A 71,512-nucleotide genomic window follows, 5' to 3' on the forward strand; every position below is an offset into this window, starting at 1 on the left:
TTTCTTCTTTCTTTCTTCTTTCTTTCCTTCTTTCTTTCTTTCCTTCTTTCTTCCTTCCTTCCTTTCCTTCCTTCCTTCCTTCCTTCCTTCCTTCCTTCATTCATTCATTCCTTTATTTCTTTTGCTTTTTAGGGCTGCACCCATGGCATATGGAAGTTCCCAGGCTAGGGGTCAAATCAGAGCTGTAGCTGCCAGCCTACACCACAACCACAACAATGCAGGATCTGAGCCATGTCTGTGAAATACACCACAGCTCACGGCAATGCTGGATCCTTAACCTACTGAGTGAGGCCAGAGATGGAATCTGAAACCTCATGGTTACTAGTTGAAGACTAATGGAAACTCCTAGAAGCTTTTTCTTCTTGTAGATTCTTTGGAATTTTCTATACAGACAATAACATTGTCTGTGAATAGTGAGTTTTATATCTTCCTTTCTAGTCTGTATACCTTTTATTTCTTTTACCTGCCTTTTTGCAATGGTTGGGACTTAGAGTACAATGTTGAAAGGAGTAGTGAGAATGAATCTTGTTTTGTTCCCAGTCTTAGGGAAAGCATTTAATCTTTCACCATTAAGTATGATGTTAGCTGCAATTTTTTGCAGATGGCCTTCATCAGGTTAAGGAAGCTCCCTTCTAACCTTAGTTTGCTGAAAGCCTTTAAAAAAAAACACAAATGGGGAGTTCCCTGGTGGCCTAGTAGTTAAGGATTGGGCCTTGTCACTGTTGTGGCACAGGTTCTATCCTTGGACGGGATACTTCCACACACCAAGGACATGGCCAAAAAATTCACAAATGGATGTTGGTTTTCTTCTTTACTATGTGAATATGGTGGTTTACATTGATTTTCAAATGTTGAACCAGCATTGCACTCTCAAGATAAACCTCACTTGGTGAAGATCTATATGTGTATATGTGCCTGTGTGGGTGCAAATATATGTTATATATAGATGCATATATGTGAATTGCCAACATTTTCTGAAACCATATGAGCCTAGAGTCACAGTCACAATATTTTTAACAATTATTTGATTTCTTAGATGTAAGAATATTAAGATCATCTGTTTCTTCTTGGGTGAGTTTTGGTAGTTTGTGGCTTTCAAGAAATTGGTCCAGGAGTTCCCATGTGTCTCAGCGGTAATGAACTCGACTAGTATCCATGAGAAGGCAGGCTCGATCCCTGGTCTCACTCAGTGGGTTAAGGATCTGGCGTTGCCATGAGTGGTGGTTTAGGTCCCAGACATGGATCAGATCCTGCCTCACTGTGGCTGTGGTGTAGGCTGGCTTCTACAGCTCCGATTTGATCCCTAGCCTGGGAACTTCTATATGCCATGGGAGTGGCCCTGAAAGAAAGAAAGAAAGAAAGAAAGAAAGAAAGAAAGAAAGAAAGAAAGAAAGAAAGAAAGAAAGAGAAAGAAAGAAAGAAAGAAAAAGAAATTGTTTCATCTCAGCCAAGTTGTTGAATTTAAGTATAAAAATGTGTTCCTAGTATTTTCTTATTATCAGTTTATGCCTGTGGGGTCTGTAGAAATATTCTCTGTTTCACTCTGGATATTGCTAATTTATGTCTCCTCCCTTTTATTCTTTGCATTATGGCTAGAGATTTATCAATTTCTTTCTTTCTTTCTTTTTTTGGCAGCACTTGTGGCATGCAGAAGTTCAGCAGCGACCTTAGCTATAGCAGTGACAATGCAAGATTCTTACTCTGCTGAGCCATCAGAGAACTCTGAAATTTATCAATTTTATTTATATTTTTACAGAAGCAGTTTTTCGTGTGATTGATTTTTCTCTATTATTATTTTCAATTTGATCGATTTCTTTATTTTTATAACATCTTAATTTTTAATTATTATTTATTTTTGTATTTATCTTTATTGTTTTCTGCCTTCTGATTGCTTTGGGTTTATTTTGTTCCTCCCCCAACCTCCATTTATTTTCTCTCTCTCTTTTTTTTTGTCTTTTTAGGGCCACACCTGCAGTATATGGAAGTTTCCACGCTAGGGGTCAAATCAGAGCTATAGCTGCCAACATAGGCCACAGCCATAGCAACTCGCAATCTGAGCCATGTCTACAACCCACAACACAGCTCATGGTCCTTAACCCACTGAGCAAGACCAGGGATCAAACCTGCATCCTTGTGGATACTAGTTGGATTCATTACCACTGAGCCACAACGGGAACTCTCTCCCCCTAGTTTATTAAGGTGGGATCTTGGAGTGTTGGTTTGACACCTTTCTTCTTTTCACATATATTCATTTAATGATATACAGTTTCCCCCTAAACACTGCTTTAGCTATTTCCCACAAATTTTGAAATGTATTTTCGTTTTCCTTCATTTCAAAATTTTCTAATTTTTCTTGAAATGTCCTTCCTCTTTGACCCATGGATTATTTATAATTAAACCTTTTTTTTTTCCTATGTATTAGAGGGGTTTTCCAAATAACTTTTTTTTTCTTTTTTTACGGCTGCACCTGTGGCATATTGATGTTCTCCGGCCAGGGGTCAAATCAGAGCTGCAGCTGAGGCCTATGCCACACCCACAGCAACAGCCAGATCTGAGCCACATCTATGACCTATGCCACAGCTCGCGGCAACGCCGGATCCTTAACCCATTGAGCAAGGCCAGGGATTGAACCTGCTTCCTCACAGGGACAACGTTGGGTCCTTAACCCACTGAGCCACAACGGGAACTCTCAATAACTTGTTGTTATTAATTTCTAATTTAGGTCCATTACACCCAGAGATATGGTTCGGATGATCTCAGTTCTTGAAGTTCGTTAAGGTTTATTTCATGGTGCAGAATATGGTCTATGAGTGGTCCTTGAACATTTGAAAAGAATGTGTACTCTGCTGTCCTTGGGTGTGTTCTGCAAATGTCAGTTCGATCCAGTTCCTCGGCAGTCACTTCTCTGTCCTTGCTGATTCTCTTACTTGTTCTATCAGCTACTGAGAGAGTGGTGTTCACATCTCCAAATGTGATGTGGATTTGTCCATTTCTCCTTCCAGCTCTAGCAGTTTTTAACCTAGGGTATTTTATTTCCATACACATTTAAAATGCTATGTCTTTTTCTGTGAATTGACCCTTTTATCATTACTTAGCTCTGCTTTAGTAATTTTCTTTTCTCTGAGGTGTACTTTGACCAATATTAATAAAGCCACTCCAATTTTCATTTTATTAGTATTTGCACGGTGTGTTATTTTTCATCCTTTTATTTATAACCCACCTGGCATTAATTTAAAATGAGATCCTTGTAGGCAGCTTATAGTTGAGTGTGTTTTTTTTTTTAATCAGATCTGACAACCTTTGTCTTTTAAGTGGTGCTTTTTGACTACTTGACTAATTAATCATTGATAAATTTGAAGTTAGGTCTCCTTTATTTATTTATTTATTTATTTATCTTTTTGCTTTTCTAGGGTCGTACCTACGGCCTATGGAGATTCCCAGGCTAGGGGTCGAATCAGAGTTATAGCTGCCGGCCTACGCCAGAGCCACAGCAACGCCAGATCTGAGCTGCATCTGCGACCTACACCACAGCTCATGGCAATGCTGGATCCTTAACCCACTGAGAGAGGCCAGGAATCGAACCTGCAACCTCATGGTTCCTAGTGGGATTCATTAACCACTGAGCCACGACGGGAATTCCAAGGTCTCCTATTTTTAAAATGTTTTCTTTTCTTTTTTTTTTTTTCATTTTTGTCTGCCTCTTGGCATTTGGAGCTCCTGGGCCAGGGATCAGATGCAAGCTGCAGTCTTGACCTAAGCTGCAGCTGCAGCCACACCAGATCTTTAACCCATTATGCCGGGCTGGGGATTGACTCGAATTCTAGCGCTCCCAAGATGCTGCTAATCCCATTGCACCACAGCGGGAGCTCCTTTAAAAATTTTTTTCCTATTGTTGACTCTGTTTTCCTTTTCCTGACTTTTTTGAATTTTTGAATATTTTTTAGTGTTACATTTCAAATTTTCTATTTTTATTTTACTGTCTTTGTATAGAGATTTTAGTGGTCGTTCTAGGGATTACAATATAAATACCTATTTTACTTTTAACAATTTGCTTGAATCTTGCTTCCCTGAAGGAAGAAACACCTGAAAATACATCACCTAGGGAGGAAGCAGAACAGAGGGATGCTGGGAATGAGTGGGTCCAGGGGAAACGGTTTGAGCCCCTGGTCAATCTGGGCTTGGTCTCTGGACTTTTCAATCATGTGACTCATACTTTCCATATTTTCTGGATTGTGTTTGATCAGGCTTCCTATACTTATTTCAAGTGAGAGTTCTGAGTGATACCTAAGCATCCTAGTGATACATAAGCATCTAGCCTCCATAAGTATGGAGGCTATGGTGGAGATTGAGAGTGTGTCAGGAGAGAGAAGAAAAGAGGGCACCCACTTAAGGGAAAGGAGCCCATGAAGGAGCATGAGAGGGAGGAATACTCAGACAGACAAAGGAGAGTTCTCCGTCTTGGAGACTCCGGAAAGTAAGTGAGTCAAGATAGAGTAATTAACAGTGTAAAATACTTACAAGGGATCAGTCAAGATGAGGACTGAAAAAGGGCCCTTTGGGTCTATCAAGAAGGCTGTTGACAAAACAGTTATAGTTACCAAGCAAGAAGGATCCTCTGAAATCATTACTTTAAACCCTCTTCTGAAGATGAGGACATTGAAGCAATGAGATACTTAGGTTTTCTTTCTTTCTTTTATTATTATTATTTTTTTTCCTGTAGCAGACACAAGATTACAATAAGTAGAGATCAGGGTTTTAAGGGTCCTTAAAGATCACGTGATCCAATTACATCTCCAATACTTAAATCTCTTATACAACATCTCTCTGGAGCCTGTACATAAACACAGCTACTGAGAAAGAACTCCTTACTTCTCAGGTCTAATGAGAGCCCTTGATTGCTGAGTTCTTATATCATGTTCTCTTTATACCACAGAGCAGACACATGAAATTTGCATGCATCCTGAGTTGATCCTTGGAAATGCTGGTTGTGTTGGGGGGACTCGGGAAGAGTAAGCCAGATTTTGAGTTTTTAGGAGGCTTTTGCCTGAGATGGAACCTTTTCCTTGTGATTCCATCCATTCTCTAAATAAAACTGAATGCTTACAGAATTCCAGTCCCAGGATATTCCAAGACCACCGCCATATTTCCAACTCGCATGATCACAGGCATCACAAACTCCATATACCCAAAGTTGAACTCATTACCTTCCCTTACTAACGATTTTTACTCTTGAGATTCTGACTTCCTTATACCCAGGTGCTCAGGACGGAACCCTGGAGGTCTTCACTCCTCTCTCTTCTACTCTCCATTTCTTACGAGTCACCATTATTCCTCTCAGTTATCCCTGGGAATTGTCAACCTCTTTCATTGCCCCATTGCACCCAAGCAGAGGCCACCACTACCTCTTACCTGGACAATGATCAGTGTCTCAACTGATTTCCCTCTCCCAGGGTCTTCCCATATAACCTGCTCTCCACACTGAAGCTTTATCAGGTCCAAACTCAACGCCCTTCAGTGACTTTCCATTGCCCTCTGGACAAAGTTCAGTTCCCCTGCCTTGGCTTAGTTTTGTCCTTAACCCTGGGGCTTCTGCCTGCTCTTTAACCTCATCTTGTGCTTTCCTTAGAGGCACATTCTTTCACCTACTTGGAGAAGCTGTGCTATTTTTCTCCTTCAGTCCTTTTCACTACATGCTATTCCCATTCTTGGAACTGTTTTCCATCACCTCCTTCTTCCTTTCAATAATACTTCTAAATTCTTTGTTTGGATATCATCTCTTCCAGAAAGCCATCCCTAACTATCCCTACCACAGGTAGGAGGGGTGCCATCCCTAGTCTCTCCTAGGACCTTGGGATGCCTCTATAACAGAACTTTTACTCTTCTCTAGTTACGTGTTTTGAAATATTTCTCCCCTGTTCTACTTTAAAATTCATGAGAACAGGGACCATGTCTACCTTCTAATCATTGTGGTCTCATGGCCTGGCGCAGTGTCAAGCACAGTGGCTAGTGTATACAATTCTGTGGTTTAATTATGTGTTTAATGCTTATGGTGGTGTTAGTACCATTTGACTGAGCTCAGATGAGTTAATGCGGAAACATTCTTACTGGATCTTACGGAATCCAGCTGGACAGTCCCTAAATTCTCCTCTGCTGCCTCAGAAGGTGCTGGATGTAACAACTGAGATGGGGACCATGAAGACCTCTTCAAGAGACCAATCCCTAAAAGTCGACCCCAGTAAATAACCCAGTCACTATTCCAGATGAACCCAGCCTTTTCTGAGTCCCCCTCAGCCCAGAACTATGTGTGTGAATAATAACTTCCAGGTGATTCCAGTCTCCAGCCATTTAGGTTTTTCCCATTTGAGGTCCCAGGTTTTAGCAGGAACAACCCATACCTGTTATGTCCTGTCTGAATTCATGACCTAAGAATCTATGAGCATAATAGAATAGTTATTCTGTTATGCCACAAAGTGTTAACATTTTTAAGTGCAAGGATAGCTGGAAGGGTAAGGATTGTTATTATTATACCATTTTACAGATGAGGAAACCGAGTTTGGGGAAGATTAAGCAATTTGATCCAGGTCCCATTGGTAATCAATGGCAGAGCCAATATCTGAACCCAGGCCTGGCTAATTGTATAGCTTGTTCTCTTCTAATTATCCTAGATGTCTCCTACTGAGTTAGACCCCTTGACAAAGCCTCCCAGGTCTCTCATTATTGTTCTTTAATCTGGAGACCCTCCTTGGCCAATCTAGACTTCAATGACCTCGATGTCATTAGAAAAACAGCCTTTATGAACATTTGATCCCCATTCTTTTCAAATAATTCAGACATTCACTCTACAATCAGTTCTTTCTTGATTTTATTTCTCCTCCATACCTCCAGGCAGAAGCCAGATACTTCTGTCAACCCCCCCAGATTTGCCCTTCCTCTTCCCACACTGCCCAGTGCACACATACCCACTGGCCTTCATTAAATCCCAATCAGGCTTGGAGAGAGCTGATTCAGCCCCCTCCCCTGCCTCCCGGGAAGAGTTAGGGATGAGCAAATCACTTATTGGAGTAATTCTGGGAGCTGAGGCAAAGCCGTGGCTGGAAGCCACCCACTAACTAGAAACCTAGGACATCAATCAACCAAACTGATTTTTCCGCTGCCGCAGCCATTTAAACAGTTATCTTTGCTTGGGGCTTTGTCCAAAGTTACTCAGCCAGTGGGTTCCTGGGTGATAAGTCACCGCAGCCTCATTCTGCTGTCTCTGTGTCCTGGGGCTGCCTCTTTACTCACTTCTCAAGAGGGGTTGAAGTTCATTTGTTGCACTCTAAAAAGAATAGAGCCTGGGCTGCTTACGCACGAGTCCTGGTTATAGCAGGAAGATGAAAAAGGAGTCAGAAGTCTGTTGGGATATCAATACCTACCGTACTTCTCACGCGACGACCTGCTGAGGTACTGGGAGGGAGATTCAAATTCATTTCAAAGCACCCCCTGCTGGTATCCTTTCCTAACTGAGGCAGACACCAGATCCAGCTGTGCTGTGGGGGTGGAGTGGGAGGATGGGGGCCTTGGGGGGATGGGGAGTGGGGCGGGAGTCTTAAAAAGCTAGTAACTGGAGAGGGGAGGCCTTAGCCATATCAACCTCCTTTTCTCATTTTATATATGGAGAAATTGAGGCAGAGAGAAGGCATGATTTACTCAAGGCTGTGATTTACTCAGTCTATGTTAGAACTAGTCTCTGTGGCTAGAACATTTTTCTAGGACCTTGGATGCCCAGCACATAGTAAGTGCATCTGACTGGTGGCATAGCATGCCATCTGGAGATCCTGATTTCAAATCCAAGCCCTACCACCTAATAACTATTATGAGAAGGTTGTTCTCTGAGCCTCAAATTTCTCATCTGTAAAATAAAGATAAAAAGACAAGTAAAATAGAGTTTGGTAAGAATTCCTTCACAATCCATTCAAAACTACTGAGTATCTTGCCATGTGCCAGGCCCCGTGCTGGGTGCTTGGAATATAGCAATGCGTAGGACACTGTGATACCTCTTCTCTTTGAGGGTGGTAGCCTAGTGAGAAACGTAGATAACATATGTGAACGCACAGCTGAAATTCAACAATTGTCAGAAAAGAAAACATTTTCCTTTTGATTCTTCCCACTTTTCAAGTATTAGAGGAGGCCTGGGGCCTTGCCCCAGTTGTATCAGTCTAGGAATGTTGATGGCTTGAAGAGATTAAGTTGTTTAAAGGTCACGACCACATAAATTTTGTATTCTTCAGTGTGCCTGGCCTCAGGATGTGCTCAGTAAATATTTGTTTGGTTCCGTGACGCCCCAAGTTTTGGCTCCCACTGCCTTCCCAGCTGCCAGCTGATTGCTGTCCGTGGTGCTGAAAAGCACATTCCTGCTTCTCGACATGAGGCAGCGCAGGTGCTGAGGCAGAAAATGGAGCCCAGGGGAAGTCAGTAGAGAGGGGAAGAATGAGCCAACTTTTCACTGGTTAATAGTGACATCTTCATTTTGCCATATCTCAGAATTCAAAGCTGATGTTTCTTTTCCCAGCTGTCTCCACTTGGCGTTTCTGGCCAGCTAAAAACACTGCAGAGATAGGTGTTCTTAATAACCACGGGGTGATAATCTCTACAGAGGGGAAGGTACTAGGAACTCATCTCCTTAAAACCCTGTCTGAAAGTGCTGTTGAAAATCGATGTGCCCCTTTTCCAGCTACTTCCTGGGCAAGGAAAAAGCCTCAGTCATAGACGCCTCCCCCAGCTGATTTCATCCATGTCTACCACCCAAGAATGTGGGCAGCTCTGAGTCAGAACTGGCTATGGGGAGACCAGAGAGAGGTATGGCCTGAGATGAACAGTCTGGAGTTGGGTGAGTGTTCCAACGGGCTAAGGATTCATTTTGACCAGTAACTTATGTGATAATATGTTCATTCATTCATTCAGTGAATATTTACAGAGCGCCTACCATGGCCTGGCATTGTTATAGGAGCTCCAGATACAATCAAGTACAAGGATGACCAGGTCTCTGGCTTCCTAGAACTTACATTCCAGTGAGGGAGATCTAAAATAAACAAATATACAAATGAATGTGTAGTATAATTCCAGGCAAGAGGATAAGTAATGATAGAGAAAGCTCTTTTAGATCAGATGATCATGGGAGGCCTCTTTGAGGAGTAACATTTGAGCATAGATGTGAACTAACTGAAACAATAAGACATAAATATTGAGCAAGGGCAGTGTTCCAGCAGAGGACATAACAAGACCAAAAAAAAAAAGAGGTGGGAACAAGATGGCATGTCCAGGGAAGCACAAAGAGGCCAGTGCAGATGGAGCAGATTTATCAAAGGGGGCGTTAGAAGAGGTTGGATACATACACAGAGACCAGATATACGTCTTGAGGAAGACAAAGCAAGATGATCATTGTAGAAGAGACACTTATGAAATTATAGTTACTGTTGCACCTGCCATGAATAAACCACAACCCTCTGAATACCACCAGAGCCACAGGGATAATTTAGAGCTCCTATCTTTATAGATCTCACCATGTCTAAATATATAATTGAAGAAGCTAATGGGAATTAGTGATGTGCTATTTATTCAACCAGCATTTTTCTGGGTACCTACTATGTACCCAAAGATCATTGTCTAATACTAGTCTTTGATCTAGGAGCTGGGAGAAGAGAGAATGGGTCACTGGATGGAACTAGCATGTCTAAAGGTAAGTAAGAAGCAGAAGCTCAGGCAAAACCACTTCTCTCTGATTCCTATCTGTTCTCCAGTTGGGCCTCTTGAGAGATGGGAATAACACTGGTCTGGAGTAGGCTACACCTTAGAAACAGGTGCTTTAGAAGCAACCCCCCAACACACACACAACTGAGGCTCCGTAACCAGAGTAAAGCAGTGTCCTCTCCTTCCTGCCTAGGGAAATAAACACACATTCCAAGCATCTTTGCCAAGAATTTCATTTAGTCTTCACATCAGCTCTATGAGGTGGTTGAAGTTTCCTTATCATTCCCATAGGGAGATATCCAAGTCCCCAAACAAAATCCTGCCAAACAAGAAGAGTCATTCCCTCACTGGTCCTAGGTTGCAAGGGAATTTATACACTTGGCCTTGTTGCTGCTGGATCATCAGCATCTTTGAGATTTTGGCAGAATAACGTTTACTCATCTGACAAGTGAGAAACTAAAGCTTGGGAAGTTGAAGCAACTGAACCCAGGGTCACAGAGTGCTTAAGAGATGAATTAGGACTCAGTTCCAAATCTTTCTGACCCCAAAGCCATTTGCAGTACTAATTTTTTTTTAATTGGATCTTAACATGGAGTTCATGTTTGGCTTAAAAAAAAAAATGACCAATCCCCTGCAGAGCTAACTTTGATAATGGTAGTACACGACACATCGGCTTCTTCCATGGCACTGTCTTATTCTTAATCTCTCTTAATCCTCCCAGCAATGTTGGAAGGTAGCAGTGATGAGAGTAAGAGCTAGCACTTACTGAACATTGAGTATGGACTAGACACCGTCCTGAGTGTTTTAGAGATATTAATTTATACATGCAACAATGCTTGAGGTAAGTGGCATTATCATTCCTCTTGCAAAGATAAGAATATTAAAGCCCCAGAGAAATTAAGTAATTTGCCAAAGATCACACAGCTAGTCTGGGGCAGAGCCAAGCCATCCAACTCCGGAGCCCTTGTTCTTGATCACTGCGGGCTGTTGATAAAGCAGCCGTTACTCAGAGAGCTAAGCTAGTTATATATATTCCAGCGATGATGATCAGACTCGAGCCCAGGATCAAACCCCAGGATGTTTCCACTGCTCCACACCGCCTTTCTCAATGGTAAAGCAGAAGAAAGCTGTTCTTAGACACCTCCACAGAGGCAGAGAATGATTTAACGCTGCCAAGGAGCCCCGTGGGGATTTTATTTAAATGACGATATACACTGTGCCATTGTCTGATAGTCCCTCCCACTTACTTTTCTCAAATGTGGAAATCACGTTGCTCCCTGCACCCTCCCTAGCACGTAAATGCTCCCCCAAGGAAGCTGAACTTTTCTGTCCAGATTTGGGGTGTTCAGAAAGCTCCTTCCTTAAATGCCATTATTCCAGGGACTTGTAAGGATGACTCAGAGAGGGAGAAGCTATAATGGAAAATTAATTATTTTCTCTGAGATGGAACCCAGGCTGAAGATGCAGAATTTGACAGATAAAGGCCCTTCAACAAGGGCTATAGGGAGCCTTGGCCAGTTATTCCAAGGGAGGTCAGGAACTGGGCTTCTCAGCTGCCCTTCCTGCAGCCTGGATGTACCATAGAACTGGGGGTGTGAGGTGGGTGTGTCAGAGGGTTTATTTCCATGTGTGCTGCTGTGGTTTCTCTGGGTGTGTGTGTGTGAGAGAGAGAGAGAGAAGGAGACAGAGAGGGAGAGGAAGGAAGGGAAGGAAGAAGAGGGAGAGAGAGAGGGAGAGTCTGGGGCTGCTGGCTGGTAAGGGTCTGTGTCTGTGATTAAGGTAGTTTGTATGTCTGACTGTTCCTACCTCTGTGTGTGTGTGTGTATCAGTGTATGTTTGGTGTGACTCTGGGCCTGGGCCTGAGGGTACCTGTGGGTCTCTGGGTGTATATTTCCGAGGACCTTTATGAGGGGCAGAATCTAGATGTTTAGTTAGAAATTGATAAGTGTAGGTGGGCTAAGATGATGGAAGCCATACAGGGCAGGTCTTTGGGTGCTGCTCTAGGGTAAGGAAAAGAAACCACTATAAAATCTTTCAATGTTTTTATCTTGAACTGGGGAAGATTATCTACTATTAACCATAATAATAGCAGTTTATAAATTAACAGTGATAATAGCAGTTTATAAATGAACAGTGATATTGTAGAACTGGTCACAGTAGCTCCATGGAGCTTCTTCTAGGCCCTTTTGTATATATTGGCTGGGTTCTCATCACGACTCTGTGTTACCATCATGTCCATTTATTTCATCGAGAGGCACCTGGGGCTCAAGAGACTTGCCCAGAGCCACACAGTTTGGAGGAGCATAACCAGGGAGAGAACTCCAGTTTCTCTGATTCCAGAGGCTAAACATTTTCTACCTGCACCACCCACCACCCCAGCCCTGGCCAAGCCCCAGCCCTGCCAGGACGAGCCCCAGAGAGTGAAGTGGGGGTGAGGTGGGGTGGGGTGGGGTTGAGATGGCCGGCAGAGCAGAGTGATACAATGGGCTGGCCCTGCAGTGGTTGTGCAGCCTGAAGACAGCAGCCCCTCCTGTCTGGACCTCAGTTTTCCCATCACTAAAATGACCATTGGGATTCACTGGTCTGGTAGGTTCCTCCTGCTTTGACTGTGTGGACCACAGGGCAGCGGTAGGGGAGGGGTGTCTGTGGGCAGCTGGCTTCCATTCCACCTGGGGAATGTCGACCTGGAGAAAAGCCTTTGGGCAGGGCAGAAGAGGAAACTCAAGATATGTGTCCATCCAGCCTATGCCCCTTTTTTCTTTATTTCCCACATGTGGTGGGTGTGCCTGCTTGGTCCTCAGCTCCCAGTCTCACCCCTTTATCCCATACCACCATCAACTGCTGAGGTGTAAACTCTTTCCTCCAGACTCCCTTGCAGCTAGGATTCTGGGTGCAAATTAAGTTCTGCCAATTAGCTAGACTTGTGGGAGGCTGACATGATGGAATAGAATGGTGGCTGCCTTCCCACTGCTTTGGCCAATTCCTTCAGCAAGAGCCATCATGGGAGTGGGAGAATCCTGCAGCAACAGCATCTCAGAGACCAGCGCCCACTCCCAGGAGTGCTGTGAAGATGTAGAGGTGACTCCTTGGTGCCAGCTTCCAGACCCCTGGATCATGAGGTGGTGGTAAGTTCTTGAACTTACTATGTGCAGGTATGGCATCCTGTTGGAGCTCATGCAGGGCTCTGGGACTCCTTCCCAGAGGCCCAGTCTACCCTTCCAGCACTTTCCCCACCTCCCACCTGCAGCCTTGCCAACACCTTTTAAAGTGTCCCATTTCCCAGTGTTGAATCTCTTTTGTGCTTATAAAAGCCTGGGATGCCTCCTTCTTCAGCACTGAACCTGACCCCACCACCATGGTGCACTCCTACTCAGCCCACAAAACCCAGGTTCCGTCTCCAGCTTCAGGATGCCTTCCTTCATTAGCCGGGCTACTTGGGGACCTCTCCTCTGTGACTTCATAGTCACCCCTATCTCAGGCTGTCCCAGTGGCACTGAGGTTACCTGTTTCCTTTCTGTCATCCCCATCAGACTGTGACCGCCAGAAGACAGGGTTTGAGTCTTCTCAGCCACACTCCTGAGTGTTAAGCAGAGAACTTGGCCTCTGACAGGTCCTCAGGGAGCATTTTACAGAACAAATGCAGAAAAGGTAGCAATGTGTCAGTCCAACAGGATTTAGGAGAACCTGTAAGAATCATAGATTGAGGGGGGAAAAAGCAATTTAATCTTCCCATTTGGCAAAAAGAAACTCAGTTCTTATTAAGAGCTGTTATTAGGAGTGATGTGTCTGGGGGAGACACTTATGCGTGATAAGGGGCAGCTCTCAGATCAAGGGTCTCATTTCACGTCTAATATCTGGGATCCTCTGGTGCGTTTGTCCTCCTGCTGGTGCCCAGGCTGCTCCAGAGGAATTTCAGAACTGGTGGATCTGGGGAGGCAGCCTGAAGTCAGCCTTGGCTTTTGAGGCAGACAGACCCAGGTTTTACTCAGGCTCTACCACTTACTGGCTGTGCAACCTCGGGCAAGTGACTACACTGCTCTGAGCTCCATTGCAAATAGCATTAATGACATCTATAAAACAGGGATGTTAGGACAGGGAAGTGAGGTGGTTCAGGAGAAATACAGAGCACTCAGCAGGCACCTGACACGTGGTGGCTGTGATAAGATTTTAGTGATTTGAGGCTTAGGGGTTTTCCCTTTATCATTTGGGCAAAACCATTTCCCACCACTGACTTGTTCCACTGTGGCTGAGGTCAGGAGGGCTCTGTGTGTGGTCGTGAATGTGAGGCTGAAGTTCAAGATTTAGAACATGGGGATCGGGGGTCCCTTCTCACCAAGTGCTGGCTGGATTTTGGTTCTCAGGAATGACAGAGGAGCATCATAGGAGATGTGACACAGCCCAAAGGGGCTGGATGTTTGGAGGGCGACAGACTTCAATGCAAGTCCTGGCTCCACCCCTTACCCACTGTGCTACTTGGGAAGTCAGTTCACATCACTGGGCCTCAGTTTCTTCATCTGCAAAGTGGAGCTTACAGTGCTTCCCTCACAGGGCTACAGAAGGCTCACTAACATCATATATGCCTGTTCCTGGCATCGTGCCTGGCACAGCAAATAGTGCCATTTACCCGTTTGCTGCCCTTGGGTGTTGACTTGCCCCGGTGAGGTTGGAGGTCACAGCATGGGCTTTGGGGGCAGATGAACTGGAGCTTGGGTTCTTTTCCACTTGAGAGCTGATGTGCCCTTAGCTGAGTCACTGCCTCTCTGAGTTCGGTTTGTTCCTCTGACGCTGGAAGGCAATATCAGCACCCACTTTGGGGGTTTGTTATGAGGATGCCACGAGGTAACACATGGAGCCAACTCAGCAGGGGGAGGGGCATCAAGTAGATGTTTGGCAATGTTCTCCCGAGCCATAAAGCTCCGCTGCCAGCTGAGGCAAAATCGGAGAGAAGGGAAGTTTGGCCCATTGGGAAAGGCATGCTCTCTCCAATTCCAGTTCATCAATGTTGGCATCTGTCTGCACTCTTGGCAGAGAGAGGAAAACACTGCTTTCCCTCTGCCTTCTCATTGCTACTTGAGAGCTTTCTTCCACCAGGAAAGCAGGCACCTTCTTCCCCAGGTCTTCCCTTTCCCCTCCATTTTAACCATTTTTAAGTGTACAGTTTAGTATCATGAAGTACGGTCATAATGTGTAGCCATCATTGCTATCCATTTCCAGAACTTTTTCATCATTCCAAACAAAAACTTGGTAATGTTTAAGCAATAACTCGCTATTTCCACCTTCTCCCAACCCTTAGTCACTATGAACTTGCCTATTCTAAATCCCCCTACATATAGAGGTGGAGTCATACAATATATGTCCTTTTTGTGGCTGGCTTATTATTCTTTCAAGATTCATCCATGTTGTAGCATGTGTCAGAACTTCATTCCTTTTCATGGCTGAGTAATATTCCATGGTATGTTTCGTCCACATTTTGTCTATCCATTTATCTATCGATAGACATGGATTTGTTTAACCTTTTAGCTTTTGTGAATAATGTCTCTATGAAGAGTGGTGTACAAGTATCTGTTTGAGTTCAAGTCTTTGGGTATCTACCTAGGAACGGAATTATTGGGCTATATGGTGATTCTATGGTTAATATTAAAAGAACCACCAACATTTTTCCCACAGCAGCTGTACCATTTAACATTCTCACCATAATGCACAAGGGTTTCTGTTTCTCCATGTCCTTGACATTGGCGCTTTGAAGTACATTAGGAGACCCTTCTTTGTTTGCTTGGCAAACTCCTAATCACCCTTTAAAACCCACCTCAGATGTTACCTATTCAGAGAGCCCTTCCTGAGCATTCTTTGCAGTCTCAAAGAAAGTTAATCACTGCTACTTCTGTGTCTTACCTTGTTTTGCTTTTGCAATGGACTCTATAATTTTTTAATGTCTTCCTATGTCCCCCCACTGGACTGTGAACTTGTTGAGGAATCAAGCTGGATTTGAATCTGAAACAACAGCCTCAAAGCATCAAGAAATGCTTGTGAACAGAATGGAAATGGTGGAGTAACTTGCTTCCCCAAATTGCTGGGCTCTTTATATCTACGGGGAGAGCTAGTTTCAACCCTTCCCAGCCTCCAGATGCTCTTTGAATAAAATGCTGCACTTTACCTGGTATTTGAGTCCAGCGGCCATCCGTCTCTCCTCTCCCTGCTCTTCCCCTTCACTCTATGCTTCAGCTATGAAAGCTGCTTGTAGTTCTTTCAGGCACTAGCTGAACAAATGTTTACTGAGCCCCTACTATGTGCCAGGCACTGTTTTAGGCGTCAGGGACACAGCTGTGAGACTGTGCCTGCTTTCGTAGTTTACACTCCAACAGGGTTACAGGCAATGAACAAACTGATATATCATATCACCCAGGGACAAATGCTGTGAAGATAAATAGAATTGGGCAAGGGATTGGGATGGATGGGGCAGAGGGTGAGCAGGGCGCCTGTCTGGGTAAGTGACATTTAAGCCAAAACCTAAATGAAATGATGGAGCGAACTTGAAGGCAAGGGGTGTTCCAGATGGAAGGCACAGCATGTACAAAATCTGTGAAGCAGGAATACGTTTGGCGTGTTTAGGGAGCCAGGGAGGCTGCAGAGCAGGGAGCGGGCAGGAAGCAGGAAGCAGGAGGTGGGCAGAGAACAGGTCCTGCAGGTCAGGTGTGTGGACCTTATTCCCAGGGGGATGAAAACCTGTCGGGTGTTTCCAACAGGGATGGAGTACAGTCTGGTTGCAGTTTTAAAAGACTCTCTCTGGCTGCTGAGGAGCCAATAGTAGGGAGGGGCTGAAGCTGGAAGCAGGGGGCAGCAGGGCTGGGATCAGTCATCCAGGAGAGAAGTGACAGGGGCCAGCCCAGGGGGACACAGCCACAAACAGGGAAGACATTTGCTGACTTGGATGTAGGGCGAGGGGAACTGAGGAATCCAGGACGACGACTCCTCAACACTCTTTGCTTCTGGGCCTTTGCTTGAGCTGTTCCCTCTGCCCAGGATGCCCTTCCCCACCTTTGTCTGGACAAGGGCTACTCCTGCATCAGCTGCCCTGGCTCCCACTCTCTCCAAGCCCTTCCCTGATTCGCCCCTCCCTCCGCCCCGCACCGGCCTGGGCTGGAAGCCCCTCTTCTATGTCCCTGCACTGTTCGGGGTCTCTTCCTGGCCCTGTGCTCATCCTACCAACTGGAACTGCCAGTTCCTACATCTGCCTTGCCACCTGGGCCCTCAGCACAGAGGGGCAGCATTGCATGTGGCGCATCTCGCTCCTAGGGTCAGACACGTTGTCACGTTTCAATATGAAAGAAAAGGGGGGAGGACTGAGCATTGCTACACCTTATACACGGCTTCAGACTTCCTCTGTCCCCAGGTGCAGCCACACGCAGACAGGGCTCCTGCAACCAGCAGCTGGTGTGGTTTGGAGAGAGCAGTGCACGGCACACTGCAGCATGGAGATGGGAAGCTGAGCAGAGGGTGGGGACAAAATTCCACTGGAATCCTCTCGGGTACCCTGTCAGCGGCTCCTACTTGCCAGCGCAACAGCGGAGCAGAGAAAATACACAGAGCTTTGGGCATGAGGCGGAACTCAGAACCCAGGTGGGGAGGGCTGGGAAGCAATTATAGTTCTGGGATGGAGTGGGTCACTGGCCTGGAGCCTGTGGCCTGGCTTCAGGATGTGCTCTGCTGTTTTCTAGCTTCACGTCTTTGCAGAAGTGACGTACCTTCTTACAGCCTCTGTTTCTTGTCTGTAAAGCGAGATGGGAATTGCATCTGATGGCAGGGCTGTTAGGAAAATCGAGTGTGTGAATGGCTGTGAACAGTTGACCTGGCACGTAGGGCGGCCTCAACAAATGCTGGCTTGGGAGTTTCCTGGTGGTCTGGTGGTGAGGAGTTGGAGCTTCTGCCACTGCAGGCCTGGGTTCAATCCTTGGTCTGAGAACTGGAGGCCAAAAAGAAGGATGGAAGGAAAGAAAGAAAGCAAGCAAGAAAGAAATGCGGGAGTTCCCGTTGTGGCGCAGTGGTTAACGAATCCAACTAGGAACCATGAGGTTGTGGGTTTGATCCCTGGCCTTGCTCAGTGGGTTAAAGATCTGGCATTGCCGTGAGCTGTGGTGTAGGTCGCAGACGCGACTCAGATATGGCATTGCTATGGCTGTGTTGTAGGCTAGCGGTGACAGCTCTGATTCGACCCCTAGCCTGGGAACCTCCATATGTCATGGGAAGCGGCCCTAGAAAAGGAAAAAAGACAAAAAAAAAAAAAAAAAGAAAAGAAAAAAAGGGAAAGAAATGCAGCCTTTATTTTTTCACATTTTTGTCTTCTGCCAAGTTCTTCTTTATTCCTCCCTAGCAGAATGGCTTGAGGACTGTTTGTTTCAAACACCTCCTTCTCCTCAGCCTTTTCTTTTGGTTAACAGCAAGATCTGAATGAGAGGAGTTCCCACTGTGGCACAATGGGATCAGGGGCTTCTCTGGAGCGCTGGGATGCAGGTTTGATCCTGGGCCCGGCTTAACCCCGCACTGCCTCAGCTGCGACCTATGCCACAGCTGCAGCTCAGATCTGATCCCTGGCCTTGGAACTCCATATGGCTTGGGTTGGCCAAAAAAAAGAAGAAAAAAATCTGAATGAGCTCTGCATGCACTGCAGCCATGCAGCGGAGGGAGCCCAACAGAGCTTGAGACAGTCCTGGCCTCTACAAGGCAGGTGCTGTCCCCCATCTCCAGGTGACTCAGGGGCCCTAGGAGGCCAGGTCTCCCCCAGTCCCCACACAGGGTAATAAGGGGGAACATCAGGATTGGAGCCCAGGTGAGCTTGCACCAATTCCATGGGTTTCCCGTCCCATGAGCTGCTGCCCTTGGGGCTGTGACGCGAGCACCAAGGAGCCCGGGAGGGGTGATCTCTTTGACAAGCTCCTCCTGGACTCAGGAAGAAAGCTGTTGCTGGCCCTGTCCTGCGTGTGTGTAACGGATGTTGCAGAAGGAAGGGAAAGGGAAAGGAATGAACCATTTGCTTTTGAGGCTGACAATAGACTCCGGGGGTGAAGGATATGAAACATTAATGGCTTAAAGCAGGATTATCTGCAGCATCTCTACCCTCGCTGTTCTTACTTCTCTTTATGATGAACAATAGTCAAGAGAGGCCCCTACGCCTCTATTCTTCCAGTGCCTGCTGGCTTCCAGGAATGGTACCCCCGCGGCCCATGGGCCTTTGTCTAGTCAAGGTTATTACTGAGAGCTTATAGGGGTAAGAGGTGAGGAGGTGGCGGTGAGCAGGAAGGAAGACAGAGAGCCACTGGGGTGAAGATTTGCCCTGGGGGTAAAAAGCTACTCCTGGGTCCCAGATCCCCAGGTGGCAGGGAACAGTCTCGAGCCAAGCCCTCTGGGTGGCTGGGTGGGGAGCCAACCTGAGGTCCGCCCAAGCACTGGCTGAACCCGGGCTGTGGCCATCAGACCCTGGGGCTGGGGCTCCCTCCCTGGCACCCAGGGGCTTTGCACCTGCCTCCCCGACCCACTGCCTGGGGAAAGGGACCAGGAGGAAAAGGGGGCCAAGGCTCGGATCCTGAAGGGAGGAGGGAGACCTCATCCCAAGGCTGGAGGGGGAGATCCGGGAGCTGAGCTTTGGGGGCCTGAGGGACTCGGTCCTTCTCCCTCCCCCTGTGTCCGGGGCCTCCCTGAGCTTCAGCGGCACTAATGGATCTGAGGATGCCTTGTGGTCTCCGCACCACACATTTGCTTGTGGTGAGGATACAGTGAAACGTGCACAAGCGTCTGATGTCTGAAACATAGTAGGTGCCCAGCGAGCGGCCCCCTTCCATCTTCCAGCTTGTAATGAACCAGCTGCAGAGAGAGGACGATGCCCCTGAGAACCGTGGTGCGTCAGAGCGGAAGGATGTGACGCAGCTCCAGGATGCATGACTATGGAGCACTCGTCAGGTGCTGTGTCTCACATCCTCTGGTCTCAGCCTCACAAGAGCTCGGTGAGCTGGACATCATTTATCATTTATCATTTTACAGATGAGCAAACTGAGGCTGAGGTCAGAAACCCTGTCTCTCCCCTGGTGGAGCCAGAGCTGGGAAGCAAATTCACACCCGAAGTTGTATTCCCCGCAGCCCTTGCTGTACTGTGTAGGTGGAGGCGTGGTCCCAGAGAAAGGCTCTCCTGTCCCCCGCCCCCTGCCTCCCCCCCCCCCCCCCCCCCCCCCGCTTCCCCGCCCCAGGGTCAGCAGAGTCCAGGAGGGGGGAGGGAGTAAGCAGGGTCAGAAAAACCTGGGTTTGGATCCTTGCTTGTGACTTACTGCTGTGTGCCTTTGGGCACGTTTCCCAGCCCTCAAGACACTTTTTCCTCATCTGCAAAATGGGGATAATATTCACTACCTGGCTAGGTTGCGAGGATTAAGCCTGGCAACGCTGGCTAAAGGCCCAGTGCGGCATAGATGCCCAGGAAGTGAGCAGCCCCTGCCTGACGTCTGCAACAGCCTTAACGCCCACCTATATGGGTTGTCTGCTGTTGACGGAGGGGAAAGGCCTGTTCTCTTCCAAACTCAGAGACATCCTCCCTCCCCCACCCCTCTGCCCTGCTACATTCTGGAAGGTATTTGTAGCCACGGAGAGTGCAGCCCTCAAGCTGCTGCTGGCACAGGGCCGAGGGTGCCCGTGAGGACCCCTCCCCCACCCCGTCTGGAGCCCATGCAAAGGTGCATCGCAGCCCAGATTTTGAGGAGGATTTCAGGATACTCATTTTGCGTTGCCGCCAGAGAAAAATCAGCCGCAGCTCCTGGCTGCTGGGAAGGGCTGTGCTTGTGCCAGGGCTGGTTGTGCCTGGCGCCAGCGCAGGCATGTACCCGAGTCGACTGTCGGTTCTAGGCAAATGTACACACAAAACCCTTCCAGGCACACACGCGGAGCTGCCGCAGCACACAACACAGGGCCACACACGCCCCTGCTGGCTTCCTTCGCCTCTTCCCCTTCTGATCACAGGACTCTCGCAGCCTCTGCGTCTGTGGGTCGCATGGCTTCTGTCTTCTGTCCTGGTTTCCTTCACTCCCTGCCCTGACTGTCCCTTTCCGCCAGTCTCTTGAAGGGCTTCCCTCACCTCTGCTACTCTTCGCACTGTCCCCAAGTCTCTGTGTTTCTGTCTCTTTCTCCCCTGCTGTGTCGGCAGCGCTGCCTGTCCTCTGGCACAGTCTCTGGTCTCTCTCTGAATCTTTCCATTTTGCTCTCTGTCTCTCTCCGTCTGTCTCAATATCTGACGCTCTCTGTCTCTTGTCTGTTTGTCTGTCTGACTGTCTCCCTGTGTGTAGATCCATCTGTCTCTCTCTCTCTCTGACTGTCTCTCCCTGCTTCTCTTTCTGTGTCTCCCTTGTCTCTGTCTCCATCTGTCTCTGTGTCTCTTTGTCCATCTCTTCCTCTCTGTTTCTGTTTCCATATCTGTCTGACTGTCTCTCTGTCTCCATCTGTCTCTAATCTCTGTCTGTCTGTCTCTCTGACTCTTTCTGTGTCTCTAACTCTTCCTGGTTCTGTCCTTCCCCACCTCTCTCTCTCTCTTTTTCCATGACACTCTCCTGGAAACGCATCAAAGACTGAAGTGGCCAGATTTCAAGTGACAAACAGCACTACACCCAGAATCCGCCCCCCTCCCAGCGCGGCTGCCTTCCTCCTCCACATCCCCTGTCACAGAGAGAAGCCTATTGTGTCGGGCCCAGGGAGTTCGAGTTGAAGGGCCCCGGGGTCTGCGCCTCTGACTGCTCTGAGCTACTTCCCCATTGGCTCGGTGCAGCCTGTGCTGAGCAAGGGCTGAGCGACAGGGGGAGGCTCTAGTCCATAAAAGGGGGGCCGAGGCACCAGAACTGCCATTCTAAGGGGCTTTGGCTGCGCTCACAGCTGCCTCTTTGGCACCTCCTTCCCAGCTGGAGGCAGGACCGTGCCTTGGTCTTGGACCGGCCACCTGCCACCACCCTCCGACCTGTTTGGCCAGAAGCTGCCCAGGGACAAAGAGGAGCACAGGTAATATCCAGAGAGTGCTGGAATCCTCTCTCTTGGTTTTTATTTATTTTTCCTGATTCTCTGGACCTGGAGAGGGTGGAAGCTTGGGCTGGGGGGTGGCAGGTGTGGGTCCGATTATCTGGCAGAGATAGTAAGAGTTATGAGGCTAGTTTCCAAAGCCAGATCCGTCCGAGACGGACTGCTCCTTGGATTTTCCCTCTCAGTACAGCCCTGGCTGAAACAGGTGGGCTGCTCCCTCCCAAGAGGACCACCGCTTGGTTTTGGCTGCGGGATCTTCTTCCTCTGGCAGGCTGCCTCTCCACGGTGGTGCCCAAGCGAGAATGGGATGCCTTGGGTGGAAGAAGTGAGAGGCTTAGCTAATCAGGGTAATTTTAAAGGTCAGTGATTCTCGTTGGACTTAGAGAACAAGAGCTTGGGGACATTAATGAGATGTCAGGGCTCTGGCATTTACCACGTAAAATGTACATCAATGTATAGCCAAGTTCAGCCTTTTCATTCTTTTTGGATCGTGTTTAATTGCTGGCAGGGTGCGGGCTTGAGTGGCTTCTTTAGACATAATTTCACACAGAAATGAAGTTTGGGGTTGTTTTGTTGGGAGGGGAGGAGGGGAGAGAGTGACAGCATGCCAGGAGACCCAGGCTTAGCAGGATTTTCCTCATCCATTTTACTTTGAGAGGACTTGTTGCTTTCATGTCAATTACAGGCAGAGGAGTCAAGGTTTGGCAGGGAGGAAACTCAGATGGGAAAGAAGATTTGCTCCTCCAGAAAGATATTTGTATTCAAAGAAAATACTATAGAATCTTAAAGTTTGACTCCAGCAAAAAAAATAAAGGCGGGGGGCGGGGAGGGGGCTGGTGAGCTTCAGGAAGAAAAGCTGCTGATGACTCCAAGATTGCACAGGAAATTCTGTAACCTCGTACTTTTTCCTGGGTATTATCTTTTATCTAGAATCTCTCCAAGCTTTACAAACATTCCTTAATTAAGCCTCCGAATTTCCCAAGAGAAACAACTTCTTCAGGTTATTGGATCTGATTTCAGTTCCCCTCCCACAGACCAAAAGTCTTCATTACCATGGTTCTTCCAAGGGTTGGGAAAATATACAAGGCTTGTCTTTCTAATTTGACAGGCTTTCTAGTTAAGATCCATTGCAACACATTTCAGAACGTCAACCCCCTGCTCCCCCTCCCACCGCTGCATCTTCTCCCTCTTTTCCCCTCACCTTCTCTCACCAGTCCCACTCCACCTTGCCTTTTGTTCTATTTTTGCAGGTCATTTATCTCCAGGCTTTGAGATCTGCGTGGGGGAGCTGTTGCAGCAACCCAAGCCAGGCGAGCTGTGCTGCCTGGGTGAGGTTGCTGAAGGGATCTCAAACCCACTGCTTTGCCCCAGATGAGTTAGAGGTGTGATGGGTGGCAGGCGAATCCCCTCTCACTGTTACACCTGGGGGGGGGGGGGAATGTCACAGTGACTTCTGAGGCTGTAGTAGAACCCAGCAGGTTTTAGCAGAACGGGCAAAGGGACCAGCTCTGGGGCTCTTCGAGAAATTTACAATCCCCATTAAAACACACAGAGAGGGATTAGGATCTGGAGGAGCCAGGAATTTTCCATATCACTTCTAAATATGTATCTCACAACCCCCAAGACGGTGCTGGGTTCAAGTCCCAGATCCCACCACTCATTTGCTCTGTGGTTTGGGGACAGTGGCTCTCCCTCTCTGAGCAACAAGGGTGGTCATATTCACCTCCCGAGGTTATCATGAGATGCCATGAGATACAGTAAGATGCTTGGTGTTTAGGAGCTGGTCCCTAAATGCTAGTGTGACTGCGTGAGTTTGCACTGTCCCGGTGGCAGAGCTGCAGCCCTCCCCTTCTCCAACCCATTACAGCAACGTTGATTGTCCCACTCCATCACGCTGGGGGCTAAGTCCAGGAAATATGATCTAGTGTCTAATACTTCTGTTAGTGGGGCTGACACACCTTCCCCGCCCACCCCCTTCTCTCCCTGCCAAGAGGACTTTATGTCTTCAGCTGCTGCCTGGGGATCTTGAAGTCTCTCCTTGATTGATCTTCCCTAACTCCCCCGCCCCCTGCCCACCTCCTTGGGTCATTCTTGCACAATTGCTGTGTTTATTAGATGTCGTCCATCTTTAAGTGGGATCAATAGTTGGTGGTTTGATTCCAGCGGTGCCTGAGAAAGTGCAGTCAGCTAGCTGCTATCTTTTGCCGTTTCTGCTCATCCCAGCTCATAAATGGTGGTTCTTCTCATTGGATCTGACAAAGGGCTAACACGATTTCACTGAGACAGAGCTGGCCCCTGTGGCAGGCAGTAAACATTGCTGGGGACACCCAGGTAAGCCCAGGATCAGGGCCTGGAGAAGGAGTGGGGTCCCTGAGTCCTATGAATTGGACCTCACTAAGCCCCTCCAGCCAGGATCCAGATGGAGGCTCCTGGAGGCTCCAGATGGAGGCTCCTGACGATGGCCCAGGACCATGAGGCACATCTCCTGGCTCAGGAGGCCTCTCCCCGAATCCTTCCAGCCATCCTCCTGGCCAGTGGGATCACTGCAGGACCTAGGCATGCTCAATTTGCCCATCAGCATTTTGCCCCTTAGCTTAATACTGGACAGTCCTTTAACCTCTTTATGGAGCAGTTATTACGTCATTGGGCCTCTGGTCCACTGGCCGCAGGAACAGAGGGCAGATCGGAGGACTGCAGGAGAAGGGAACTGGTGATCGTGGATCCCGTAATAGGGCAACTTCCTGATCAAGAGCTATTTCCATTCTGCCTTCTCTCCATCCCTCCTCTTGCTCCCTCTCTTCCTCGCCTCCCCTTTCTTATCCGTCTCCCTCTCATTCCCACTCATCCTCTCCCATCTCTGCTTCTAACCCTTATTGTCTTTTCCCGTGTGGTCTGTTGGCTCACTCCCCGTGTGTCTAGGCACCTTGATCTCTTTCTCTCCGTGTGCAAGTCTCTGCTGCTCTTCTTGGCTCCCTCCCGCCCCCCCGGCCCACCTCTGGGCTCTGTCTCTTTGCCCCCCCCTCTGTCCACGCTTTTCTCCCCATCTCTTAATTGCACCCAATAACAAAGGATGAGAGTTCCATAGGAACCCTGCTCTCAAAAAACATTCTTTCCAAAATGTACTTAATGATGTGGCTTGCAGGCCGCTCACTCTTTTAACTCTAGTCTCTGGACAAGGAGTGGCTCGTGAGAGGTGGCCAGCCCTCGGTGGGGACCTCATGCTGGGCTCTGTGTTCTGACTTCTTGCTGGACTAAATGGTGCCTTCCTTTTCCATCCAGAAGCCATGCCTGCATCCCCTTAAATTGATACTCCATTCTTTGTTAACGACTCTGAAGGCCTAACAAGAACAATCTTTTCCAGTTGGGGGGCCCCGTGTGGGCCGGCCCACTGGAGACCCACAGAAGCGAACTGTAAGTATTTTCGAGTGGAGTGAAATTCCCGAAACAGTCTCATCTTCAGGAACATGAGCTGGAGCGGAGGTTGGGGGAACGAGTGGACAGTTAACGTGGTGTACAGCTCAGGATGGTTGGTGAAGTGGAGTCCCAGGCTGACCCCAAGCTGCTCCGTGGCGGCCTGGCCAGGTGTTTTGCTTCTCCAGGTCTCTGTTTCCCCGTCAAGTAAATGGGTTCATTGTGCCCTTTAGGGAGGATCCAGTAACTGAGATACAGGTCCACTGCTGTGCCCTCAACAGGGGGTGTGATGGTCCCAGATCCCACTTTGCCCCCTTGGGTGCTCCAGGCCTTGGGGCGCTTTGTCACGTGGTTCTCACTCTTGCTTCCTGGAACCAGAGCCTGCCTGGAATAATAGCACCTGTCCTGGGGGGGGGGTCCATGGGAAGCCGGGGCTGGGCTGGCACAGAGCTCGCTGGAGGGTCACGGAAAGGACGCCACCCCCTCAGCGCGAGTCAAGGCCTGGGTGTGGGAGGCCCCAGTTCTGTCTCCATTTCCCTCCTGACTCACGATGTGACCTTAAACAAGTGACTTCATTTCTACCTTTTCCCATTTCCTCTTCTATCAAATACGGATAATCACATGCGATAAAGTGCTCGGAGAGATAATTGCGATGTTAAATCAAGCCATTATTATTCCATGCTGGCTTTTTAAATAAAAATGCTTGTTGCTCCTCAGAGCTCTCTGATGACAATATTGAAATATCAAGAGGAGATAAGAGGCCAGGCAGCCCCTTCCCCTTCAAGGAGCTCTGGGCCCTTGGTGATGAAAAGATCTTGGGGATCCTGGCCTTTAAATGATGCCCTCGGAGGGAGCCCTTACGGAGACAGGGCGGAGGCGCTACAAACCCACTGGCAGGTGAGAAGACAGGCTTGGAGAGGAAACGGATGCCCCAAGAAAATCAGCTTCAAAATGATTTGAATCATTAGAACAATAAAATGGTTATCAAAGTTAGGGGAGCAGCGGTCAGCAGACTTTCTCTTTTCCTTTCTTTTTTTGGCTGCCCCGAGGCATATGGAGTTCCCCGGCCAGGGATCAGATCTGAGCCTCCGTTGCAACCTACGCTGCAGCTGTGGCAACGCGGGATCCTTTGACCCACTGTGCTGGGCCCGGAGCGAACCTGTGTCCTGGTGCAGCAGAGACACGGCCATAGCAGGAACTCCAGCAAACTTGTTTTGTAAAGGACTAGATAGTAAATATTTGGGGCGTTCTGGGCCCTAGGTCCCGATTTCAGCGCTCAACTGTGCTTTTGTCCCCTGAAAGCCACCGGGACACTGTGTAAACAGAGGGGATGAGTGCTGTGTGATCAGGAGAGAAACCAAAAAATTGGGTGTGTACATTCAGAGAAAGAGGCTTCTTCTAAGGATTGGATCATGTGATTTTGGAGGCAGTTGGGTCCAAAATTTCTTCTTCCTTTAGGGGAGAATCACCTCCATCCCCCTAGCCTCACCTCCCTCTCCGGGCTGACTCCACGTGCCTCCACGGGGGAAGTGGAAGCTGTAGAAATGCTTCCTAAACTTGCAAGCGCCACCGCCGGGGTTACTTTGGGAGGCCCCTAGGAGGCCCCCTGGACCGCCAAGCCGAGTTCAGAAAAGGGGCCCCTCCTTTACCAGAGGCTATGCAAGCCCCGCCCCCAACCCCAGCCACCCGGTCCCCTTCCCTGGTCTGCGCTGACTCTGCTGACTCCCTGTCCCCAGGGCTCACCGAGCCGGCTCGGCTCACTGTCCACGTCTGATACAGAGATGAACGCAACGTTCCTTTACTCCTGGCTCATCCCAAGTCAGAGATGATGAGCAGGCAGGGCAAGCTCTGAGGTACCACTTCCAAGCCAGGCCCCGCAGGAAGGTGAAAATGCTCCCTTGGGACTCACCTGACCTTGCTCAGTAATCCGTTTATCTAAAGGAGGAAGGGAACAGGATGGCTAAAGAAAGTCTCAGGGCTGGTGTGCCTCTGAGCGAGGCCCCGGAGATCCACTCGGGGGCCCAGCCCTCCCACTCACAGGCTGGGTGGACTTGGGTGAGCAGCGTCTCTCCCAGCCTCAGTCTTGCTCTCTGTACAATGGGTATAAACGCCCTCACCCCTGGGTTGTTGTGAGGATTAGAATAACACGTGTAAAAAGATCACGCAGAGCCTGGCAGCCAGGTAGGCTTTTGAGAAACGTTGGCTCTTATTGATGTCACCATCAATACGGGGCTCTCAGTACTCCCAGCACACAGTAGCCCCTCCACAAATGGCAGGCAATTCATTCAACAACTTCTTTTGTTTAAAACCCTCTGTTCTGGGCCCTATGTTATTATCAATCTTTTTAAAAAAAATTTTTTTTAATAGCTGCACCTGCAGCATATGGAGATTCCCAGGCCAGGAATGGGAATTGCAGCTGCTGGCCTAACCCACGGCAACACTGGATCCAAGCTGCATCTGTGACCTTTGCTACAACTCATCACAATGCCAGATCCTTATCCCACTGAGTGAGGCTAGAGGTTGAACCCGGATCCTCACAGCCACAACAATAATGTCTTTTTTTTTTTGTCTTTTTTGCCATTTCTTGGGCCGCTCCTGCAGCATATGGAGGTTCCCAGGCTAGGGGTCGAATTGGAGCTGTAGCTGCTGGCCTACACCACAGCCACAGCAACACGGTATATGAGCCGCGTATGTGACCTACACCACAGCTCACGGCAACACTGGATCCTTAACCCACTGAGCAAGGCCAGGGACCGAACCTGCAACCTCATGGTTCCTAGTCAGATTTGTTGACCACTGTGCCGCGACGGGAACTCCATCCAACAAGAATTTCTTTGCTTCTGTTTTTTTCCCCCACCTCCTGTAGCCCAAGTCAGGTTGGAATGGAGGCTTCATACCTACCTGTTTCCTTCTTCCTCCCAGTACCTTCCCCTCTTCCTTGACTCCCTCTCTCTTCCCTCTTTCTTTCTCTCTCTGCTCTGTCTCTCTTTGGACCGTTTTCTGACCCACATCCTCCTCCCCCCATTTTCCCCTCAGGGCCTGGTTTTCCCTCCCTCCTGTCTCCCCTTTCTTACCTGCCCTCTTCTCTTCCCACCCCTCACCCCTCTCTGGGGTCTCATTAACATTAGCTGAATTCCTTTAGCAGGTATTGGTTTCAGACCCTCCGCTGACATGCGTTTCTCTGGAAGTGGGAAGGTGTGAGCCAGAAAAATTCAAACCACGCTTGTGGGAGCTCCAGAGTCACCCAGTCATTCACTCAACACACCGGCATGGAGCTCTTGTTCCAGGTCCAGCCCTGCTTTCAACAATGGGGACACCATTCATTCATTCACCAGTCATTCAAATTTGCTCAGTTTTCCCATCACATAGAAGGAAATGCAAACTCTCTGTGGTCCTGTGAGGGTGGACCTATCGGACCTCCGCTCACATCTCCACTTTCTTGACCTGTTTCTTCCTTTATGCTCCCTCATCCGCCTGGCATCCTCGTCATCCTCCCGCACAGCACTCTCTCACGTCAGGGATTCTGCGCTTACAAAGTCCGACCTGGGAGGGAACTCTGCAAGAGGCAATTATATGATGGAGCTGCCACAGACAGCTGTGAGAGCTCAAACGGGGGAATTAATCCAGGCAGACTTCCTGGAGAAGGCAACTGAGACTGACTTTTTAAAAATTTATTTTATTTTATTGCCTTTTTGCCTTTTCAAGGGCTGCTCCTGCGGCATATGGAGGTTCTCAGGCTAGGGGTCAAATCAGAGCTGTAGCTGCCGGCCTAAGCAACGTGGGATCTGAGCCACGTCTGCGACCTACACCACAGCTCACGGCAACGCCGAATCCTTAACCCACTGAGTGAGGCCAGGGATCGAACCGGCAACCTCATGGTTCCTAGTCGGATTCGTTAACCACTGCGCCACGACGGGAACTCCGAGACTGACTTTTGAAAAACAGTACGAGTTAGGCAGGTCGGGGCAGAAGAGGGTGGATGGCGGGGTGAGAAAGGGGTGCCAAGTGCAAAGGCTTGGGGGAATGGGCACCGGGGCATTCTTTGTAGAATTGCAGGTGGCTTGGTCAGGCTCAGGGTGGGAGTGCCACGCCTTTGCTGGGATACCTCGAAAAGGTGATGTGACCTCTCTGCGCCTCCATTTCCTCACAGTAGAACAAGGAGACTATCAGTCCCCGCCTACAAGCTCCCCTTAAGTCAAGTCACATGCGGGACTCAGCATGGGGCCGCATACGGTGAGCAATGCCCAGCCTGGTCAGTGGCAGTTCTCCTCAGCAGGAAGCCCTGGAGAGCCTGGAGAAGGGGTGGGTCCTCCCAAAGGCCACGGAGGACCCGGATGCAGGGCAGGGTGTAGTCAGACTGGCCTTTTGGAACCATCCTCTGGCTGCTTTGTGGAGGGTGTCTGTGTGGAGCCAGGAGGAGGAGCCAGAGGCTGGCGAGGGGGTGCATCGGGGGGCTGGGGCCATATACACTGGTTAGAAGGTGACTTCTGGAGCCAGACTGCCTGCATATAAATCCCAGCTTTGCCGCTCGCTAGCTCTAGAGTCTTGGCAGGTGTCTAAACTCCGTTTCCTCATCTGTGAGGTGGCCACGACCCGCCCCATAGAGTTACTGTGAGTGTAAATGAATTCATCCACGAGAAAGACTCAGAGCATCTTCACTCAACAACCATCAGCTCAGCTAGAACTGTTATTATTATTGTTATTACTATTATTACTCTTTATGCCTTTTTCTAGGGCCCCTCCTGTGGCATATGGAGGTTCCCAGGCTAGAGGTCGAATCGGAGCTGTGGCCACCAGCCTACACCAGACCCACAGCAACGCAAGATCCGAGCCAAGTCTGCAACCTACACCACAGCTCACAACAATGCCGGATCCTTAACCCACTGAGTGAGGCCAGGGATTGAACCTGCAACCTCATGGTTCCTAGTCGGATTTGTTAACCACTGAGACACGACGGGAACTCCAAGCAGTTATTATTATTAAATGTAAAGTTAGTGGACGAAAGGAAAGCATGCTGACGTTATTTTTGCCTGGGACAACGAGATCTCAAATTGAGCTTCCTACTTAAGCAGCCAAAGCTGTGTGGGAAGCTTCTAGCCAGGAGTTAGAAGGTGGTGATGCTGTCCCTCCCCAGTGGCTTAATTCCTTGCTAATCTTGCGCCGGGCCAGCCCAGCCATCGCTGATACGAGAGAAAGCGCGAGCTGCCTGCTTTGTATCTGCACATAAACGGCACGGCTCACTCGCCTGGAACCCAAATCCGCTCAGCAGTTAATAGAGCGTGAGAGAAAGAGAGGAAGGAGAGAGGCATGGATGGACGCAGGCCACCTCCTGGAAGCTCCTTCTCTGGGCCCCTCTGCTTAGGGGGCAGACCTAGCCCAGCCTGGAGAGAAGCAGATGAACCTGAGTTCTCACCTTTAATTGCTGTGTGACCTCAGGAGATTCACCAAGCCTCTCTGAGCACCATCTCTCTCATCTATAAAGTGGGGATAATGATGCCCACCCCTCACAGTGGGCAGATTGGGTACAATATACAAGTAAAGGCCCTGCGCCCAGGGCCCTCTGGGCCTTATGGAGGGTTCAGCTGTTAATGAAGCAAAGTGGTTCTAGAAACTGTGGTCATTAAGGGCACACGTGTCGGGAGTCAAACAGGATGGGACGTGGACCCCTGCTTCACTACTCCCTTGAAGGCATGAAGACTTCACTGAACTGGCAGTGCCTTCTCTGGGGAGGAGTAAATGAGATGACAGATGCAGGGCTTAGTCAAGGTGTGACGCACAGTAAGGGACCCATCAGTGGTGGCTGCGATCCTGTCAGGCCTGCTCTGGAGGGACACCTACTGGGTGCCCTGACGCCAGCTCTGGGCTATGGTGTGGGGTCCTGGGGCCGTGGGTGGAATCTTTCAAACCCCTGGATAGCTGAGCAGACAGGGCAGTGGGTAGGAGTGGGGACTGCGTGGGAGGAGGTAGGACAGCCATCTGGGAGAGCAGTGATGGAGGTATCAGGCTACAGCGGTGGCCCTGCTGCTGGGGATGGTGTCTCAGGGGAACTGCCCACTTCCGGTTGGAAGTTCTGCACTTTGCTCCCATTTGACAGCCTTGCCTGTTAATAATCGGTCAATAAGGAGTTAACTATGAAAGGGGCAGCTTCTAATAGACTCTTTGTGAAGCATTAACTCATCTGCCCAATATTTGTTGAGGGCCAGGGTTGTGGGTGCCAGGATACAGAAGGGACTATGCCAGTTAGGTCTGTGCCCGCAGGGAGCTAATAGTCTAATGAAGGAATGATAATAGGCAACAATGAAAAGCATCAAATGATAGGACAGTATGAGATGGTGAGTGTTCATTCATTCAGTTACAAGAAGGAGGGAGCCATGTGAAAGATTAATCTGAGTCCAAAGATTTTCGCAGCTGGAGGAATAGGACGTGCAAAGGCCCTGAGGTAGAGGCAGGCCTGGCATGTTTGAGGGACCCTGAGAAAGTATTTCAGAGATGAAAACAAGACACATCTCCTGCTTTCATGAAACGATCGTCTGAGGACTCAAATAGATAATTACCAAATGGAGAAATATTTTGATGGAGGAGGCACAATTTTCTGTGAAAATACAAAGGGGAGCATCTCACCCAGCCTAGACATGAGACACACACCTGCCTGGGGAAGGTGAGATCTAATCTAAGACCTAAATGACAAGTAATAGAAGAGAAGAGGAAGGTTTTCCAGGAGGAGGGTCTAGCATGTGCAAAGGGCCAGAGGTGGGATAGGGCCTGATCTATTCATCAGGAGAATTATAGGCGGTTGGGTGTGGTTGAAACCAGAGCTGAAGAGCTGGGTGTAGGGATGGAATCGAGGGTGTCCCTGACCCGGCCCCATGGCTCTGACCCCAGGATTGATGTGCTGAACAGGATGGGCCAGTGAGGGAACTGCAGGCAAGGAGGCCAGCGCAGAGACAGGGAAGGGAGAGCTCCGGCCAGGCTCCAGAGAAGCACTGGGGTGGAGAAGGTCCATAGCAGAAAAGATTGGTCTGGAGAAGAGCAGGTGATGGAAGCCTCAGAGAACACAGAAAAGCAGACAACCCTGTGTCTTCTGGCTTGGTGTGGGGTCGGAGTGGGCTTTGAAGTCTGACAGACCCTTGTCCACTTCCTGTGTGAGCAATCACTTCACCTCTCTGAGCCTCAACTTCCCCATCTCGCTAATGGCACAGCCCACATTAAAAGCTGTTGTGCAGATTGAATGTCAGCACGTAGGAAAGCTCCTAGCGCGGAGCAGGCACACATCGCATGTTAGTTCTCTGCCTTGACTGTTGGCCTTGGGCACCCGCTGCTCTCCCTGGGCTTCTGTCTTCTTAACTGTGGAATGGGAACGAGAATGTTTGCCTTGCCGTGCAGCAGGGCCAGCAGGCGTCCGCTTTGCAGGCTCAGGACACACCCCACAAAGTAGGATGTGAATTTGTTTTTCAGGGCCACACCCATGGCATATGAAGGTTCCCAGGCTAGGGGTCAAATGCCAGAGATTGCACCCACAACCTAATGGTTCTTAGTCTAATTCGTTTCTGCTGTGCCGTGATGAGAACTCCTGATCACAGATTTTGTTTCTTCTTTTTCCTTCCCCAGCAGGAAGACCCAAAACAGAATGGCGTGGCAGGGGCTGCTGCTGGCGGCTTGCCTCCTTGTGCTCCCCTCCACCATGGCGGACTGCCTGTCCGGGTGCTCCTTGTGTGCTGTGAAGACCCAGGATGGGCCCAAACCCATCAACCCCCTGGTGAGTTTCAGTCAAGGCCCAGGTCCTGGCATCTATGTGCAGAAGGGACCAGGGCGTGGAGCCTAGAAGGGGAAGGTGACAGGCCTGGGTAGCCATGGGCCTGCCCTGTAGATTCGTTCTATTCCCTGCCTTGTGGCCAACCCGGGCACCAGATGCTGCTGTTTCCCGGCTCCCATCCCCGCCTCAGATCTCACCATCCTGGGCTCACTTAGGTCTGGGACAGATGCTCAGGTTTCCAGGGAGCCTGTTGCCTGGCAACAAAGAGTGCCATTCATGAGGCGGTGCTGACTTCCGGAATCAGCAGCCCTCCGTGAACTTTTCAGGGCTTCTTACCACCAGGCTGATAGGCACTCCCAAATCCAGTCACTCCTGTGAGAGAAGCTCTTTCCACAACCCCTAGGTGCTGGGACCTGGCTGTCAGGATCCAAGCCTGACCTTTCTCCTGGGACTTTGGCTGGCCTTGCTCGCTTTGCTTTGAATCAGACTTTTCCCTGTGCCTTGTCTCCAGCAGACAAGCTAGAGTAGAGGTACAAGGGTGTAGCGGACAGAATACAGGCTTTGGTTCTACCAATACCTAGTGCCATCACCCTGGAATCCCCTCCCTGAGCCTCCGTTTCCTCATCTGCAAAATGAGGGTGATTCCATTAGGTGCTGATGCAAAGTATTAAATATACGATGCTATATTGAGATGCCCCCAGGGCACCGGTGTTGCCCATGTATGATCTCGGAAGGACACAGAGATTAAGCAGGAAGACCCATGGCCTTAGAACCTGGGTCCAGCTTCCAGTAGTAACTAGTGTGGCTGTGGTCCTCCTCACGATCGTCGCTGCCACCGCTGCCACCTCCCCCATTGTCACCCTGATGTTTGGCTCCTCCCCACTTTTAGGAAGTAGATACTACTGTCCCCTCAGGTCTGATGAACCCTCAAATGTCCCTTCACATGTGTTCTTTCTGCCATTTTACGTTCTGTCCTTCCCTATAGAGTGTTTACAGCATCCTTCACGCCTAGAAAAGGTTGGGTGAACCAGCTATTGCCTCTGGAGTCAGAAGTGGAAGAACGTGGAGTTCCCGTTGTGGCTCAGTGGTTAACGAATCCGACTAGGAACCATGAGGTTGCAGGTTCGATCCCTGGCCTCGCTCAGTGGGTTAAAGACCCGGCGTTGCCCTGAGCTGTGGTGTAGGTTGCAGACGCAGCTCGGATCCCACGTTGCTGTGGCTCTGGCGTAGGCCCGTGGCCACAGCTCTGATTGGACCCCTAGCCTGGGAACCTCCATATGCCGCGGGAAGAGGCCCTAGAAAAGGAAAAAAAAAAAAGAAGAAGTAGAAGAATGTGAGGGAGCACAGCAGAGCACCATGGGAAGATCTTACGTTCAACTTTGGCAGTGCCACCTGTAGCCATGTGCCCTTGGGAAAGCAGTCTCCCCTCTCCACATCTGTGTGCTCATCCCCACATGGGCACACACAACGCCAACTACCTTTATGCACCATTGGGAACATTAAAGTGGGCAGCCTGGGGTTAGCAATGGTTTTGGATTTCCTTAGACGCTGGTCAGGGGGCCCTCCGGGCAGAGTCTTGTGGGGTTTTTAAAAATTTATTTATTATTGTTATTATTATTTTATGTATTTTTAGGGCCGCACCTACGGCATATGGAGTTTCCCAGGCTATAGGTCAAATCGGAGCTGTAGCCGCTGGCCTATACCACAGCCACAGCAATGCCAGATCTGAGCCACGTCTGCAACCTACACCACAGCTCATGGCAATGCCAGATCCTTAACCCACTGAGTGAGGCCAGGGATCAAACCTGCATCCTCATGGATGCTAGTCAGATTCATTTCCACTGACCCACGAAGGGAACTCCTGTGGGTTTTTTAAAAAATAAATTATATTGGAGTATGACTGACTTCAAAAGTTGTGTTAGTGTCAGGTATACAAGTAAAGCAATTATGCACATACATAAATCTGTTTCTTTTCAGATTCTTTTCCCATATAGGTTATTATACAGTATTGAGTAGATTACCCTGTGCTATACAATAGTTCCTTGTTATCCATCTATCTATCTATCTACCTATCTATCTATTTATTTATTGTCTTTTTAGGACTGCACCCATGGCACATGGAATTTTCCAGGCTAGGGGTTGAAGAGGAGCTGTAGCTGCCAGTCTGTGCCACAGCCACAGCAACGTGGGATCTGAGCTGTGTCTGTGACCTACACCACAGCTTCTGGCAATGCCAGATCCTTAACCCATTGAGTGAGGCTAGGGATTGAACCCATGTCCTCATGGTTACTAGTGGGGTTCATTGCCGCTGAGCCACAATGGGAACTCCCATCTATCTGTTTGATACATAGTAGTGTGTATATGTCCATTACAATCCCCAATTTATCCTTCCTGTCCCACAGTTCCCCTTTAGTAACCGTGAATTTGGTTTCACAATCTTTGGTCTGTTTCTGTTTTGTAAGTTTTTTGTATCATTTTTTGTTAGATTCTACATGTTAGTGATCTCATATGATATGTGTCTTTCTCTGACTTACTTCGCTTAGTATGATAATTTCTAGGTCTATCCATGTTGCTGCAAATAACATTATTTCATTCTTTTTTATGGCTGGGTAATATTCCAGAAGAAGATGTGTACCAGAGCTTCTTTATCCCCTCCTGTGTTGATGGATATTTAGGTTGCTTCCCTGTCTTGGCTATTGTAAGAAGCTTGTGGTTTGATGGTTTGATGGGAATGGTATTACCACTGTGGTCTTTTGGGGTCTTTTGCAGATTTGCTCCCTGGAATGCCAGGCTGCCCTGCAGCCCACTGAGGAGTGGGAGAGGTGCCAGGGCCTTCTGTCTTTTCTCGCTCCCTTGAGCCTCGGGCTCGAAGGCAAGGAAGACTTGGAGAGCAAGGCAGCTTTGGAAGAGCCCTCTAGTGAGCTGGTCAAGTACATGGGGCCCTTCTTGAAGGAGCTGGAGAAAAACAGATTCCTCCTCAGCACCCCAGCGGAGGAGACCTCTCTGAGCAGGAGCCTGGTGGAGAAGCTCAGGAGCCTCCCTGGCAGGTTGGGGGAGGAAACAGAGTCTGAGCTGATGGAGGATGCCCAGCAGAATGATGGTGCCATGGAGGCTGCAGCCCTGGATTCCAGTGTGGAGGACCCCAAGGAGCAGGTCAAACGTTATGGGGGCTTTCTGCGCAAATACCCCAAAAGGAGCTCAGAAGTGGCTGGGGAGGGGGATGGGGACGGGGATAAGGTGGGTCATGAAGACCTGTACAAGCGCTACGGGGGCTTCTTACGGCGCATTCGTCCCAAGCTCAAGTGGGACAACCAGAAGCGCTATGGTGGTTTTCTCCGGCGCCAGTTCAAGGTGGTTACTCGGTCTCAGGAAGACCCCAATGCCTATTATGAAGAGCTTTTTGATGTGTAAACCCTTCCCCATCCTGGAAATGCGTCAGGAGCTTTCCCTAAGGCCCTTCCAGGTGGGAGGGCACACGTTCATCCTCCCCTATAGCCCTCATTTCCACGCTCAGTTCAGCATTGTCTATAAAACATCCAAACCTCATCTGCCTCTCTTTCCACCTGGGTGCTGTGTGTGTCTGGGTCAGTGAGAGGGAGGGTGGAGATTCCCCTTTCCAATAGGCTTAGTGCTTGGCTCCCACCCTACACAGCAGCAGCTCTTGACACCAGTCCCTCCACCCCATCCTTGTGATGCCCCAGTTTCAGGAATCCAGGTGGACGTCTTGACCTCTCTGGATCTAGACTCTCCAAAGTTTACCGATCAATGCCCCTCTCAGAAGATAAATGAGTATACCCCCTCCCATGCAGAACTATACATGTATATAATATATACAAATATCATAAAATATATGAGGTAAACATTTAAAACAAGAGTGATAAACAAATAAAAATTCTAACATTTGATTCTCAAAGCTCAAAAGATCTCCCTACTGTGCAGACCATGCTTTAGGTAAAAAGCTCAAACACTGCCTTTTATTGGAGCAGGAATTCCTACACTAGAAAGTTTGGTCTCCCAGTGGGTTAGATATTCAGTCAGTTACTCTGCGTTCTTCTTGTTTAGAAACACACCTTTTAAGAACGCAGTTCCTGGGCTCCAGTCCATGTTGGTACCCTGGACAGCGCCCAGCTCCTCCGAGGAGAGGAAGAGCGTGAAAATCCCTTTCTGAAATGGTTAATGAGAGCAGCTCTCCTGAATGCTGAAATGATCAAGGAGGGAGTGAGGCAAACCAATTTGTTCTGTGCAACAGATTCAAAATGTGGACCGGTTCCCTCAGCCCTCATTAAACTAATTAAACTGATCGGTATCACACTCCAACCCCAGGATGAACTGAAGCTGAGTTGAGCTGATGAGGTTAAGCACAACCGTGTTCTTGAGCAGCTGAATCTGCCGCCAAGAGTCCAAGCCATCTGGCCAAACATATGTGTTGGGCATTGGGCGAGGCAATCCAGAAGCAACAGCTAGAAAGAGGAGCTGGCCCTCTTTAGCCCCCATGATGATTTTTTCCTCTTAATGTCTCAAAATAAAACCAGAAGGAAGAATGAAATGATTAAGTGCTTGAGGCCAAATGAGTTCCCTTTATTCAAATAACCCAGAAACAGAGGAAGGACCTCAATCAAAGTCCTCTCCTCTCTCTCTGTCTCTGTCTGTCAGTCTCTTGCCTGTCCCCAGGCACTATGGTTGGGTTTGTGGATCCAGGAGGCTGGCCTGGATGGGGAAGGAAATAAATGTAAGTTTGGTTATTTTGTATAGGATGCTGCTGAGCCCACCTCTTCATGCATAACCCCAGGCCTCTCAAGATGTTCTGAAATCTATTGATTGTTTTAGAGTTACTTTGTGTGCTTTTAAAAATATGCTTTTTTTTTTTTTTTGCAATTTACTTGGAATTTGCTTAGTCCTGTGTTATTTCCTGCTCCTTCAGTACAATAAATAAAAGAAAGATCCTGATGATTTGGGCTCTGTGTGTGTGTGTGTCTCAGATCCCAAGAGTGACAAGACTATTTTCAGAAAAGAATGCTGGGGAATAGGAAGTTCCCATGTGGCACAGCGAGTTAAAGATCCAGTGTTGCTATGGTGCAGGCTACAGCTGTGGCACGGGTTTGATTCCTGCCCCAGGAACATGCCATGGGTGTAGCAACACAAACAAACAAATGAACAAACAAACAAACAAACAAAAAACCCCAAAAAAGCAAAAAACAGAAGAGTGCTGGGGAATGAAAAATACAGACAACACACATATTCAGGTTAGAAAACTAAATATAAGATAATGGAAAGAGCACAAACTTTAGAGGGCCATAGTTCTAAGTCTGAGATCTGTGTGACTTTGGATAAGTCATTTGACATCTTTGAGCCTTGTTCTCTCCTCTGTAGAATAAAGACTAATAGTGCCTATTTTGTAAACGTGGCTGTGAGGATCAGGTGTGACCATGTATGCAAGACTCCTAGGACATGGTAGGAGTTCGATAAATGAGGGTTTTCTCTCCTACATGGTCTTAAGGGACAGTGACAAAGCTCAAGCATCCAGCAACGCGGTGGATAGAGAAAGGGGGTTGCTGTGTCCTATGCCGGAGGACCAGGGCAAGAGGAAGAAACCTTCCCAGATAAAGAGAAGTGTGACAGGGGTGGAGAACACTCTAGAGAATGGGGGGCATAATGCCCTTTACTAAAATGACAGCCTTCATTAAATGCCATAGATAACATGTCTTTAAATAGGACTAGAAGATTCAGTGGCTGCAGACCTCATGGGTATCACTTGGACACTGGCTTTCTGAGTGACTTCAGAGAAGACCCAGAGTCAGGGAAAGCTCATTCATCCCTCGGGGGTTCACCAAAGTGGCAACCGAAGGCTTTCTGCCAGGTGCTGGAGGTACAGGAAAATAAAATGACAAGGTCTCAGCTCTTACGAAACTTGTAGTCTAGTGAGGGAGATAGAAATAAATGAGTAAACAAATATAAATCTAAAATTAAAAATACATTTACATAAAAATTAAAATATTGATAATTGCTGTAAAGGAAACAATTGGGATTTGGTGATAATGAAGAATACGGTGGGGAAGAATCTCCCTAGGCTATTCAGGAAATCTTTCTTAAGGAGTATTCCATTCTTGATTCGCATAGGGTCATCTAGTTGGAAGGAACTTACAGTTGGGAGTATCTCCTCCAACTACCTACCTTGTGCCAAAATTGACACATTGGTAAGAAATTTTAATCCACTAGAATACCTTCATAGACCTGTACTTTGCAACGTGTTGCTACTTCTTAATGACTCAGTACTGAAAAGTTCCATTTTTCTGTTGGGTTAAAATTTAGGTTTCTGTGAATTTTACCCATTGGGTCCTGATGTCTGCTAGCTGTCTGCTAGCCCAGGAGCTTCTCTCGGGAAGACTTTTCTGTTACTTGCAAACAAATGGCTCCTAACTATCTCAAACAGTTTAAAGAAGCAAGCAAGCCAGAAAACATACAAAGAAAAAAATCAGAAAAATTTAAGAAACCAGGTAACAAGAAGAAAGAGCCAGGATATTTAGCTTCAGGTAGAGCTTGATCCAGGGGCTCAAGAAGGACATCAGACCTCTCCATCACTGGGCTCTCTATGTTGGATTCATTCTGAAACTCCACATGCTGACTCTGGGCTATACCAGGAAGGTTCAAATCTAGCATTCTATTTTCACAGCAAATTCCAAAGTTTCATTGCAGCTTATGGACTCTGGGTCACATCCAATCTTGAGCTACTGCCAATCATTAGGGGCAGATTATCATGATGCTCTGACTGGTCAGAACTGAACCACATGATTTGCTACCAGAGCCAGAGTTGGATTCAACCCAACTCAAAGTAGCTGAACGAGGGGTGAGAAAGGGGTGGTTCTCGAGAGGAAAATTGGAGCATGGTTCCCAGTGGGAAAGCGAATGAATGCCAGCCCATTCATTCAGTGGTGGAGGGTGGTCACCACTACTGTTGTGAGTGATGGTGGCTGGTTGGGGACCAGGACAAACTGGAGAATATGTACTATGGGGAAGGTGGGCCCAGAGTAGCCAGATTTGATTTTTAAGAGGCTGTAGAAATATGGGTTTGCAGTGTTTTTTTTTTTTTTTTTTTTTTTTTTAGGGCTGCACTTATGGCATATGGAGGTTCCCAGGCTAGTGGTCCAGTCGGAGCTACAGCTGCTGGCCTATACCACCGCTCACGGCAACACTGGATCCTTAACCCACTCAGCGAGGTCAGGGATCGAACCTGGGTCTCATGGTTGCTAGTCAGATTCGTTTCCGCTGAGCCACGAGAACTGCTGAAGGGTTTTTTGTTTTTTTTTTTTTTTACTTTAGGCAAATAATTTTTTTAAAAAAGAAGTGAGCAGAAACACATTACCCTCCTACTATTGTGTAAACTTTTTTAAAAAATGAGAAACACTGCTTTTTTTGTTTTTAAATTTTCCCCTTACGCTATGGATTCTAGAATGCTCTGGACTCCCTTTTCTGGATGCATTTCTCTTGATCAAGGAAAGTTGCCCACATGAGGTGGAAAGAGTGTGGCCAGGGAGCAGTCACAGAGACCTGTGCTCAAATCCCACTTTTCTGGGTGGCTCTGGGCAGGTGCCTCTCGCCTCACTGTCAATCTGTCAAATGGGGAGAAAAATACTGGACAGAGCTGAGAAGTCAGTACTGTAGAGTGCGTGAGGCATTTGACATTCAGAGCTGTGTGACACTCAGAGCTGTGTGACACTCCTGGCTGCCCCCTCTTAAAGGGCAGTGCCTCTGATTCTGGTATTCCAGATCGTACCTAAGCAAGGCGCACACCTGTTGAAAGGACTAAATTTTGTCCTGGTGGTAAGAAAAGGATAACATTTAAAAAAACCTGGAGCTCCTACTGTGGTGAAAAGGGATCGGCAGCATCTTGGGAGCACTGGGATGCAGGTTTGATCCCCTGCCCTGTACCATGGTTAAGGATCTGGCCTTGCTGCAGCTATGGTTTAGTTTGTGGCTGCAGCTTGGATCTGATCCCTGGCCCGGGAGCTCCATATGCTGTGGGGCAGCCAAAAACAAACAAACAAACAAAAAACAAATTTTTTTTTAAAGTAATTGATTACTTTGTAAATCAAAGTATAAATGATTTACAATGTTGTGTCAATTTCTACTGAACAGCAGAGTGACCCAGTCATGCATACATACACATTCTTTTTCTATTATCGTCCATCATGGTCTATCCCAAGGGACTGGATATAGTTCCCTGTCCTGTGCAGTAGGACCTCGTTGCTTATCCTTTCTAAATGTAAGAGTTTGCATCTGCCAACCCCACACTCCCAGTCCAGCCCACTCCCTCCACCCCCGCCCCTCCCGGCAACCCCAAGTCTGTTGTCTATGTCTGTGAATCTGCTTCTGTTCTGCAGATAGGGTCATTGGTGCCATATTTTAAATTCCACATATAAGTGATATCACATGGTATTTGACTCTCTTTCTGACTTCATTTAGCGTGAGACTCTCTAGTCGAGTCCACGTTGCTACAAACGGTGTTATTTTGTTCTAAAAAAAAACTTAAAAAAAAATCAAGCTATAAGATATATGCTGTAAAGTGTACTCTGTCTCACCGGAGTCTTGGATTTGCACGTTGTGTGACCCCCCTGCCCTCAGGTCACAACGTAGAACATTTGCAGCACCACGGAGGGATGATTTTTTTTATGAGCTATTAGTGGAGCTAGAGAGCAGGCCAGAGGAGGAACTGGAATAAAAATATCACAGGCCTCTTGGGGTTCTTGTTCTTTTGTCACTGTCACCAAGGCCACTGGGCAGTGATCAGAGAGCAGGCATTGGTTAAGGAGATGCCAACATCCTGGTAACCGTAAAAAAGCAGGTTACCAATAAGCTTGAGGTTTCCACGACAACGCTGTCCACCATTGCCAGCTGGGAAAATCTTGTCATAATGATGGCGAGAATCATAATCATCCCTTGAGGTTGGATCAGCTCCCCCCCCTCCCCCTGCTTCCAACTCCAAGCCCTTCATACAATGAGCCCAGCCATGAGGCTTGTCTATTAATTAAAGGCACCCAAACTGAAGACAACAAAATCCCCACGACGGGTTCAGGAACAATGGTGCCCTAATAGATGTCATTCCGGCATTTCTGATTCATGTGCTGGGTCCCTGTCGCCTCCTATTATAGCCGTGGAGATTTATAACAAAGATTTATAAAGAATGAGTCTTCTAAAATGTAAATGTGCAAATAAGTTGCCCTTCCACCCTATTAGTCTAACTTAAGCCAAACATCGCTATTCTTTGTCTTTGGGGATCCCCTCATCCTTAATTACCTTTGAGTTTTGCCATCTAAAGATGCCTCCTGCCTCACTCTTGACCCCACCACCACCCCAGCATAGCCCCCAAGGGACCTGCCATGATGTTGGGAGAGCCAGGAGTACTTTCCTATCACTGCTAAGATCCAAGTGGTGTTTGGACTTGGAGAAGGAGCCCTGGACTGAGAGTCTGGGGACCCAGGGCCTGGGTGTGTGGTCCCAGCTGTGCTAACTAGCTGTGGGAGGTAGGCTTTGAATTCCCCAGGACACAGGTTTCTGTCTGCTAAACCATGGGGTCAATATCGTAAGGGCTTTTGTCCTTTCAAGAACTGACACCTAGTACCTGCTACCTGCTCTGCTTCAGGCTCTGAGTCAGTCAAGTACGAACGAAGTCAAGGATGCTCAGCTTCCCTGTCTGAGAACTAAGCGGGATGATTCCTACCTTGGCAGGTAGTGGGGGGGGGGGTTGTTTGCATGAGAAGATACAAGGACTATGACCCCAAATTGTCACGTAATTAGTGCTAAAGCCCTACCCACCCCAATTCATCCCATCGCTTAATGAATGTTTATTGACTGGTGTATACTCTGCCCTGTGGTATAGGCAGGGGATTCAGTGATGATTATGCAGCAACCCTACTTCATGGGGCTTATTTTCTAGCAGAGGGGGCCAATCACCTCTAAACGAAGGGATGGATCCATGTTCTGGGTGGGTGTGAGTGCTGTGCAGGAAAATAGACGGGTAGGGGGATGCCAGTGAGAGTGGGCGGGAGGTGTTACCCAGAGGAGTCATGAAGGGCTCTCTGAAGGGAGGACCTTTGACCAGAGATGCGACAAAGGTGGGGGGAGCCCTGTGGGTGTCAGTGGGCAGGGTGGCATTCCAGGCAGGGGAACAGCAAGTGTGAAGGCCAGGGGAGGGTTTGTGGTTGTGTAAAGAAGAGTAAGGGGAGTTTCTGCTGTGGCTCAGCAGGTTAAGAACCCAACTGAGGAGTTCCCATCGTGGCGCAGTGGTTAACGAATCCGACTAGGAACCATGAGGTCGCGGGTTCGATCCCTGGCCTTGCTCAGTGGGTTAACGATCCGGCGTTGCCGTGAGCTGTGGTGTAGGTTGCAGACTCGGCTTGGATCCTGCATTGCTGTGGCTCTGGCGTAGGCTGGCGGCTATAGCTCCGATTCGACCCCTAGCCTGGGAACCTCCATATGCCGCTGGAGCGGCCCAAGAAATGACAAAAAAAAAAAAAAAAATCTCAAAAAAAAAAAAAGAACCCAACTGATATCCATGAGGATGTGGATTCAATCCCTGGACTCACACAGTGGGTTAAGGATCCAGTGTTGCTGCAAGCTGCGGTATAGGTGACAGATGCAACTCAGATCTGGCTTTGCTGTGGCTATGTTGTAGGTCAGCAGCTGGAGCTCCCAATTTGATCCTCTAACCTGAAAACTTCCATATGTCTTGGGGAGAGACTTAAAAAAAAAAAAAAAAAAAGGCGTTCCTGTCATGGCGCAGTGGAAACGAATCCTACTAGGAGCCACGAGGTTGTGGGTTTTATCCCTGGCCTTGCTCAGTGGGTTAAGGATCCGGTGTTGCCATGAATTGTGGTGTAGGTTGCAGACGTGGCTTGGATCTGGTGTGGCTGTGGCTGTGGCTGTGGCTGACATCTATAGCTCCGATTGGACCCCTAGCCTGGGAACCTCTATATGACGTGGGTGTGGCCCTAAAAAGCAAAAAGACCAAAACAATTAAAAATTAAAAAAAAAAAAAAAGAGTAAGGAAGTGAAGGGGACCAGTGAAGGCAGAGGGTAGGAAACAGGCTGCCGAAGCAGACGGAGATCAATCTTCCAGGCCCCCTGGCTCTCAGCACAGGGACCTGGCTTGCGCTGTTACCCTGTGGGATTAGCAGAACTCCCTTGGCTCGCAGAGTGCCCTGGTTTGCGCAATAGGCGATAGTGTTGCCCAATGTATGGGCCATGGGAAGGACCCTGACTTTCTGCCTTGGGGGAGAGAAACCACCGGAGGGTTCAAAGTGCATGAGGGACATCATCGACAGGGGCCGTGGGGGGTCGGTCTGGCTGTCATGTGGAGAGCAGGCTGCAGGGAGCGCGAGGGAATGTTCTACGGTCCTGCTGGCAAAAGGCGCCCTCCAAAGTGAACTCAAGGGATGCAGGGTGCCAGGAATGACACGAGAGCTTTGCCCTCTTGGGATCAAAGCCCTGGGCACAATGTTCTGTCCTTAACAGTAACAGGTGTTAGGACCATGGTCAGGCAGACCCTCAGGACTCAGCCGGTGGAGGTGGCCGTGGGTTGCACCGAAGAAATCAGTCTGCAGACGCCGGCTTGCAGCAAACCCTTCCTGCCTCCTGACTCATCTCCACCCTGAAAAATATAGACTCAGTAGTTTGAGCTTTTGGAGAGAAAAGTCCCTGAATTGAGACCTGCATTACATAAAAGATGTGTCATTTATGCATTATTTACTCATCAAATTTTTGCAAGTGAAATTGTACTTCAATGCACTAGGGTATATTGCCATTCAATTTTCTTATCGATTTGACAGACTACAGCAGTGTCTCTTGCCCAGTTAGGGACATTTGAAAAACTCAGGAAAGTCAGGGTTTTGATATCAAATATTTACGGAGCCCCTGGACTAAGGCACAGCGGGGATCCACACACGGATAATCTTTGTCCTCAAGGCGTTTACAGTTCAGCAGGGAAGACCTCGAGAGCAAGTAACTGAAAAATAAATGAAGAATCATTCTGGGGATGAGTGTGTACAAAGGGAGCTTGCAGGCATGGAGGACAGGGGACTGACGATGTGGCTTTGAAGCTAAATCTGAAGGAGGAGCAGGGGTTCGCCAGGTGGGAGTGTGGTGGGAGCAGGGAGCGTCTTCAGTGGAAGGACTGGCATGGGCCAAGGTGAAAGGAACACTGTGTGCAGAAGAGTCTAGAGGAAAGCCAGGGTGCTGTGCAGGGACGTGGTGAGGCAGCTTGATCACGCAAGACCTGTAGGTCATGCTGGGATGGGTGGGCTTTATTTTAAGAACAAGGGAGTAAGTAGAGGATTTTAAGCAACGAAGTGACATGGTTGGATGTGCTGAACTGTCTTCTGGAATGAGGCCAGGCATACATATTTCTACAGAAACCTACAACAACAACGACAAAGGCCACGTTTGATCCCACCTCTTAGGGATCATTGTAATCACCATAGTAGCATGTCTCCATCCAGGCTGGGTTCTCTGCTTATCTCTGAATACTGAGTGATATACTTTTCTCAGTTTAATATGTTTTAAGGATTTTTAAAAACATGTTCTTCGTAAGTGTCATAAATCTACACAATCATAATAGTTCACAATTGGATACATTATAGTTTACTCCAGAGTTTCCTCATGAGAGAGGGATGGATCGTCCTATCTGGGACATTCCTAAGATTGTGCCTTTGCCGTGCTGTTGTTATTAATAGCACCTCTTTTATGTTTATTTCATGTTATTTTTATCTTTCGGCCGTGGCGTAGGGATGTTTCCAGGCCAGGTATCGAATCTGAGCCACATCTACCACTGACCTACCCACAGCGGCAGCAACACTGGATCCTTCACCCACGGCGCCGGGCTGGGAATCAAATGGGCAATGCCACAGAGACAAGCCAAATCATTAACCCACTGTGCCACAGCAGGAACCCCTTTCACTCTTTGAAAGAGTCCTGGATGAACAATTATAAGGCCACCCTTCCTAGGGGATAGAGGAAGGGTGACTTGCTTATTATTGTTAATATTATTGTATTATATTGTATTGTGATACAATTACAATGTATTGTATTGTATTAATAATATTAATAATGTTGCCATTGCGAGTAACCCAGTGATAGACATATTTCAGCCAATTAGCTTAAACAAACCATATAATCAGAACCAGTCCTTGCTGAAAGGACTCTCAGATTTTACCTTGTTGTATTTCTCAAGCTTCAGACATCCACATGCCATCTGCACAGGCACACGCCACCAACACTGTCCTGTACTGAACATTTTCCTTTAATTCCAGCTTAATTTTTAAAGACTTCTAAGAATGAATCGATTAAAGAAGGAAATGCTATGTTACGACCATGAGTGGAAAGCCAATATCATGGTCTTTTAATAGAAATGGTATAACAGTATTTTAAAGAAAAATATTCCGAGGGACCAGCTCTGGGCCCAGCCTGCTAGAGACAGACAGGAGAAAAAGAAGCTTTGCGAAGATCGAGGGATGTCAAAGACTCTAGCATCTGATGGGACAGCCCTTTAATAGAATCATAAGGTTTCCAAGAGCAATATCAACTTTCTGCTTCAAGTTCTGGGTGGCAAACCTGGGCCCATAATCACCCGAGGACGTGGTTAAATAAACACATTTTCCCCTATTATTCACATCGCACATTAGATTGTTACCTTTGTAACAACTGATGAGCCAGTATGGATATGTTATTATTTGGGCTCACTCTGCTGTGTTTTCTTCCTTTTTTTTTTTTTTTTTTTTATGTTTTAGGGCCGCACCTGCTGCATATGGAGGTTCTCAGGCTAGGGGTTGAATCAGAGCTGTAGCTGCCAGCCTACACCACAGCCACAGCAACACCAGACCCAAACCACATCTGCGACCTACACCACAGCTCATGGCAATGCTGGATCCTTAACCCACCGAGTGAGGCCAGGGATCGAGCCCGCAACCTCATGGTTCCTAGTTGGATTCATTTCTGCGGCACCACAATGGGAACTCCTGTGCTGTGTTTTCTACGGGTTTTTAAAATAAATGTATAATGATATGTATCCATCTCTATAGTACCATATAGAGAATATGGAATAATAGTTTCACTTCTGGGAATTCCCATCATGGTGCAGTGGAAGCAAATCTGACTATAGGAACCATGAGGTTATGGGTTCAGTCCCTGGCCTTGCTCAGTGGGTTAAGGATCCGGTGTTGCCATGAGCTGCGGTGTAGGTCACAGACTCGGCTCGGATCTGGTGTTGCTGTGGCTATGGTGTAGGCCGGTGGCTACAGCTCCGATTAGACCCCTAGCCTGGGAACCTCCATATGCCTTGGGTGTGGCCCTAGAAAAGACAAAAAAAAAAAAAAAAGGATAGTTTCACTCCCTAAAAAAAATCCCCTGTTCACCCCTCCGTTCTCTCTCCCCTAACTCTTGGCAGCCACTGATCTTTTACTATCTCTGTAGGTTTTCCTTTTCTAGCATGTTATATCATTTTGGACTTATACAGTGGGTAGTCTTTTCAGACTGGCTTTCTTCACTCAGTGATAATCATTTTACACTTCTTTCATTCCTTCTCGTGGAGTGACACCTCATTTCCTTTCAGTGTTGTATAATATTCCACTGTCAGATGTGTCACAGTGTATTCATTCACCTACCAAAGGACATCTTAGTTGCTTCCAAGTTTTGACAACTATGAATAAAGCTGCTATAAACATCTGTGTGCAGGTTTTTGTGTGGACATACATTTTCAACTAAGAGACTTAATTTTTGTTAAAATTATACTTTATTTATTAAAGTTGTTTTTCATATCTTTGATGGGTTGGGGTAAGATGGGACAGGCTGCTTCTTTGGACAATGAGGTCAGGGAAGGCTTCTCGGGGAAGTGACTTTTATTTATTTATTTTTTTAGGGCTGCACCCATGGCATATGGAGGTTCCCAGGCTAGGGGTTGAATTGGAGCTGCAGTGGCTGGACTATGCCACAGCCACAGAAACTCGGGATCCAAGCCGAGTCTACAACCTACACCACAGCTCACAGCACCACTGAATCCTTAGCCCACTGAGCGAGGCCAGGAATGGAACCCACATCCTCATGGATCCTAGTCTGGCTCATGACCACTGAGCCACAATGGGACCTTCTGTGATGACTTAAAATGAAGCCTGGAGGGTGAGGAAGGAACCAGCCATGTATGGCTGAGCTAAGGGGAGAGCATCCATGGCAGAGGGAACAGCAAAGGCAAAGGCCCTGAGGTAGGAACACACAGGGGCTTGGGGAGGAGAATGAGGCCAGTGGGGTGTGCGGTAGAGGAGGTGGGGAGCCTCATCCAGGCAGCAGCGAGCACCCAGAGTTTCTTGCCGGGGCTCTGGGATGTCGTTTGGGGACGTAAAGCACAGAGTGGGAGTTCCTATTGTGGCTCAGTGGGTTAAGGACCTGACATGGTCTCTTTGAGGATGCGGGTTCAATCCTTGGCCTTGCTCAGTGGGTTAGGGATCTGGCATTGCCACAAGATGGGCATTGGTCACAGTGTTGCTGTGGGTGAGGGGTAGGCCTGCAGGTGCAGTTCTGATTCGACCCCTAACCTGGGAACTTCCATATACCACAGATGTGGTGGTGAAAAGAAAAAAAAAAAGAAAAAAAGAAAAAAAAGAAAAGAAAATATTAAAAAAAAAAAAAAAAAAAAGCACAGAGCCAAGGGGCTGAGAAGTGCAAGGTGTTTGTGGATGTTATCTCAGGGATCTCCCAGCAACCCCATGGGGTCGGATGCAGTCTCTGTTTAGGGATCAGGAAAGTGAGGCTGAGTGTGGGAGAAGGCTCCGTGTCCCCGTCTAACTCAGCTTCAGGGACGATGGAACGGAGAGCACAGTGTGCAGAATCCAAAAGGAAGCCTCTGAATATCTATCTGAGTTAAGCCTGGGCAGACGGCAAGAGTAAGAATTCAATTAGGCTGTAAGGAGATTAGCAGAGGAAGTCGGCTTTGACCTCCCAGGCATGGGCAGAGGGTGGCAAGGCAGGGAGTGTGCGGTGGGGGGTGGTAGTTTCAGATCAGACAGAAGAATTAGGTAATGGGTAGGGCCAGCATCTAATTGTCCATGAGACCAACCTCTTTAGAGGAAATGGAGTCCCTTGTTGTCATGGCAACCAACTCAAAACGGGCTCCGCATGTCGGTCAGCAGCAAGAGAGAATCACCCTGGACAATGTGGTGTCACGTCCCAGTGTAAATCTCTCATCCACAGGTGCATCGGGACCTGGCTTTCCAGAAACCTGTGGCAAGAATGGCTTCAATGAGATCAAAGTTTCTTTCTCATGAAAAAGTCAGAGGTGGGCAGCCTAGGGCTGTGTTTTATTCAGTTTTTGCTGTATAAATCAACTGCCCTAACCCTTAGTGGCTGCAAACAGTTTATTTCTTCGATTCTAGGTGCTGGTGGAGCATCGTCCCCCATGAGCTTCGCCTGGGCTCAGCTGGAGGGCACCCTGGGCTGGGAGGACTCACTTGGCCTTGACTCTCATCCCAGGCAGCTGGAGCTCCTGGCTGGGACCTTCATCCTCTGCTAGGCTAGACCGACTTTCTCATGATGGGGTTTCTGGTCAGCACCCCCAAGAGGGCCAGTGTGGAAGCTGTGTGGCCCCTTCTGGCCTCGCCTTAGAAGTTACCCAATGCCGATTTTGCTACATGTTACTGATCAAAGCAAGTCATAGGACCAGTCCAGATTCAGGAGAGGGAAACAGACACTCTCCTACTGGAAGAGGGCACAGTCTCATTGCTCAGAGGCATCGGGAGAGGAGGCATCTCTCCCGCAGGCTGACATGGACCTTCTGCTTCATGAAGTCCTCTGATCTCATGGCCTTTCCTGCTCACTCCCCCTACCCATCCCTACACTGGGGCCCTGGTTCTCCTGGTGCAAGAGAGTAGCTCAACCCCAACCATCACACCCACGGTTCAGGCGGCAAGAAGGAGGAACAGACACAAAAGAGGGAGAAAGGACACCCCCCCCCCCAGTTGTCTTTTCAAAAAGCTCTCTTAACATGTCTGTACTCTCTGGCCAGATGGTAGTCACGTGGCCACACTTAGCTGCAAGGGAGGCTGGGAAATGCTGTCTTTATTCCAGGTGCAAATGCCGGTTCGGAAACTAAAGTTCTGTTTCTAAGGAGGAAAGGGAGGATGGATATTGGGAGCCAATGGTTTCTGCCACAATATGAAACCTTTGCCCCTGAGATGGCACATAGCACACTGAAGGCAGTCACCTCTGTTCACGCAGGAGGGAGATGGTCCCTTCACCAGGCAATGCCTGTCACCCCGCAAAGGTGCAGAAGTCAAACCCACATCATTATGTACTTGGTATTTAAAGTATTCATAACATCGAAGAGACTTTTTTTTTTGGCATATTAGTGTATGAACAAATTAGCCTTGTGACTCCAATTTAAAATGTGTAATTGATTTCAGACTTGTGATTCTTCTGTGGAGAAGCATACAAATCTTCTTATTCTAAATTTATAAATGATACCAGAATGTATAAGAGATCTCGAGATTCACTATATGTATAAGTTTTTAAATTAGATTTTCCAAAGTAGTGTAAGTACTCTGGAAAGTTTTGCTCGTCAGGTCAGGCAATGGAAGTGTTTAAAAAAGGAAATTGGATGTGTTAAATTAGTAAGTCCTGTGTAAAGTGTTGAAGATAATTTAATTAACCAAGTTTGCAAAGGGGATGGATCATTTAACTGAGTCTGAGCGGACTGACCATTAATCAAAAGCCTCGTAAAAGTGACTGCATAGAAATAGAATAATGGTTTGTAAATTAAACTTAAAAGCTTACAAATGGCTAGGGTTGTTTTTTTTTAAATGATTTTTATTTTTGTCCATTACAGCTGGTTTACAGTGTTCTGTCAATTTTCTACTGTACAGCAAGGTGACCCAGTCACACATACATATTTACATTCTTTGTGTCACATTAGCATGCTGCATCATAAGTGACTAGATAGAGTTCCCAGTGCTCTAGAGCAGGATCTCATAGCTTATCCATTCCAAAGGCAATAGTTCACATCTATTAACCTCAAATTCCCAGTCCATCCCATTCCCTCCTCTTCCCCCTTGGCAACTGCAAGTCTGTTCTCCAAGTCCCTGATGAATGGCTAGGGCTTTTTTTAAAAAGCTACTGTAATACACTGAATATTAATTAAGTAACACCTACTCGCAGGGAACCTTTACTGTATACAAAAATACTCCTGATACTGACAATCCCACGCTCACTCGGGAGTTAAGCTGGGGGGTTGTGGGTCCCTGCTGTCTCCCTAGTGATGCCAGCTGGGCGGGGAGCATTTAAGGGGACAGAAGTGGCAGGACATGGCACCTGACTGGATGAGGGAAGGGCAAGGAAAAAAGGCATCAAGAATGAATGGCCTGCAGGTCAGCACAGATGTGTGAGCTCAGAGGGCCCAAGGAGGTTGCAGGCATTCCTGGCAGGTCACCGCTGTCCCATCTCACCCATCTCAGCCTCCTAAGTTGATACATTGGTCTTCATGGAAGGTTCTCCTTTAGGAAAAAGGTCTTGAGAGACAGGCTGATACCAAGACCCTCAGAGGAGCTGTGGAAGAGAGGGCATCTCTGAGAGCCATCTCTGCCTTGTGCCTGGGCAGATAATAATCTGAAATAATAATAATCCGGACATAAAAATTATCCGAAAACAATCATCACTGGCTTTTGTAGTCAATGCTGTGGGAGCCACACCCAGATTCCATTTCTGGCTGTGGCACCCCTCCCCTCCCCCATTGCTTTCCGTCTAGGCTCTCACCACCACCGCCCTCTTCTCCAGAAAACTGCCCTCTCCCCAGCAACTCTGCCTTTCCCCACCCTGGCCTGGGGTGCAAAAGACCTTGCATGGGTGCGATTCGTGCTCCAGAGCTTACTTGAGGTCAGGCTGCAGCAAGTCCACCGACAAGGCCACTTTCTTTCCACCTCTATGTGGAAAGTGATACTAGCTGCCAATGAAATTCACCTCACGTTCAAGTTTCCACCTTGACCCTCAGCTTCTTCCCATACTGGAGAGCCACCACCAAAGGCCCTCAGTGTTTGTGGAGTGAATGACTTGAGTTATGGAAAGCCCAGGCACATAGTAGGCCCTCAATTTAGTTCCCAACGCTCCTCAGAGACCCAGTATCTTTCTCAGTGATCCAGAAAAATTTCAGGGGACATCTGGTTCCTTTGTAAGTGACCTTGCTCTAGCCTTCAAAGCTGTATCTGCTCTTCGCCGAGACCTTAAGGGGGCAGGAACTCTTGGCCCCCTCTTCCTGTAGGTCTGCAAAGATACTGCATCCACAGGAGGTGGCAGCCCCAAGGCAGGTGGCCAGCAGCCACCTGTGTCTGATCTGGGAGCGCCCCCTCGTGGTGAGACAGAACAATACATGTTGAGGGTGGTTTTTCCACCATGCAGGTGGTCTTGTGGTTCAAACTCCAGGAGACAAGAAGAAAATGAGGATTTAAAACTGGAACTCAAGGGCTTATTTGATGTAAATGGGCGGCCGTTAGCATTAAGACAAGAGGTCTCTATGCTTCCTATTAAAGGAGGCTGTTCTTCCGTGCTGTCTTTTCTCTTTGGCTGTAAATGATTAAGCAATTTCCTCACTGCAAAGAAAAGGAAATGTCTGGCCACAGCTCTCTTCTGCACTGGTGGAAAGTGAGCTTGGGCAAGTGGTTTCAGAAATTTAAGCCTCACTCGAGAACAAAGCACTTTTCTTTCTCCGCCCATTCCGTCTTTTCTCCACCCAAAATTTAAAGTAAGATAAAAACAGCCCCAATTTATTTTGTCCACCTATCCCTGCTTGGGGCTCTGGGGGGAAATTTTAGATAATAATGATGATGATAAAAGCAACAATAATAAACTGTAAATGCCGAGGGCTCTCAACTGAGATTGAAATGGCTGAGTGGATGAACATTTCATGAGTACAGACCAGAATCCTGGAAGGTGCTATGGGTTAAATTCACCTGCTCAGATGTATAAGTGAGGAAATGTGCTTCTCTGAGAGAGGAGACATAGCAGGGGCTTTGTAGTATTAAAAAAATATATCCAGTAGGAGTTCCCTTGTGGCCTAGTGGTTAAGGATCTGAAAAAAAAATTGTATATATATATATATATATATATATATATATATACACACATATATACATCCAGTGGATATTTCAAGTAGTACAAAGAGAGTGGGGGGACTAGAGTTACTTAACCTTTGTTAAGCCCTTATTATTGCCAGGTGGCTATTATTATAATTATTATTATCATTATTTTTTTTCTTTGTTTTTTTAGGGCCATGCCTATAGCATATGGATGTTCCCAGGCTAATTGATACAGCACACACAGCCACAGCAATGCCAGATCCAAGCTGAGTCTGTGACCTACCCTGAAGCCCACAGCCACGTGGGTTCCTTAACCCACTGAGGGAGGCCAGGAATCAGACCCGCATTATCATGGATACTAGTCAGGATCATTACAGCTGAGCCACAATAAGAACTCCTATTATTATTACTATTATTATTACTATTATTATTATTATTGACTGCCTTGAAGCATATGGAGTTCCCAGGCCAGGGTTCAGATCCCAGCAGCAGTTGCTGGTTGCTACCTATGCCACAGCTACAGCAACACCAGATTCTTAACCCACTGTGCCGGGCCGGGGACCAAACTTGCATCTGAGTGCTTCAGTGATGCCGCTGATCCCATTGTGCCACAGTGGGAACTCTGGGTAACTCTTATTATTGGATTTTTAAAATAGCCTTGACACATGAAGATAATCATTTTAGAGATGAGGAGACAAGGCTTAAAGAAGGAAAGGGATGAATTCAAAGTGACATAACTGAAAACCAAAGAATTGGGATCAGAATCCAAGTCTTTTAAATCAGCCTCAGTGCTTGCCACAGCACTGGGTCAACTGGTCTACCAACATTCATTTGTTCATTAGTTTATTTGACAGATGTTTATTGAGTACCTACTATGCACCGGACACAGTGCCAAGCTATGACTGCTTGGGTGGTCCAGATTATCCTTGGCATTCCCGTATTCACCATTTTTGTTCATCACTCATTCACTTATCTTCTTTTTTATTTTATTCATGCAAACGGTTTACTTATTTATTTATTTATTCATTAATCCCCTCACTTATTTCCTCATTTACTTATTCATTGACCCACTCCCACATCAATTCACTTGCTCATTCATTTTTTATGATTATTCACTTATTTATTTGCCTGCTCATTATTTGCTCTTTCTCTTATTCCATTGATCATTCACTTGTTTACTTATCTCTTCACTAATTCATACATTCACTTAACGGTATATCTCTCCATCTCTCCATCTGTTGCTCCACCTATGCTTCACATAACCATTTATCCATTCTCCATCCATATCTCCATTCATCCATCCGTCTACTTTTTTTTTTTTTTTTTTTGTCTTTTTGCCATTTCTAGGGCCGCTCCCACGGCATATGGAGGTTCCCAGGCTAGGGGTTGAATCGGAGCTGTAGCCACCAGCCTACGCCAGAGCCACAGCAACGAGGGATCCGAGCCGCGTCTGCAACCTACACCACAGCTCACGGCAACGCCGGATCGCTAACCCACTGAGCAAGGGCAGGGACCGAACCCGCAACCTCATGGTTCCTAGTTGGATTCGTTAACCACTGCGCCATGACGGGAACTCCCTGTCTACTTTTTCATCCGTGGATTCCACCAGCCATTCTTTCCTCAGTTCCTCCTTCCATTCATCCATGCCTCCATCTACCTCCATCCTTTAAGGCCTCATGTTGACCTGAAAATCAAGAAGTAGATAAAGCTCAGTTTCATCCAGTGGCGGTGAATACGAAGAAAGCCCAAAACGTCACTATGACCAGGCAATGGCAGAGCACAGAGGGAATCCTAAATCGCCTGGGGGGTGGAAAATCCTGGAGAAAGTAGTAATTTAGGACAGAGGGAATAACACCTGCACGTGCTTGGAGACAGAGCAGGCAGCCTGCAAGTGTGAATGGCACTTGGAGATGAACGGAGGGAAAGGAAGATTGGGTCCAACTGCCTGGAATTGCACTTACTGCTCTCCTAGGTATTAACTCTTAAGACTTTTGGCTTTTTGGACTTCCTGCTGTGACAAAATGGGTTAAGAATCTGACTACAGTGGCTCAGGTCACTGAGGAGGTCCAGGTTTGATCCCTGACATGGTAAGGTAGGTTAAAGGATCTGGGGTTGCTGCAGCTGCAATTCCAATTCAGTCCCTGGCCTGGGGACTTCCATATTCCATTAAAGAAAAAAAAAAAAAAAAAAAAAAGACTTTTGGCCGTTAGCATTGTGACGATGGCCATGTTTGGAGCTCTGTCTGCTCTGGTTCCCTTCTGCTCTCATCCGCTCCATCAGTTCTTAGAGGTCAGCCCTGCAGGACTGACTAGAAGAAGCCCAGCCTCCCCACCTCTGTCCGTGGTGGCAGAGCCAGTGGTGAGCAGTCACCTTAGATCTGCCTGTGATCGTACTCTGGGCAGTGTTGCCTCCTCAGAAATATCTTCTAGATCAACTCCAGCACAGCCCCCGACCCCTGCCGGCTTCCGCTTCTCCCCGCACCCCGCATCTGATGAGCCTCTAGTCCCTGCCTATTTCACCTCTTCGCTCCGCCCACACCTTCCTCGTTAGCCTGACTGACATTTGCCTGATTCAGACCCTCGTTATCTCTTGCCAGTATCTTCTCACCATGTCCCCTCTTATCTCTCTGTCTCTAGTGGCTTCCCTCAGTGTCTGCATGGCCATTCCTCTGCCTCCACAGTGACCTCTCTGAAACTCCAATAGCCTGATGTTATTTACCTGCATAAAACCCTCCAAGGCACCTTGATCCAGACCAGGAGGTCAAGTCCAAACTCCCTGGCCAGGTCTTCAAAGTCCTTTCCCATCTAGCATGTTTCATGTCCAGGCTTGTCTGGCTCCACCTCCTCACCTGTACCCTCCAAAGCCCCAAAAGCTCCCTGACACGTCCCACTCCCATACCTCTGCCTCTGCAACTGCCAGCCCTCTGTCTGTGATGGCCTTCCCTGCCTTGTCTCCCCAGAAGACTCCTGCTCATCCTTCAAAGTGTGGCTGGATGTGTTCTTTGTGCTTTGCCATGACAGCTATTTCACCAGTCCTCATGTTTTACTGCAATTATTTATTTCCCATCTGTCCATCTCCCTCACTAGACTGGGAGGCCCTGAGAGGCAGAGCCTTTTCCCAGTTCTCACTGCCTTCTCAAGCCTAGAACAGTGCTCAGCACACAGAAGATGCTCCATAGATTTTCTATGGAAGGGTGAAAGAACGAACAAAATATACTTACGGATGCCTTGGTCTGGATTAGACCAATAACTCTTCCTGGGTCCTCTGAGGACCATTTATTCTGCTGTTGGAATAGCTCTGCATACCTTTGACCAAGGCCCATGTGGAGATGCTAGGACAATCTGGTTGCTTGGCATTTGGAACTGGTTTCCAAGGACTTGTCTTCCCAGGGAGATCCTGTTTCTAAGGCTGACTGGCAGAATAGCAACCTGCAGATCAGGCAGGCTATCCAGAGATTCCCCAGATGATGCTGAGCTGTCAGGAAGCTGAACTCTGGGATTAGAGCCAAGGCTTTGTGGGGAGAAGGTGGTGGCAAATAAAGCTTCATCTGGAGATGCTAGCCGCTACTTCCCAAGGCTAACTCATTGCTGCTCTGTCCTGACATTCCTGTAGCACAGGCTGGGGGGTCGTCTTCATTCTCAGTTTTGGCGCAGATGGTCCTGCCTCCGGCTTTGATTCCACAGAGAAGGGACCTTCTGTCCAACAGGTGGCAAAGTTGGGTGTTATAGCACAGCTTTTAGGGTTGCCTGGTGCCACCTCTGACTAGGAGGTGACCTTGACATGTTCCTTCACTTCTTTGGGTCTCAGTCTGTAACATGGGGGTGACATTTGTACCTGCCTCATGGGGCTGTTATGAGGATTAGATGAGATAATATATCTCCAACCCTTAAAACACTACCAGGCGCATAACAGATGTTTAGTAAGAGTTCGCTTTTATCATTTCCTGGATCTTTACTATGAGGGGAGAAAACCAAGCGTATTATAGGGTCTTGATTTTTAATCTGACAATTTCTGCTCCTTTAATTGGGGGTTTTAGACCATTTACACTTGATATGGTTGGATTTAAATCCGCCATCTGGCTCTTTGTTTTCTATTAGTCTCATTAGTTGTTTATTTTCTTTTTCCCCTCTGTTTTCTCTTGGGTTGAATATTTCTCATTATTCTGTATTATCTATTTTGTTGGCTTCTTCTCTATAACTTATTTTCCTATTTAAAATTTTAATATGTTTAGAGCATTTTTAGGCTCATAGCAAAATTGAGAGGAAGATGCAGAGATTTTCAATGTACCCCCTGCCCTCACACCTGCGTGGCTTCCTTCATCATTATCGTCTCTCACCAGAGTGATACATTTGTTGCAGTTGATGTATCTACATTGACATATTATTATTATTATTTCTTTTTCTTTTATGGTTGCACCCGAGGCCTATTGAAGTTCCCAGGTTAGGGGTTGAATCAGAGCTGCAGCTGCAGGCCTACACCACAGCCATGGCAACCCTGGATCCAAGCCACATCTGTGACCTATGCTGCAGCTTGTGGCAACACTGGATCCCTAATCCACCGAACAAGGCCAGGGATCCAACCTGCATCCTCACAACACTGTGCTGTGTTCTTAACCCGCTGAGCCACAATGGCAACTCCTATGTTATCACCCAAAGTCCATGGTTTATAGTTACTTAGAATCAGGTGAATGATGAGATTGTTCCCCCTGTCTCCTGGGAACAGAAGTTTAATCGCAGCCATGTGCGGGCTCCTGAGATCATTCCTTTTAAACCTCTGAAGTGGTTCTTTGCTGGCTTCAGGTAGTTGCCAGACATGCATGTTGTGATGGTTAATTTTTGTGTTCACCTGACCGTGACGACCAGAAAATTGGTAAAACATTATTTCTGCATGAGTCTATGAAGGTGTTTTTGGAAGAAATTAGCATTTGAATCAGTAGGTAGACCAAGGAAAGAAGATCATGCTGGAGTTCCTGACATAGCTCAGCAGTAACAAACCCAACTATTATCCATGAGGACGTGGGTTTGATCCCCGGCCTCACTCAGTGGGTTGAGGATCCAGCATTGCCATGAACTTTGGTGTAGGCTGCAGATGTGGCTTGGATCCCATGTTGCTGTGGCCATGATGTAGGCCAGCGGCTACAGCTCTGATTTGACCCTTAGCCTGAGAACTTCCATTGCTGTGGGTGAGGCCCTAAAAAGACAAAAAGAAAAAGAAAAGGAAGAAGAAGAAGGAAAAGGAGAAGAAGAAGAAGAATATCACCATCACCAATGTGGGTGGACATCCTCCAACTCCTTGAAAGGTTAAATATAACCAAAGGCAGAGGAAGCATGAATTTGCTCTTTGAGCCGAGAGCATCTCCTGACCTCAGAAACTGGTGCTCCTTGTTCTGGGGCATTTGGACTCAGACTGAAAGACATCACCAGCTTTTCTAGATCTCTAGCTTGCCAATGAGCGTGTGGGACTCCTTGACCTCTGCTGTTGCATGAGCCAATTCCCATAACAGATCTCATATGCATCTCTACATCTTCCATTGGTTCTTTTTCTCCGGAGAACCCTGACCAATACAGATTTTGGTACCAAAAGAGATTCTAGAGGAACAGACTTTTAAGGACGAGTTTTCTGAATTGGTTCTGGGGTTTCTGGAATTGGTTCTCTAACATGACTCCATTTATATGTAGTAATGACTCTGTCTCATAGCAAAGATGGCACTGGGAGTCCAGGGTGTGAACTTCTTACGGAGATACGCAAATTATCTACACTGGATACCCCTAATCAACCACATATAAGAAGCAAAAAGCTGGGACTCCAAATATGATACTTTCACACATTTTTGCAAAACTAAGACGATAATAACACTGGTTGGTTGCTTCTAGTGCTGCTGGTCAAAGTGGCGAAGGAAAAGGATGAGCTCAGGGATTCAAATTCCCAGCTCAAGCATTGCATAAATGACCTAAAAGCATCTATGTGTGCCCTGGAGAAGAATCTTATCTCCTGCAGCTGAAGGGCTGAAATTGCTGAAAATCAAATGCAGAACATTATCCTATGGTTGGAAAAATTACAGGGCAAGTTGAACCCAGACTCACCCATAATGGCTATTAATGTGAAAGCATTAATTGGGAAGGAATGAGATCCTTTAAATAGGGGTAGGGACATGTGGGAAGACCCTGATGAAGGTGGGGATATTAAACCCCTAAATTCTAAATAGTCTTCTTTGCCACTGGAAGAGGTCTCCCTACCCCCAGTGGAAGTGGCTTCCCTAACTCATCCAAAGTGTCCTCCCTACCAGCTGAAGGGATTAACATCATACTGCCTGGGGAAATTGCAATGGCTTCCTGGAGGCCAATTGTCATGCAAGATCATGCAGTTTCTCCTCAGGACCCACCCCACTCCCCCTCTCTTTTCTTCTGGACCTATAACTAGGCTCAAGTTCCAGCAGCGCCCCCAAAAGGGAGGTACAAAATGTGACCCATGAGGAGGTAAGCCACACTCCAAAAGAATTATGTGAGTTTTCTAATTTAGACAGACAGAAATCCTGGGAACACGTGTAGGAATGGATTTTTAAGGGGTAGGATAATGGGGGAAGGAACACAAAGTTGGATCAAGCCTTTCTTTCTTTCTTCCTTCTTTCTTTCTTTCTTTCTTCCTTCCTTTCTTTCTTTCTTTCTTTCTTTCTTTCTTTCTTTCTTTCTTTCTTTCTTTCTTTCTCTCTTTCTTTCTTTCTCTCTTTCTTTCTTTCTGTCTTTCTCTCTTTCTTTTGCTTTTTAGGGCCACACCTGTGGCATATGGAAGTTACCAGGCTAGGGGTTGAAGCAGAGCTGCAGCTGCTGGCCTACACCACAGCCACAGCACAGGCACACCAGATCCAAGCCATATCTGAGACTTCCATCACAGCTCACAGCAGTGCCAGATCCTTTAACCCACTGAGCAAGGCTAGGGATCGAACCCATATCCTCATGGATCCTGGTTGGGTTCGTTAACCACTGAGCCACGAAGGGAACTCCTAGGCCGAACTTACTGATGTAGGCTCACTAAGCAGAGATTCTGCATTTAATGTTGCAGTTTGCAGAGGGAGAAAGAGCTCCAACCATGTGTTGGGTGGTCAGCTGAAACATGGGCCAAAGGGTGGTGGGTGAGTTGGAAATGCCTGACCTCCCTTGATTTAATGCAGAGAAAGGAGTTCAGAGGCTTAGGAGGTTGGAGTGTTAGAATGGACTTGTCATCTAAGACCCACTCTCACCCTGGGAGGGTCCAGAAGACATACCTTTGACCAATACATTGTGAATTAAATTTGTAAGAGAAGTCCCAGCAGCTTCGAAGAGCTCCATGATCACTCTTCTCTATAGGCCCTTATGGTGGGAGCTGAAGCCACTCCACTGGAAAATCAAAATGCAATGGGAATGTTAGATTCCCAGGGTGGCAGGGGCCAGATGGTGAAACTCTACCACCACAGGCAAGGTGGGCATGGTTATCACAGGGGACAACAGAATCGAAGCAGTCAGAATAGTGTGACTTGTGTAGACTTAGCCACACCAGGGTAGTTAATGATGGTGTTTCTGGAAGCAAAATAAATAGGGAACCTGCTAAATTCTTACTAGATCTGTATAAGCAGAAAAGCTCTAGGTCAAGAGAACAAAAGTCAAACTTGAGTCATAAGAATGGAGTCATGGCCACTCAATTAATTCCCAGACTTGAGTCAGTTTATAGACTGAGAACCCCTTGAATGAAGGGGAGGCCAGGTCCACTTGGAGAAGATCCCAGTTCACTACTGAGAATTTATACAGTTAATCTTTCTCCCTGCCATCCCCAAAGGACCTACAGTCTTTTACCAGGGTAACTGTTCATTAGGGAAAAGGAAAGAACCAGATCTTTGGGGGACTACTGGACACTGGCTCTGAACTGACAATAATTCCAGGAGACCCAAAATATCACAGTGGTCTACCAGTTAGAGTAGGGGTATGGAGGTCAGATGATCCATGGGGCTTTAGATCAGACCTGTCTCTCAGTGGGTTCCCAGAGCCATCCTGTGGTTATTTCCCCAGTGCTAGATTGCAAAATTGGAATTGACACACTTAGCAGAATCCCCATATTGGTTCCCTGGCCTGCTGCGTGAGGGCTATTATGGCAGAAATGGCCAAGTGGGAGCCATGAGAACTGCCTCTACTAAGGAAAATAGTAAATTAAATAAAAAGCAAAACACCCACATCCCTGGAGGGATTGTAGAGATTTAGTGCCACCTCAAGGAATGGAAAGATGCAGGGGTGGTGATGCCCACCATGTCCTCCTTCAATTCTCCTGTTTGGCCTGTGCAGAAGCCAGATGGTTCTTGGAGGATGACAATGGATTATATAAGCTTAACCAAGTGGGGACTCCAATTGCAGCTGCTGTACCAGATGTGGCTTCATTCCTTGAGCAAATTAACATATCCCCTGGTACTGATGCATACAACTACTGATTTGGCAAATGACATCTTATTCATACATGCTTAGAAGGCCCACCAGGAGCAGTGTGCTTTCAGCTGGCAAGGATAGCAACATACTTTGTGTCCTATATCAACTCTCTAGCCCTATGTCATAATTTAGTTTGCAGGGATCTTTTTTTTTTTTTTTTTCTTGGTCTTTTTAGGGCCACACCTGCAGCATATGAAGGTTCCCAGGCTAGGGGTCTAATCAGAGCTACAGCTGTTGACCTATGCCACAGCCACAGCAACGGCAGATTCTTAACCCACTGAGCAAGGCCAGGGATTGAAACTGCGCCCTCATGGATCCTAGTCAGATTCGTTTCCACTGAGCCATGATGGGAACTCCGGTTTGCAGGGATCTTGATTGCCTTTCTCTTCCTTTTGGTATCACAGTGGTCCATTACATTGATGACATTGTACTGATGGGATGTAGTGAACAGGAAGTAGCCTTACTGTAGATTTACTAGTAAGACATTTGTGTGGCAGAGGATGGGTAGAATATCTGACATATTTAGGGTCTTTGGCCTCAGTGAAATTTCTAGGGGTCCAGCAGCATGGAATGTGTCAATAACTCTTCTAAAGTAAAGGATGAGTTGTTTCTTCTGGCCCCCTCCAACAACCAAGAAAGAGGCAGAGTGCCTTTGGATTTTGGAGGCAACAGATTTCTCTTTTGGGGATGTTACTCCAGCTCGTTTACTGAATGACCTGAAAGTTGTTAGTTTTGAATGAGGCCCAGGATGAGAGACCACTCTGCTATATGTCCAGGCTGCTGTGCCAAGTGATCCTCCAGCAGATCCAGTTGCAGACAAGAGGACTGTAGTTGTCACGAGTGTTTCCTGCTTATTTTATTATGAATATGTTTGTGTGTATATGTACATGTATATGTACATACATTAAGTAATCTCTTTTTTCTTTTCTTATTACCTTATCATGTAACATAAGGTGCATTGATTTTATGTAGTATTTAAGTATTGTTAGTTTCACATCATAGAATTTTATATACTACGATGTTAGTTTTATACCATAGTGTTACAGGCTATCAAGAGAAGAGTAAAAATCACCCAAGAACCATTTTTTGGTTCTACACAAGGTGATTTGATATTAGTTAGAAGTACTATCTTTTACCATCTTTCTTTGGAGAGTAACTGTATTTGACAAGGGGTAGACTTACAATGGGTACAACCTCAGGTAGTTTCCACACATGCCTGTTGTGATGGTTAATTTTTTGCATCAACTTGACTGGGCTAAGGGGTGTCTGTGAGGCTGTCTCTGAAGAGGTTAGCATTTGAATTGGTGAATTGAGTAAAGAAAATGGCCTTCCCCATGTGGGCAGGCCTCATCCAGTCCCTCGAGGGCTTGACTAGGACAAAAGGGTGAAAGAAGAGTGAATGTGCGCTTCGCTTGAGCTGGGACATCCATCTTCCGCTCTCAGACATCAGGCATCGACCATCCTGGTTTTCTTCCTGGCTTGTTCCCCTTTTTCCTTGGCTTTCCGACTTGGGTTGGAACTTACACCATCAGCCTCCCTGCATCTCAGGCCTTTTGGCTCTGAACTACTCCACCGCTCTCCTGCCTCCACAGCTTGCAGAGGGCAGATGGTGAGGCTTCTTGGGCACCATAACCACGCAGCCAATTCCCATACAAATCTCCTCTCGTCTTATGCATACAGTTGATCTTAGAACAACATGGGAGGTAGGGGCACCAACCCTCCACATATTGAAAATCCTCCTCTAGGCGGACCTGTGTTGTTCAAGGGTCAGCTGTATGTATAGCCTATTGTTTCTGTTTCTGTGCAAAACTCGGGCTAAAACAGATGTGCTCATCAGTACTCAGGAGGGCTTCTCTGCAGCTCTCCAGGACTGACCCTCACTCTTTCTTTCTCTTGGCCCCTCTCCTGCACCACCCGCCCCCACTCTGCCCTGTGAACTGCAGCCACCTTGGCCTTCCAGCTTCATCTTCTCCTGCATCAAGGTCTGAAAGCTCTCTCCAGAGAGTAGATGTGTCAGGGATCACTGCCTTTGTTGTCTGATGGTCAAGGTCTTGACAACTATTGTTTCATATATTTTGTCCAGTTTTTTGTTTCAGGTGAGCAGACAAACTCCACTTGTTGCTCCATCTTGGCCAGAAAGAAAGTCGAAGAATGAGCCCAACTCTCTTCTCAAGGGACCAAGTTATCTCTAGATGTTTCTACTGGGCAACCACGATGAAGAACAGCTAACTGATCTAAGACTGTCCTAATTCCTCCTTAAATTTTTTTTTTTTTAAATGCTGGATGGAGCAAAACATTCCACAATTTCTACTGGCCTTTGGTCACAATTTTGAGACTCATAATCTACCTGTTTCTAGATTTTTTACTTGTTATTGACTAGTATACGTCTCAAAATAGTCTTCACATTTTACAGGTGCCGAAATGATTCAGAGAGGTTAGACAATGTGCCCAAAGCTAGACGCTGGAAGAAACAGCCTTTGAACTGAGGGTCTCTCTCACTTCAAAGCCAGGGCCATTTCTTATATGAAACTCCTATCCCTTTGTCCCCATCTGCATTGTCACATTTTGCAGTGTTTTCTGTATATTTCCCATATGCTTCTTCCCCACCCCCTCTGACTTTGAGACTTGTCTTTTCACCCGCATCCCTCTGTGTTTAGCAGAGGCCTGACCTGCAGGAGAGGACGAGGGAATTTTTGCGGAACAAATGGCTTCTTTCCTTCTGTTTGCCCCCTTCAAGTTTCATGCCTTCTTGAGTCTGTATCTGTCTATTAAGTAGGAGGTATGTTACCAGCCGCACAGGTGGGATTTAAATCAGGCAGCTGTTACCTGTGTGATGAGGCCTCTGCTACCACAGCAGTGGTGAGATGCAGGGAGTGATGCCAAGACAGAGTCGATTATTTAGAGAGGAGAAAGGCTGGTTGACATCATGTAAACACAATCCTAGAGGGATTAAACACATTTTTTTAAGTCCTAGGATATTGGAGGGGGGCCATTCAACTTTAGGAATCATCAAAAAAAATCCAAATTAACCAACAACATATTAGCATAATTAAACAGCAACACAGGTATTGATGAAAGGCAAAGGAAAAGACGCTTTTATATGCTGCTGATGACATTATAAATCAGTACTATTCTTCTGGAAGGCCATTTAGCAAAGCTTATCAAAAGCCTTAAATGTGTTCATCCCATTTGACTCAGCAATTTCACAACTAGAACATTCTATCCTAAGGAGATAATCGGACAGGTGCACCAGGATTTATGCTCGGTGCAGCACTGTTTATATTATATTAGTTGAAAACTGGGGACTTGATAAATGCATCCATTCAAAAGACAACCCCACTGCCTTCATAAATAAATACACAGAAGCATGACTTGAAAAATGTTTATGAACCATTGCTGAGTTAAGAAAACTCAATTATAAAAATATATGCATATTAATCATAATTAATTCTTCCCATGTGCCTTACTTACTTAATTAACCCATTTAGTCCTTACAATAATCTTTCGAGGCAGGTATGGTCCTTGTGGATGGTAGAGGCTGGAGCATGGCAAGGCCCACTGAATTCACCATAGGCAGACGGTGGTCAAAGGAGTCCAACCCTTGAGGCCAAATCAGAGTCCACAACCTTAACAGTCACATCATCAAATGTCAAAATGTGCCCTCCCCCACGGAGCCAGGAGCTCCCCATTACCTGGAGCTTATTAGAAATTCTAATTCTGGAGTTCCCATCGAGGCTCAGTGGCTAACGAATCCAACTAGGAATCATGAAGTTGAGGGTTTGATCCCCGGCCTTGCTCAGTGGCTTAAGGATCTGGCGTTGCCTTAAGCTGTGGTATAGGTCACAGACTCGTCTCAGATCCCGAGTTGCTGTGGCTGTGGTGTAGGCAGGTGGCTACAGCTCCGATTCGACCCCTAGCCTGGGAACCTCCATATGCCGAGGGAGCAGCCCTAGAAAAGGCAAAAAGACAAAAAATAAAAAAAAGATAAAAAATGCTAATTCCCATGTCCTCTGATCAAAATCTCCTGGCCTAGGGCTCAGCAATGTGTATATGAGCAAGCCTTCCAGGTTCTGCCCAATTCTAGCTTTTCTTGAAGTTTGGATTTAAAAAATGTATGTGGATGTATAAAAAATGTCTGATGAATGAGTCACTAACATATTAACAGCGTCACCTCTGGATGGTAGGATTCCAGGTAATTTGGGTTTTCTTCTTGGTGAGTTTTTTGGTTGGTTCCAGAAGTTTCAAGGAGTTCCTTTGAGTTCCTTTGTGGTGCAGCAAGTTAAGGATCCAGCATTGTCACTTCTGGCCTGGAACATTCCACATGCCGCAAGCATGGCCAAAACAAAAACCCCAAAAGTTTCACAATGAATATTTGTGACCGGGGCGTTGGGGGGGGGGAATAATAGAGATCCTAAAAAGAAGAAAAAGGAGTTTCCATTGTGGTTCAGTGGGTTACAAACCCGACTAGTATTCATGAAGACGTGGGTTTGATCTCCGGCCTTGCTCCATGGGTTAAGGATTTGGCCTTGCCGTGAGCTGTGGTGTAGGTTGTAGACACGGCTCAGATCCCGAGTTGCTGTGGCTGTGGTGTAGGCCGGCAGCTACAGCTCCGATTAGACCCCTAACCTGGGAGCCTCCATATGCCCCGGGGTGCGGTCCTAAAAAGGAAAAGATAAAAAAGAAAAAGAAAAAAATGCCCTCTAGAGACAAGGAACCCTCCTTTAAAGCTCAGTGAGGGGGTGTATATTTGCAGGGGAGGGGATATCAGAAGGAGGTCATTTTCCTAAATCATGTAGAAGCCTAGGCAGTGCTTCTTGCCTGTGTACAACGAATCCCCCAGGGATCTTGTTGAAACGCAGACTCCGATTTAGCAGGTCAGGGTGGCTGAGAGTCTGGATTTCCAACCAGGTCCCAGCTAATGCAGATCCAGGGAGCACACCTGGAGAAACTTGAGATGGAAGCTCTCAACTCCCAGAATGCAGTCTCCCTGAGGGGAAGCCTTTTCTGGGTCAAGGATATATTCCCAGGGCTGAGACCAGAACAAAGAATAGTTATCAAACGAAGGCATGGAGAGATTGCCAGCCGGGGGCGGGGGGGGGGGGGCTTCTGCTGGGGATCTGGAAACCACGTTTTGATCATATTTTGTACCTGCTGCTGGTACCCTCCCAGGCAAGCTGTGGCCTCCCAGTGTCCATTCACAGGGCAGGGGGACAGCACTGGACGACCTTTCCTAGGACCGGATGACCCAGGGGTGTCCGAGATCTTGGCCTCACTCAAAACAGGGAGTCCCAGGATCTTGGCAACTCCTGGCCAAGAGTAGTTCTGAGAAGCCAAGGAAAGCAGAAATGAAGACATCGCTAAGCTGAGGTTTCCGTAGAAACACTAATGCATCCATATCGGCTGTGTGCTGCATTTGGATTACAGGTTAGGCTCCTAAGCCTGAAATAAATTATATACTCTTCGTATTATTCAGCACCGTACTGTATAATAATAAATTATACAGTTATAGGCCTCAGCCCAAGTTATAACAAATTATACCACAGCATATAATTACCCTGCGCTGCACCATATAATAATAAATTAGACAGCTACGAACCTGAGTTGCGATTCCAGAAAGATATATGAGAATGAGTGGGGGCTATTGATCCATTCCTCTGATCAGAACCTTGTCAGATAAGCCTGAGGCCAAAGGAGAAAGGGGGCAATCTTTCTCCCCTCCCTCCCTCCTACCTTCCTTCCTTTCTTCCTCTCTCCCCACCTTCCTTCCACCTATGTGAATGCCTCTGATTCTGAGTAGCCTTGACCTTGGACACCTGGGCTAATTGGAACTAATGTTGGTCCCCAAGGGCTTCCAGGCTGGGGGAGGGGGGAACCACACATGAACTGAAAATGCAACCCCATGGGGATAACAGCCAGTTACCATCATAGTAAAATAGCAAAGCAGCCAGGTATCGGCCCAGCTGTTGACTCCTCACGGCCCTGCCAGGTGGGCTGCAGTGTCTCCATCTGACAGGTGACATGAGCAAGGCTGAAGTGACTTGCTTCAGACCCGACACCTAGAAACGGCAGAACGAGGAGTCTGGCCTGGGATGATCTATTCTGAGGGTGCGGTTTAGTGGAGTCAGCTTGGAAAGGAATGATCAAGTGTAATAAACACGACACTTGACACATGCTTAGGGGACACCCGGCTGGAGCCGGACATGTCATCCCACAGTGAGTCTAGCTCGGTCGGGGTTTTCCGCAGCCCTGGACCCCGTTGCTGTTCCTTCCCAGGAGCTCGGGGCCTGGTGGAAGGTGAGACTGTACTGCTGTGAGCTTGTCACATGTTTAAACTCACTTTATTCTGTCAAGGACCTTATGAAGTTGGTGTTCTTCTTATACCCATTTTATAGATGAGGAAGCCTGAGGCACAGAGGAGTCCGCACTTGCTCAAGGTTACACACCTAGCAAGTGACGGAGCTGGAATCTGAATTTAGACAAGTCTGGTCTGCCAAATTCCTCATTCTTGACCACTATACTGTTAGTTTAAAAAGACACAAAACACACGTATCTTTATTTCTTTTCTTTGTTTGCTTTTTAGGGCCATACCCATGGCATATGGAAGTTCCCAGGCTAGGGGTCAGATAGGAACTACATCTGCCAGCCTACACCTCAGCCACAGCAATGCCAGATCCAAGCCCCGTCTGTGACCTACACCACAACTCACAGCAACAGCAGATCCCCGACCCACTGAGCAAGGCCAGGGATCAAATCCGCATCCTCATGGATACTAGTCAGATTCATTTCTGCTGTGCCACAAGGGGAGCTCCCCAAACACACTGAACTTTAAAGTCTAAATTTATCCTTAGTTGTAGGATAGGAGGCCCCAGGGGACTGAGGCCCAGATTCTTCCATCCACTCAGGACATACATATGCCCACTGGACCATCAATGCCTCAGTTTATTATTTGTCTTTCTTTTCTCTTTTCTTTTGTCTGAAGAGCATATTAAACATGCATGAGCAGTGACTCCATTGTAATCAAGTAGTGAAAGAAGCCCAGAGGGATAGAGAAGGGGAAGCAGGGGCCTCTCTGCCTGCAGTGGTCAGGGAAGGCTTCTGGGAGGAGGTGGCAAAGGGCTGATAGGAGGTGAAATGGCATCCAAGGGAGGGAGAGGCATTCCAGGCGGGAGGACTTGGTGCCCTCGCCCACGGAGTTGCACATACACTGTGCCCAGGACTAGAGACGTTTAAAGAGGTCTGGTAGGGGCTGCAGGGTCTGTGGGACTGAATGCCACCCCCCAGCCCCCCTGACGCTAACGAGATGAGCAGCAGGTCAGCAAGGACATGCGGAGCAGCCACTGCGCCTGGTGCCATGCAGTGACCTTCAGAGCATCACATGGCAGTGGCTTCTCCACATGTGCCTTCGAAACCTTGAGAAGAATGTCACACATGGCCATGTCAATCCCAGAATGTATGGGAAAGGGATTCTGAGACATGCAGTTACAGGTCTGCTAGGCTGACACAGTTCAAGGCCCCGTGGCCGGCAAAAGCCATGATTACAAAGGAAGGGATGCTGGGTTTGCATCCTGGTTGTGCCCTTGGCTACCTCGGTACCCTTGGGTAAGTTAACTTCCTTTTTTAAATTTTTTTGTCTTTTTAGGGCTGCACCCACGGCATATGGAGATTCCCAAGCTAGGAATGGCATCAGGGCTGTAGCCGCTGGCCTACACCACAGCCACAGCAATGCAGGATATGAGCTGTGTCTGCAACCTACACCACAGCTCACAGCAATGCCAGATCATTAACCCACTGAGGGAGGCCAGGGATCAAACCTGCGCCCTGGATGCTGGTCAGATTCATTTCTGCTGCACCATGACAGGAGCTCCTAAGTTAACTTCTCGATGTCTTGGTTTCCTCACCTGTAAAATGGATACAAAACTCTTACCTCCCTCCTAGAGTTGCTAGGAAGATAAAATGAGACAGCGAGCCCAGGCTGACAGCTTGACACCTCATAATAAGTTAGTGAATAATAAGGACTGCTGGTGTCAAAGAGTTTGCTATCCATCAATATTGCTATGAAAAAAAAAAATCCCTTGTCTTAAAAAACAAAATATTAAGAAATATTCTGTTGCAAAATCCTCTCTTAATTAAGTTTCTCACTAGGTCAGTCTTTGAAAGATAACAGAAATCATCTTCAGAAGCATCTCCAAATGCCAAGGTTAGAATGAGACGCCGCATGCGCACTAGTCGTGAATCTCTGCGATCCAAGCAGCCCTTCCCCCTCCCCCAGATAAACGACACAAATAAGCCCTAAGTGATGAGAAAATAGTAAAATTAAGCTTCAACATTGCTGCGGATGCTGTGACGGCTGATGAAAAGAAAATGCTTTTCTTAAAAAGGCCACTTATGAAAAGGAGTCTGGCAGCCAAGCAGGTGCAGGATGGAATCTGCACTGGCCAGCAGGTGACGGCCGCCACCAGGGGACACCGATGAGGAGAAAGCTGGGTGGGGCCGGCATGGGGGGAAGGGTGGGAGGCAGAGGGCTCAGAGGATGGCAGCAATCTCTGTTCCTGGTGTCAGAGGGGAAAAGCTTCTGCAACCGGCCTTACCTCATTTGTAACCTCAGGGCCAGTTTTCACTGCCACCTCAGTGCTGCACCTTATTTCCAGCTGAGCAGGGGAAAAAAAAAAAAAAAAAGGCAAATTCTCTGTGGCTGGAAGTCAGGACAAATTCTCCTTAGGGGGTGTTAAGACCCCTCTCTGTCTCCCATTGGAGAAGGAACCCCCTGGGCCGTCTTTTTAGCCACTTAGGCTGTTCTGAGATTTTCTTCCTAGCAACTTGTATTTCCAGATCGCAGCAAGAAGTATAAACGCATCTGAGACTGATGGGTTTGTGCCAGACCTGGAGACGGTGGGGAAAGTGTTCCCAGAAGCCAAGCAGGCAGAGAAAGTTCCGTGTGGAAACTGGGACTCCTGCGCGTCTGAAGGGAGTGAAACGCAGGGCGATGTGGCAATCTGAAGACAGTTAACACATGTCCATGTGTGCGTTCTGGCTGTCCCACTTCTAGGAATTTCTGTGCATCGGTGTTTATTGCAAAATTGTTTGCAAGTAGGGAAAAAAGAGAAGCAGCCCAAGCCTCCATCAGTGGGGAATCTGTGACCTTCCTTCTTCCTCCCGGAGTGCCTCTCCAATTCAGTCCTTTCTGGCAGCCTGGGTGGTTTGTAAAAATGCGCATTTGAGCAGGCTGCTCCTTTGCTCTGCTGGCTTCCCATTTGCCTCAGGATAAAACCCTAGCACCCTACCACAGCTTCCAGGCCCCACCTGCTGGGCCCCAGCCTCTCTTTCCAGCATCATTTTGAAAATGCTCATTTTCTACCTCCAGCCAAACCACACTGAGCTTGGTCCAACGTCGCTGCCTTTGCCCTGGCTCTTCCCTCTGCCTGGAATATTTTCACCTGGATTCTTCCTTACTGTCCACTTTCTCTTTCTACTGGTGGCAGAAAGAGAAGGCCAGGGAGTTAAAGCACTGCATCTCAATAGTTTTCCGTTCCCCGTGCTGCGTCTCTCCGTCACTTTCTACCTCATTTTCTTCATAAACCTCAGTGTATGATGAAATGATCTCGATTCGTGGTTTGTCTGCTTGTTATTCGTCTCTCCTACTAGAACTGAGAGCAAGGACTTATTGTGTTGCCCCTGCCGGGTGTGGAGAAGCTGCCACCACGCACACGTTTGGCAAATGAATGAATGGATGAACAAATGAATGACTTTGAGAACACCATAAAGCTGTTTAAAAGAATGAAATAGATCTCTATGTGATACTTGGAAAGGTGACCCAAATGTATAAAATAGTTGGATATAAACCCACTTGTGTTAAAAAAAAAAAAAAAAGTCAGAGTATCCACTGCGGTGCAATGGGTTGGGCAGCATCTCTGCAAGTTTGATCCCTGGACTGGCACAGTGGGTTAAAGGATTTGGCGTTGCCGAAGTTGCTGTGTAGGTCGCAACTGTGGCTCAGATCTAATCCCTGGCCCTGGAGCTCCATATGCCATGGGGCA

General features: G+C 47.6%; 1 protein-coding gene across 3 annotated transcripts; it reads left to right on the forward strand.

The window, feature by feature from the left end:
* Nucleotides 1-21,598: 21,598 nt before the first annotated feature.
* Nucleotides 21,599-37,882, forward strand: PDYN (prodynorphin). 3 transcript variants are annotated; one of them, XM_021077316.2, is made up of 3 exons: nucleotides 21,599-21,750; nucleotides 32,788-32,935; nucleotides 35,702-37,882. In XM_021077316.2, the coding sequence occupies exons 2-3, from the start codon at nucleotides 32,807-32,809 to the stop codon at nucleotides 36,341-36,343; spliced, it is 771 nt and encodes a 256-aa protein (XP_020932975.1). In that variant the 5' UTR covers nucleotides 21,599-21,750; nucleotides 32,788-32,806; the 3' UTR covers nucleotides 36,344-37,882.
* The last annotated feature ends 33,630 nt before the right edge of the window (nucleotides 37,883-71,512 follow it).

The sequence above is a fragment of the Sus scrofa genome, chromosome 17 (assembly GCF_054392235.1).
Source record: "Sus scrofa isolate SSC_HxYL_T2T_F1_AM1 chromosome 17, Sscrofa_HxYL_maternal_Yorkshire_Landrace_v2.0, whole genome shotgun sequence".
Lineage (NCBI taxonomy): Eukaryota > Metazoa > Chordata > Mammalia > Artiodactyla > Suidae > Sus > Sus scrofa.

Excerpts from the sequence above, each read along its gene's own strand:
- PDYN (XM_021077316.2), top strand. The coding sequence starts at position 32,807 with ATGGCGTGGCAGGGGCTGCTGCTGGCGGCTTGCCTCCTTGTGCTCCCC. Across the intron at positions 32,936-35,701 it reads CCAAACCCATCAACCCCCTG|ATTTGCTCCCTGGAATGCCA; the intron begins GTGAGTTTCAGT and ends GGTCTTTTGCAG.